Consider the following 72,089-nt stretch of genomic DNA (forward strand, 5'->3'; position numbering starts at 1 on the left):
GAAGGCGTCCTTAAACCCATTTTCATAATAAAACTAAAACCGATTTGAACTTTTAACATTGTTAGGTTGTCTTCTTATATTTTCTTTTTTTTATCTGCGTAACTGGAAATGGTGATGCCTTAAATCTCTTGTGAACTCCCCTGATCGTGCTTGCATTATGGCAAACAGGTCTGCTGATTGCCCTTTTTTCCAATTTGTTTTGCTTTTATATAATTTCTACTTGATACACCCGCCTCCACATATATGGCACACCGGTTAACAAAAATCATTCAAAAAGCTTCAACATATATATAGGTATATGATATGTAGTGACATACCTTGAATTTATTGTAGCTCAAATTCTTTTTTATTTTAACTTATCACTTTGCAAATATCAATTGCATCTTATAAAACGTAGATGCCCAAGTCGGATTATTACTGCAAACTGAATACTGAGCTCAAGTTACTTACAAGGCTGACAAATTTATTGTATTAGTGATTATTTGTTCCTTTAAGATGGATACAATGGGTATTTCACTAAAAGTTTCCACCACTCTCTCATATCGAGTTTCTCCACTTCTTGCTTGGGGAGCTGCTCTTTGGGTCACTTTCATTGGTGGCCAATCATCACATTCAAGTTTTCTCTACTTTTTAGGCTATTACTTCGTATATTGTTTATGTTTGTATGTGCAATCTGGATAAGATCGATAATTTGTCTAAAGAATTTTTCCGCCATTGCAATCGATTTGGTTTACAGAGTCTAGACCTAATGACCAAATTGTGGAGTTAGCTTGAACTCATGGCAAAGCTAAGGATCCCATCTTGGTAAGAGGAAAATTAATCCTTTCAATACTAATACTCAACATTTTTTCCTTCAATAGTTAAGTTCGCATTGTTCTATTTTGAGTTATTATACGATTATATTTGATGCATTCCTATTTCTTTTGATATGCAACATGGATTATCTATTCATTTTTTTTTTCTAATTAATTACTACATAGTTACTGGCTGGCTTGCTGCTATATGTTTACTTAAAGTTTAATATGGGAAATTGGGTTGTCTTAGTTTTAGGAAATTGGGGAGTGAGTGTATATGAACGTGCGTAAAGGGTGGTAATAGATGAAGACCAATGGACGATGTTATATAACATGTCTCATCTAATATAAAACTTGATTTCTTGATGATAGTATATAAAGATAATCTACTCATCTTATAGATTAATGATAGTATATATGAACGTGCATTTTCCATTAAAACCCCTACCCTATTTTTGGGGGTCTGATGGATGACTCTCAGATATGGTTTCTTCTATATTTAGCACATCTCAAAGAACTTTCTGCATTGCCATCTTTATATTCCTATTAGGCCCACATAAATTTTGAACTGGATTGACATAAGTTAAAGGTTGTGTACTCCAGGACATTGATTATTTTGCTAATTACATGGAGTTGGAATTAGGAAAATATTTCTCTTCGGTGCTACCTTTTTCTTTCCAAGGGATAGTGTTGGGGTGAATTATAAGCTTTTTTTTTAAGCATGCTCGAGAACAACTCCTAAGTTGATTAAGGAGCCATTGTCGTAACCTCATGGGTAAGGACCCTGAAGATGTAATTAATAAGAGCTATCTTCCAATTAGACTTTGGCCATGCCTCTGTAGCCAATCTCGGTGCTACCTAAACATGGGTTAGAACAAAGTCCTCATATCTACAATAGGTTAAGCTTGATACAATTTTGATATGAGGTCAACTCTAAAATGACCTTGGATAGGAATGAAATGGATCTTATTCGAATCGAGTTATTGTGGGGTTGAACCGAGTCTTTTGGTTTTCTTAGACCATTGGTTTTTTATATTGCCATTGGGTGCAATGCAGGGACAACAACATCATTTGCACAGTGTTTGATTTTGTTAAAGGGAGTGGAGCTTCACTAAAAGCTATGTCGTTTAAATTATGAGTTGGTTTACACACCAATAATATATACATCGTGATTCTTTTTTGATGCAGGAGGTTTTGAAGGGAATACATAGAAGCAACGTGAGCGAGTAGGCATGATACCAAGTACGCTATGAACCACTTGAAACTTATAATGAGTTTCTTAAAGTGTCTGCCTACTTGATATGCATTTGGTGGTGCATATCATTAGGCTGTCAGCATATATCATCTTAATATGAAGATGATCACATCCCAGCAATCCATATTTGATTGCATTTAGCCCCTGAGTTAGCACAGACATATTGTCATCCCCACTGGTGTAAGCCAATAAGACAGTGCCACAGTGATCTCTTATAAGCCCTCCAAAGCCTCTTCTACCTCCATGTACAGATCCATCACCGTTGAGTACTAGTTTAAAGCCAGGTGGCTTCTTCCAAATACATTTAGTTACAATTCTTAACTTGAGTTATGCCCTTATTCTCTATGAATTTAATTTAGTGGTTTCTCGATTAATCTTTTCATCTTCTAATGGTAATCTACTTTGACGAGGTATGCCATTTTCAGTGTATAAATAGCAATTGGGATCATTAGATAATTCTTTGAACGTGTTTGAGGTGGATTTAAACACTTTACTTTTTCCTTTTCTTCTAAAGGTTTTGAATCTATAAACAACATTTTAACTTAGGGATGATATCTATGGAACAAACATAAAATGGCTTAATTTACTTCAACTGTTGTAGTGTAGTCTCTACATCTTATGTCAGTCATGATCTTTTGATGTCTTATGTCTAAATGTCATTGAACCTTTATATATGGTGTTGTGATAACATCATGCTTCCTCTTAATTGAATGTATGTTTTTTTTCAGGAATTTAAGAACTTTATTTATGGGGAATGAATTGGAGATATCGAATGAAAGAGGACCAAAAAAAAAACTTCAGATGTACCTATTTTCTTGAAATGTGATCGAGTGGGAGGTTAGTGCTCAAGGATCCGGTATAACTACTCGGAATCTAGAACATATGAGGATATGTCTTAGCAAGGGATATAGGTTCAGACTCTTAATTAGAGAGTTATCCAAGATATAAAGAAGAAAGAAGATCTTTTATGGAGCTGCTACAATCTAACGCGGTACCATCAATCCATTTCATGTTGCATGGCTTAAGAATGAGAATTGTAGCAGAAATGAGTCACCTCTCCACCTACCTATCACCCCTCCTTTCTTGAATCTGTAGAGATTTCGATAAAGAATCGATACAACAATTATCGGCCTATGATAGAGAGTGATAACACTGTAGTAATTTTCATTTTTGAGATAAATCTTATATGCACAAGCCAATATACAGTAAAGAGTGATGACATTAGATTGCGTAAATCTTAGAATATATTATTCTTGGATTATATGAAGTTTTCATTACAAATGATAGATATTGAAATTGTCATATGCAACTCTGTTGTTGGAAGCAATACTTGAGATGTAATAAATGGGTCTTGAATTTGGCATTGTTAAAGAAAATTGTTGATACCAAAATTGTTCAGTTGAAGGGTGGAATGAGTCTATTTGAGAATGAGATAGATGGGCGGGTGTCTTTTGGTCTTAGCATTCGAAAGTTGCAAAGTGGGACACTAATCATATAAAAAAAAAAAAAAAAAAAAAAAAAAAAAAAAAAAAAAAAAAAAAAAAAAAAAAAAACCCCCTTAGTGTAATGTAGACAATGTTCGCCAAAATTAAGAAATACAAATATATAAGATTATATGAAATCCTTTCAAAGGAGAATTAGATAGTGTTGGACTAATTATAATTATGTGAGATGGACTACTTGAGAGTGTTGACTCAAGAAAAGCTTTCTTGATTGTAAGAGTAAGAAATTTCATAGGTTGCAACTATTAAAGAGTATCAACTACGGTAATTTATTGAAATTGTAAATTAAGATGAAACATTTCTGATCATTCATCAACCATGGTACATGGTTGTATCATCGTGGCTTCATCTTGATTATTTATTTTTGAGTATGTTTAATTAAATAAAAAAAAGTCAATTACTGTTGGTTTTGATTATCATGGAGAAACTCATTGCCATTCAAAAATACAATGAATTATAAAGAATGGTAATCTTATTCACACGAATGAAATTGTTTAAAATTTGGGTCTTTAAGTTTTTTAGACACAATTATACCATGGCATCTAATTCCACTTTCGATAAGGTAGTGATATTATATTATTTTATTATTTTATTAGTTTTTTATTTTCTAGGATTTGGGGTCTGGGTTAAATTTTAGGGATTGTGTTTTGTAGGAAATGTTGAAAAACGGTGTGGATATGGTAAATAAACTTGAGTTGTTTTATGCTAATGAGACTAAGAAGAAATTGCTACCACTCATCTCAAGTATATCATGGTAATTAATAATTTGTTTAGTATTTTTCGGTTTGCAAAAGTGTAGTTTTGTTTGTAATATTCATTTATTGTAGAGTTGAATGAAATACTCGAGTTCGATTGTTTTGCATAATTTTAGTGTAACTATATAGAAATTATAGTAGCTTTTTTTTCAACTGATGAAACCCAATTTAGAAATGATGAGGTCAAAGGCATGAGTTATAGAACATTTAATGTTACTTTAATTTTCTATTTGGTCCTCTATGGCTACTCCGTTAGCTCACTTGAAGTATTACCTGGGACTTTTACCAATTTAGAGGAATTTCAGTACCTGTTTCACACAGTCCCTACTAGAAGTTGGATTATGGTGAGTTGGAAGAAATTTATGTACGAGCAAATGGTTGTTTATAGCAGTATCGTAGCCAAATAAAATATAATTTTTGAGGTTATAGGTTGCACTCTTCAAGTTGTTTATGGTGTTTTCTTTAGGCACAATTATCATGTCCCACTATGATGAAAGAGATGTTTCAGCACCTCGAGTTGGACCCTGGGGTGGGTTTGTTTGGGAATGATAATGGGGATAGTCTTAATGAGATAGAAACCCCCAAAACTTCTCCATGGGAAAAACCCACGAAAAATCCTTTGTTCACCTCCATTATATACAACCATCTTTTGATGATATTGAATATCTCTGTCTTTATTTTTCATATGCTGGCTTTGAATGCTCGAGACATACACAATAGTTCTCTTTTTTTATTTATTTTAAGTAAGGGAAAAATGAACGTTTCGATTACCCAGCCTATATTAAAATTGATTGCGGCTTTTCATTTGTGAAAATATCATTTTAATGTCGGGTCCGAATATAAGTGGAAGCAAAAAAGAGGTATAATTAATGGCTTTCTTTATCGGGTTTTCTTTCCATATCTTTGTTTAATCGATTTTGATGCATAAACTCTACTAGCTACATGTAAGATTTCAACAAATTTTTGTTTTGTACTTAATTTTATTTGATGATATGAGTATTCTTAGGTTAAATAGTAAAAAATGAGTATTCTAAGGTTGGTTCTCTTTTGTAGTTTTTTTGGAATAAAGGAAAAACAAACTTAGATTGAACTCTTCAATTAAAACCAATTGTGACTTCTCATATATAAAAATCTCATTTTAATATGTCGTTTACAAGTATAAGTGGAAGCAAAGAAGTATAATTAATTGTTTTCTTTAGTGGATCCAAATGTTGCAGTTATTGGGGTTAGAAGCATCAAGTGCTATAAGGAAATGCCAGGAGAGCTCTTTCGTACCAGTCTTCTCCACACTAATGACCAACAATGCAAATTTTTACTTTTTAATGGATTTTGCTCAGCACTTTATGTTTGTAACTTTGTTTAATAGTCATAACAAATTATTGGCACTGGAAACTTTGATCAATTAATTTACTGTATGAGTTTCAATATAGTTTGGAAATAAGATTTTTGATACATAATAATAAAATGAAAAAAAATTATATAGAAACGGTTTCCGTTCGTTGAATGGGTCCAAAAATCTAGTATTATCATGATCGGTGACACTTGCATTATGGGTTACATTATATTTTTGAAGCAATGAAATTTTACTGTATATGATATGTTGATCAATTTTACAAGTTTTATTGTAGTTACTTTATGTATCAAAATTTATGTGTTAATTAATAGTTGACAATGTTGTCTCACTAAGCATGGACCAATCACAGATTATATGATGTTACTCACCACATTATGATGAAAGGGGATGCTCTATGGGATTTTCTTTTTCACATGCCAAGGGTAAAGTACAAAACTACAAACTGCAAAAGCTGCTTTAGTCATTGAAGATTGTCGAGCAAGTCTTTAAAATTTTGACAAAATAATCCGAACAGATTTCATGAAGCAAAAGAGTTTGATCGAAGTTTAGAATGGTCGAGCAAGTCTATGAATCCAAAGTCAGGAGATTGTTGAAGTTCAATATGCATGCTCGCCGTTTTGAGAACTCATTAGGCACAATGAATCCCTTTTGGCTCTCTAGGTATTGTCCCTTTTCATACTATTTCTTTCCAAGATTAGGTGTTTAATTGAATTACTTAATGATATCTTGGAGTTTTGTTTAATTGTAATTACTTAACTCTTTGACGTTATATATTTTTATCTTGGAGTTGTAACTCTTACCTTTGTACCTTGCTAAGGAAGCAATAGGTATAGGTGGGACAAAAATGGATAAGTTGGCTAAGGCGTGATAATCTCTTAGCGCCCAGGGAGATGGCTATGTGCCCCTTCTCATGGAGAATATACTGTGATACTTAGCATAAATCGCTTGAATTTGTTTCTTATACACTAAGACTAGGAAATATTTTTGTAGGAACTTATCTGGAAGGAATCTCAGTCTCAATCTCAATTTAGGAAGTTATTTGTATTTGAATGTGTAGGAGTAGGACAAGAGATGTATCACTGATTCACTAGAGAAAATTCGAGCTTTTTGAGGAGAAATCCTTTGGAAATTGCTCAATTCCTAATGAAACAAGTGGTAAAATCAAGTGTTACCACTATAGAGAGTATAAACCCTGAACACTATTAAAAGTTGGCTAAACCTCTCTGCGCTCACCCAAATTGTGCGTTAAGTACTTCACCGGTTGTATTTTATGTTCTAAATTCCAATAAAGTTATATACACTATAACGTGATTATTGAGATTAATTCATGGCTTTGACAAGTGTATATTAATTCAAGTGAAAGGATATTATATGAATACTTCCAAGTGTGTGTGCTCTATCTTACTATCTTACTATGTGTTCTGCAGCTGTGTGTACTTGGAAATCTTTGCCCAGAGACTGTTGAAGAAGAAATAGCCATAGTCCCATCTATCAAAGTTAGACATATATTCTTCTGACTCGGTTAGACACGGTTTGATATACATGATTAGTATACAGGTAGGACTAATTGCAAGGCTGCATATCATGTAGATTTTGGTAATATAAATAATTACATGCATCTTTGTTATGTACGTTAGGTTGGATGCCATATAGGATTTGATAAGATAATGAGACATCGACTCAAAATTGCAATTCATTTCATTAATCTTCTTTATTTACATTGTACTATTTATATATATGGCTTCCCAATAAAAAATAATAATAAATGGGGTTTTTTCAATATTAAATAAACAATCTTCGCCATGGGCAGGGCAAAATGGCTAGTTTATAAACCAATATAACAATTTATTTGGTGATTTAATCGGGCACTCATCAAATTGCAATGGCCAGCCTCCGGCCCAAGCCTGACAACTAAGTCCAACAATAATAGCCCAATACCACCACCCCCCTACCTCAATGCATATTGGCTACTATTTTTTTCAAACTTTTTTAGCCGGTATCATCTTTCTCGCGAGACTGAACCAAAAAAAAAAAAAAAAAAAAAAACTTCGAGTTTTCTGTCGTGTTCATACTTCGAGTGTTGAGTTGTGAATCAACAATTGGACTTCACCCAATTCGAGTCATGTCCCGTTTGGGTATATACTCAAACTTGGTTGGGTTGATTAAACTTGATTAGGTTGATTAAATTTGATTGGGTGGAAGATTGGGTTGATTAAACTTAATTGGGGTGGAAGATTGGATTGATTAAAGTTGATGATTTCAAACTTGATGTTTTTTTGGAGTTTAGGTGGAAGATTGGGTTGATTAAACTTGAGTTCGAGTTTGCCCAAGCTTGATGAAGTCATTTTCAAATTTGAGTTCAAGTTTGGGTTGATTAAGTGAAAGTTGATTTTTAAAATGAACATCGTGACAAACAAACCAAAATTTTTAAGTCTAAACGAACCAGCCATGTCGCTCAAGAGAGTCCCCAAACAACCCCGTCATGTTGTCTTGGAGATTGCCCAAACGACCGCCATATCGTCTAGCAAAAAACCATGAGTTTTGTCTCAAACGACAAGCGCAGACCACTTGAATGTACACTCAAACTACATGGTGAGGTCGTTTGAGTGTACACTCAAACGTAGGGCTGGCAATGGGTCGGGTAAGAACCGATACCTGATCCGGTCCGAACCAATAAAAGCGGGTCTGGGACAGATAGTTATCATATTGGACTGGTTCTGGGTCTTGAAAATCATAACCGGACTCTTATTGGATTGGTTCTGGATTAAGTATGTACCGAACCGTTATGGGCCTAATCCAAATTAAAATTATTAGTCTTATTCTTCCTAATTTTCCTCCACCATATATTTCTATTACCTCATACAACATTGGAATATTTAAAGTTTTAAAATAAGATATGCAAAAATATATATGTAATATTACAATATTTTTTTACATAATAAAAAGATGGTTTCTATCTAAAGAAAAATTCTCTTTTACAAATTTGGATTTCAAATCATTCATTATGCCTTTTTGATTTGTGTACCTTGTTTTTGTGTTTAGCAAAAAAACAATTATTTAATATTTATATAACAAAAATTAGGATCCTATTATTAAAAACTCGGTTCACCGGGTTGAAATTGAGCTTATTGGTTCGGAACGGATCGGATCCGAAATCAAAATAAATTTTTCGGTTCGGTTCTAGTTCTCTAACTCAAATATCCGTTCGAGGTCGAGTCCGGTTCTGGGTCTGTATTGTTGAAAAGCGGATCGGTTTTGGATTTGCCTATATCCGGACCGATCCAACCCATTGCCAGCCCTACTCAAACGACTCGAGAAATTCGTTATGGCGAGACCGGTTGGATGGGCTGTTGGGCCTAAGCTTTAATGGCAAACTTGTAATATGGCAGATTTGTAATTTTTTTTTTTTGGGAGTTGCCCAATCCAATTTGATGAACATTATCGGTTACATACTCAAATTCACTCCCTAAGATTAAGACCACAGATTTCGCGCTAAGGGTTCTTATCCCTGGCTTGTTGACAAGAGACTCAATGACAACTCAATTAAGGACGGTGCAGCAACATGCTCCAGACAAAAGTAAGGACGCGTCGAACACAAAAGGTTAAACCGCTAAACTACGGGGGAATAAGTTCAGACCCTACTAAAATCACATGAAGCTAGTACATTATTGGGTAAATACAGGAGACGAGAAAGGCGAGACCATAAAACTGTCGTATCTACACTAAGTCCGCAAGACCCCAAGCCCATTCAATGCATGAAGCTGAACTTCACAATTCAGACTCATATAAATCATAATGCTTCTTGTTTTGTGCCAAAAAACACATTAATATCAGTCGACTCCGCATATTGATGTCACTCACATACCTCTCATGTCACCCAACTTATGACTATAAATATCCAAGAGTACTATGTAATATGTATTCATCCTCAGTAAACATAATCCGACTTCTGCCATAGATTTCATTTTCTATCTGCACACCATTATTTCTAGTTAGCTTTGAATTCTATCAAGCCATGGCACCTCGCAATTGGTTCATCATAGTTCTTGTAGTCACTTTGTCCTGTTCAAGCATCAATGTCAGCCATGCGGCACGCAAATTGTCTCAGCTTCCAACCCTCCCAACCCTTGCAACCCTCCCAACCCTCCCAACCCTTGCAACCCTCCCAACCCTCCCAACCCTTGCAACCCTTCCAACCCTCGTAATCCCGACCATTCCCACAATCCCTCTCGCAACCCCTTAAACTTAGTCTATGCACAGTATGAAGTGGTATAAATTATATCTTACAACGGAATAATTGTCTTCAGTGTGTTTAATTCGGAATAATTATATCGCATAGACAGTGTGTTTAATTCGGTTTCTACTTGGGTATAGACTCGTATGTGACCAAGGCTATTTTGCTTGTATTATTTTCTATTACCGACGCACTGCTTTAATGCTTTTCGTAATTCAGCTCATGTACGTTTCTCTGTAAGATTGAATAAATTATGTTGTTTCCAATTCGATGCTCAAAATTAAGCCATTGTTCTCAACTAGCTAAACTGCTAAACAGTAAAAGAAATTGCGAAAAAATTTCAGGTTAGTAATCAACAATCTATCTGATTTTCATCCACTGACTCGATATATAAAAGTAATGGAGCTTTTTCATGTTTGGACATTTGAATGCATAAAGCTCAAACAAAAATGTAGTGGGTAATGCCAGAATCTCAGTCCAATATCTCTATCGGCAACGTACAGCACTGATAGCAGTATTGAAGGAAGCGCATGAGAGACTCTAATTTGATGCCTTTTGTTTTCCAAACTAAACTGAAACGATAAATTGGATAAGGGTAGACTCAACTAAACGACGGAGATAAGAGAACAAACTGAACTGAAATTAGTGTCCATAAACACAACATGCAATTCAGAACATTCTCTTAATTTCCGACGTCGTCTTGAGTGCATATGAAGTATGCTAGTGAACAAAGATAGGTGAGATTTATAAAGAGAGATGTGCAGTGCTTGTAAACCCCAGTTTGAGCTATCAGGAGTCCAGTATTGCTTGGTCTACAAAGCATTACTAAAACAATTATCAATGCTAGTAAATTTAATTTTTCATGTTTTAGATGATTAAGAAGGTGTTTTAATGGTGAGGCTCGTGATCTAGCCAAATGGGCATATAGCTCGTTTGACCATGATCACTCTATCAAAATGTTGCTCAGACTTTCAGTGTATCTTTTTAATTCTATAATATAGTGGATATTTGCTTTTTCAATTAGGCTAAAATTTTTTAATCAAAAGGGTACTGGAAAGTTGGACAACCACTTTTTTTACTCTTTACAGAAAGAGTAAATTGGTCATTCGACAAACAAAATTAGTTACAAAATCCAATTCTTCAAAAATCAATTCGAAACGCTTGGTCGTTTCATTTCCATCTTTCGGAGAAACAATTGAATACAGAGCGGTCCTCACTTTCTCTTATATCTCTCTCTCTTCTAAGCACAAACGATTTGGAAAATCGAAATGCACTCACTTCTCACTTTCTATATTTTTTACAATGAAACTCGTTGGAATTTTCGTTTTTGAAGACTCACAACATCCCAATTTTAATGGTAGAGTTTTCGAGTACTGTTCTTGTATTTTTCTTTCCTTAATCGTTGTAGGTATCAAAGGAACTCTGTTTTAGCGCTCCCACCTTCTGCAAGGGTTTTTTGTATCGTTTTCAACACTTTCGCTACGTTCATTTCTATTTTCTCCTTTTGCAAATTGATGATAACATCTAGGCTCATCGGAAGAGTTTAACTTCAGTAATAATCATCCATCAATGTTTTTTTATTTTTATGGTGGTCTTTTTTATTTTTGATTGGAGTTTTAAAAATTCCATCGTTGTTGTCTTGCCTGGATAAGTATGAATTAGATGACACATTTTGTGTTGGCATGTGGAATTGTATAGGCTACCATATGGAAGTCGAAGAAGAATTACGAATGTTTTTGTTGTAATGTGCAGAAAACTTCTGGGCATGCAGCAACGATTCTTCAATTTAGAAGGAAGGACTTCGTTGTGTTACTAATGTTATAAGGGTATTATGCATGTTCTTTTTGTGTCCTTGGTTCCTCAAACCATGTCTTATTTCGTGATAGCCTATTTGACTTTCTGTTTGGCAGATTTTACTTTTGGTTTTTCTTTCTACAACTTCAAATGAATATAATGAAAATGTTTATCTAATTTGGACTTCCGAGGATTGGGTCCAAGTTTAAAGGATGTTCTCATTTTATTTTATGCTCTAGAAAAAATATATGACTTAAGTCCCATAACCCTCATTAGATGATCATGGTTGAAAATCATCCATGTTCATCCAACATAAATTTGTCCCTATTTCTAACGTTATGATTGTGCACACTGCAACAAGAAACCATCCAAGCCATCCCATTTGTAATAGAACATGCCAGGTACTTTTGCGTGTATCGCACTTGAAATATTGAAGTCTATGAGAAAAACTATAATGAGTTGGTGATATATACATACTCTTTTAGGATGTGCTTGTTAGAGATGGTGCCTATTGAAAACCTTTAAAGCGATTGTGGAAATACAGGCGTGACTTTTAGTGGATTGTTTCTCTTGAAATGTTATTGCTCAATTCTTATTTTTAGTTTATGGTTTACAATGCAAATTGGTGTGTTATGGCAGTTCTCTCTTTTAGACCTTCAATTTGTTTATATTTTTCAAAAAAATTATAAACAAATCATTGGTTTTACTGCATTGGCCAAAAAAATCATATTAGCAATCTGTTTGGTGTGTGCGTTAATTAGTTGTTTCAACGTTTTACCTCATTGATATCCTTTGTCTTTATTGTATGCAGATAATTTTAGTACTATCAAATTAAAGGCCAATCAATTAACGCTAAATATGTCGTTCTGCTAATTGCTAAAGAAGGTAATGAAATAACCTCAAACTGTAGCTTTAACTTTTTTTTTAGATGCGCTGCAAGTTTTTTTTTTCTCATCTCTTTTTTTTTTTTAATCTATAAGTGATGTTTTCAAGTTACTATTTTCAAATATCTTAATACCTTGGAGATGTGGTTTTTGTGTATTACAGATCAAACACACCTGCGGCTTACCAACTTACAGTGACAAGCTAGAAACACAAACAAGTGAGTTCTAGATGTGCTTCACAAGCTAGAAACAAAAACAAGTGAGTTTAAGATGTGCTTCACAATTGCATAGACTTAGGTCACAAGTTCTTACTTCTTTTGTGGATGCTAATACTTTTGGTTTTTTTTCAATACTATTGGAAGGTCGTACTATTGTTGTTTCTGGTCTTCATTTTATAGTGGTTATCATCCGTTCTGTTTTGCTATGTTGGTTTACATACGTGTAATTTGACTATGGTTGTACAACCATTTCAAATGGTTTTGTAATAGAAGTTGTTTCGACCCCCACCTACGTGGCGAACGTCCATTGGTAGGAATCTCCACTTTATTCGTTTAATCGACAGGGCTAAAAGCCCAATTTGCAATACCATGGATCAATGTGCATGTCCATTAACTCATGTGTCTAAGGCTGAACCTTAGCCACATGGCTTGCCACTAATGTACTTTGATTTATGTCCAGATTCATTTCTTATCAAAGAGATAATTATCAGTTGAAAGTTATAGTCTATCACAATTACTTAAGCTACAAGATTACTTGAGCTACAAGGACTCTCTACTCTACCTATATAAATACCAAACTATTTTTCATTCAGAACTACGTTCTTGAGACTTGATCTCATTGATAATTTGGGTACGTAGGCAACCGCAAGGTACAGTCTCATCATTCCCCCGATCACCATCATTTTTCTAAATTACTTTTCTACGTTCTTCGTCTCTTTTATCAACACTTGATGTTTTGATCATATTTGGTCAAAACATAATTGGCGCCGTCTGCGCTTCTTATGCAAAACCGACGATCACGTTCTACAAAAGTTATGACGAATACTCGACGAACCTAAGTTCTCGATCCACTTACTGACGATCATCGCGAATGTGTGGTTCCAGGTCAACCGTGCGGTATCGAACTACTCCCTCCTATTCCTTTTCAACATCCGATTGCATACGACCCGGCTATCATTCCACCGATGCGCCAAATTATTCAGCACGAAGTTATTGCCTTTGACGATTCTTCGTCATCTGTTGCGGATAATGTCCGTCATATGTCTCGAGGCATTCTTGTATTGAAAATATTACATTGGCCTTGTTTCATGCTGTCAGACGTCTTAAGCTTATTTCAAAGAAGGAATAGTCGAAGTTTATACTTGTCGAATATCCGCTGCGCAAGTTTTTTCGTAACGTCTACGGATCGAGTCGCAGAATGGAAAAGTTACCTTAGTGTTTACAACATTGTCTCTGACACTCATACAATTAAACAAAGACAAACTTTGGTTTCGCTAATGACTGATTTTCTTATTGATGATATTCCTATGTCGAAAGCATTACTCGATGAGAAAAACGTCGATCTCTAATTGTCATTACCTCCCGGGGGCGATGACTTGAAATATTTATCGGATATATCGGCTACTTGCTAGATTTACACCGATAGTTCTGCATAATAAAGTCCGCCTCGGTCTTGTTTTGTGTCATCTTGAAGTGAATGAAGACATAATTGAGAGGTCTCTACATTGGGGATTTGACGCGTCAAATAATATGGCGAGTCCAAAAACCGTCATTTGTGGTATAATGCGACAACTCTTCAGCTGGGGGCGACTAAGTTACTTTTAATTATTCTAAGCTAGTCGTTAGCTAATTTGAATGATAATATACGGCTCACAATGATAGAATAGACGTTTATTTAGACTTCGTTCAACGAATTGCATGAAATTTTACATCTATCATTACTGTACAGTATCCACGTTATGATGTAAGGCATCTTGATTCTATCGCATACTTATCCGTGGAAAATCAAGTCGTCACTATTATGACAACACTGGATTAACCACTTATGCTGTAAGATGATTCCAACGAGCTTGGCACTGATAATGTCTCAAGTATCTACCAACGACGCGATCATGCGGTGACGATGCTCGGGAATTTCGATGACTAAAAACTCTATCACAAAGAAAGACAAGTCTCAATCCTATCCTTCGTTGTTTGGGCAGAACAAACAATTTACTAGGCCTCGAAGGAATTCATTCAAGACTATGTGAACACCACTCCCGGGGGCGAAGTCTCGCTCACATAGCAATGACCCAATGGTATTGGTGGCCATACATGCCAAAGGATGTTAAACATTTGTCCGAGAAGTGTGTGTCTTGTCAAACACATGATATATGATATGGGTCAATTTCCCGCGACGAAGCGTCATCCAATCCATAAACCTTGGTCATTTCCGAAATGGGGCCTTGACATTGTTGGTTTATTTTCGACAGCCCCTGACGTGTTCGTTTCTGGCTCGTTACAACAAATTATTTTACTAAATGAGCGGACAAAATTAACAAGTTGAACGAAAAACTTGAGTTCTAATGTTATAATTTTGTTTCCATCGCAACGTTACTATCACTACAACAAAATCTGGCGAAATTATCACGTTTAATTTCGTCAGTCTAAGTTGAACGCTTTTACGCTCACTTAGTCGTTTCTATCGCTCCGACAAAATCTGACGAAATTACCACGTTTAATTTTGTTAGTCTAAGTTGAACGTTTTTTCGTTCGCTCAGTCATTACTATCGCTACAACAAAATCTGGCAAAATTACCCGCGTTTAATTTCGTCAGTCTAAGTTGAACGCTTTTTCGCTCGCTTAGTCGTTCGTTACTATCACTACAACAAAATCTGACGAAATTACCACGTTTAATTTCGGCAGTTTAAGTTGAACGTTGTTACGCTCGCTTAGTCGTATTATCATTACGATAAAATCTGACGAACTTACCACATTTAATTTCGTCAGTCTAAATTGAACGATTTTACGCTCGCTTAGTCGGTTACTCGCGCTATGTCAACATTTGATGAAGTTACCCCGTTTCGTTTCGTCAGTTCTGCGTCGAAACATTTTTTTGCTCAATCTAATTTTGCAAGCTTAAAGTTAATATTGGGGGCGTTTCATTCTATTTCATGTCATCTATATAAATCAACAACATTGTCAGTTTTACACAGGTATATTATCAGACATCACAACTATATTCAATTGCCAAAACATACTTTATTTTTATTTTTCATCAAAAGAAGTTTTAGCTCTATGGTATTACATTCACACAATTACCTAATCAATTGTCTCTGTCAATTGTCTTACGGTTGTTCGATTAAATCTTCATTTTCTTCTTCCGAAATCTGCATTCGCGGCGCTTTAGCTTTCGGTTAACTATTTTCCGCAGTCATTCTTTTTTCTAAGGAATTATGCTGATCTTTCTACGAAAAATTTTCCGAGCGAAATTTTTTGTCAGCGTCATTATTTTTTCTAAGGCATTCTGCCGATTTTTCTACAAGAAATTTACCAAGTGAAATTTTTGACAGCTTCATTATTTTTTCTAAGGCATTAAGCCGAACTTTCTGAGCAAAACTTTCCAAGGCTTGTACAACCGTTTCTTTTTGTGCGGCAAAAATTCGCATTACGTCAACTTTCTAAGCGACAACTTTCTCCAGCTTATTTATTTTTTACAAGGCATTGAGATTTTTTCGTTTGAAACTTTTTTCGCAAATTTTTCGTCAATATCCATTTTCTTCATCTTCTTCGGCAGCCCAAATCCAATTTTGATCGAAACCCAACAATTTGAACTTAATAACCTAGCAGATCCAATTTGAAACTAATCAATCCTGACCTAGATTATGTCGGTAAATCTTTAGTTGCATATCCAATTCGAAATTACCGATATCTCACAGTAGAGAGAAATTCCAGTAGACCTAGTTGTAAAACTAGGCTCTGCTATTTCGTCCAACTAGACACAAGCTTCCAAGTCAAGATTCCCTCGCTCAGCCTCTCTGTCCTTCTCACTACGGTCTCGACTCCCATGCCTTCCCTCTCTCTATTCTCTCTCCGTTCTCTTTCCTTATCTCTGTTTCCACCACTTTTATCCATGTCACCATCACAAGCTCTGAATTCATACGCCTGGTTCTCTCGCATTCTTCTCTAAATTTTGATTCACTAGGACGCTTTCTTCCAACTTGGTATGCAGCAGCCATGGTTTTGGTTCCTCCAACCTTACGTTCCTGTTCATCATCTGCAAAATAGGATAACACAGCTAGTAAAATATTGGTGTAGAAATTTGAACTATTTGCCACACCCCAAATTTATACTCATCCACAATCTGGCATATGAACATTAGTGATCCACCTATTTTGAATAGAAGCTTCATCCTCATCGTTTTAGAAGGGCAATGGCAAATTGGCAATGATGGTGCCAAGAAGAATAACACCTCCAGTTATGACCGCAAGAGTAAGAGATGCATTGGATCCAAACCTAAGTGCTTTGGAAATCATTGGACCACAGAAAATGAGGACATCCCTGTAAATTGTTGGAATAACGGAATGGCCAATGCCATAATCAAGTGAGACCTATATTTATTATTCAAGATTGCTTTCCATGTCTGGATGCTCTCCATAATTAATCTTTTTACTTCCAACAAATCATTGAGCTCTTCAACAATGTTATCTGTGCCACGAACAAATTGGAGCTCTACTTTTGCTTCCTTAATTTCCGACGCGATCTTTAAACTAGGCTCAAGAGGAAGAAAACCCTTTAATTAACAAAGGCAGGGACAACAAGAGAATAACTGTTCCAACTCCAGCTCCCCCTATCACTTATCTTGTTTTCACGCTTGTTACTTCGGATATGATTGTTATTTCGATTATCTTCGCAACTTTTTTTTTCCCGAGGCCTTTCTGTGCTTGTGGTTACTGTTTTTTGATCAGTTATCATCACGTTCCATCTGTTCATATATTCTTTCGCTTTTTCCCATTCTTGCATTGGTTTTTTGTTATCCAAACCAATTTAAGGTGGGAGACTCACTTATAAGCCTTATCTAATCCAAACTCTTATCTAATCCGAATTCTTATCTATTTAATTCGTTTTTAATTTTTTTTTCTGTTATTACTAAACTGCCCCTACGTTTAATTTTCAAAGTATCGATATTCCGTTGGCATGGATTCAAATATTATTACATGCCCATTACAATTTTAACAAATTTTTTTACGTGCATATTTTATTTTTTTTTGTCGTGCATTTTCAGCCATCTTTATATATAACTACAACGTTTATCGTTAGTTTGACATTATTTCGTTCCGATAATTAACGATTTTTTTTCATATCAATTTTCCAATTATTTCTTTTTCGCTACGACACTTGTTATACATTTGCTCATTTTTTATTTCTTCTTTGCCATTGAACTTTTTCTTGACAAAAAGAGATGTTAATTATCGAACGTCCTTTGGTAGGAAGTTATTTATTAGTTTATCTAAAAGCCCAATTTGTAATACCATGGATCAATGTACATGCCAAGATTGTCTTGAGCTGAACCTTAGCCACATGATTAATCTACTTTGATTTATGTATTATTTCTTAAAAGAGAAATTATCGGTTTTATAGTCTATCACAATTACTCAAGCTACAAGATTACTTGAGCTACAAGGACTCTCTACTCTACCTATATAAATACCAAACTTGATCCCGTTTGAGACTTAATCTCATTGATAAATTTAGATGCGTAGGCAACCGCAATGTACAGTCTCATAATTCCCCCGATCACCATCATTTTTCTAAATTACTTTTCTACGTTCTTCATCTCTTTTATCAACACTTGATGTTTTGATCATATTTGGTCAAAACAGAAGTGTATACAAACTCTTTCTTCATAGGGAATTAGGCTGCATACTATCACGCTAGTCTTAGGTTATGTTAATTTTAATGCACCAATACAAAAAGATTTAGAAAACATCTTAATGAGATTTTTTTTATAATTGTTTTCCTTTGTATTATTATTTACTTATGTCCATAGTTCTTTGAATTATGTATAGGCTAAGAGAATTGGTTTAGAGATAGATTTATCTAGGCTGTCCTTCATTCATTATATCTTTAGGAGGACCGGAAAAAAAATAATAAAAATAATAAATTAGATATGGGTATTGCTCATGTGCTCTGCCATGTTAAAGGCTTACGTAAGAAAATGCATGCATGTTTTAACCATATTCTTATCACATTATGGTGTTAAGTGTTTGCGTCGATGAGTCTACAGGAAACACATTTTCCTTAAGTGGTACTTGGTAGGTGGTATGAATTAGATTTTGATTAGTACTTCAGCAGTATCACACATTTTCCTTTTCCTTATCAAGATTCCACAAAAGTTCACATGGTCTTTTCGATTGTATTGTTTTCGTGCACTATACTCCCAAGTAGAGTAGGATGTCTCTGCTAGAGCATTTTAGTAGCTCCCTAAGTCCAAGATCTCTGAAGTGGATGATGCCTCATTAATAAATCAATGGAGCACTCATCGTAGGAATCACCGTACGTTGAATTTTGATTGTTTTTTTGGTGTTATGGGTAATCAATTAGCATTTTGGCAAATTTTCTATAACAAGTGAATTATTTTGGCATCTCTGATATGTTTGTAGTATAAAAGCTCCTACATGTCAGGCACTACATCTTTGTGCCTAGGAGGATTATATTGAGCTGAAGAGCTTTTGGTGGAAATGAAGTCGACAAAACAGTTAAATTAGGCATAGCATCTCAGTTGCAATTGCTTATGTGTTTTGCAAGCATGGACTAATGGATATATATCCTCTAAGTTATTCAAGAAAGCTAGCTGAATGGATGAAGCCTTGATGACATGGGAGGTGGGGATGGATCAGAAAATTACAGCCTTTGTTAACATGTTAACAGATCTACACAACAATAATCGTCGCTCATATCCATAGTAGCTTAATTGTTTGCAACTTAGGAGTGATGTAGAGGCTATGAAGAAAATGTTTATGAGTTGTAGCAAGCGAGGGTATGCCAGATATGTATGTAAGACCTTGATAGAGCTCCTATCAAGGCCAAACCTATTGCTACAGAGCTATTGAGGGAAATGCTTCTTAGAGGAGTCAAGCCATTTGGTGGGACATACATTCTCATGAAACTAGCATAGTAGTTTTGGACTTTACCTTTGTTTTAGAGTTCACAGTAAAATCGTGTTACCTGCTCGCGGTTGCTCATGATAGAGAAAACGCTTGGCAAGACATCAAAATTGAAAATTATTTATCTATAATTTGTTGTACTTGCCGTGTATCATAATTTTTTTTTTAATTATCTTAATTTTTTTCCTTCTTTTCCAAACATCTTACTTGATGGTGTTCTTAGGAAGTTCTTTACCATATTTAGCATATAGCAAAGCTTTGTACCGTGAATATTTTTGCAAGTAAAAGTGTAGAATAACTAAGAACAAAGTTGAAAACGAATAGTGGGATCTTTTAGGAAATTAATAGTACAATTCATTTTTTATCAAAGGGTAAAAACCAAAAACAAAATTCATATTTATGCATTCCAACCTTGATAAAAAGGTTTTGCCTATCACGTGCATCACACATGCCCGTTTGCTAGTATATATGTGTGTGTGTGTGTTTTGTAGCGAAAAAAAAAACAGTTTTATTTCACTCAAAATTACTGAACTATCCTTCGAGAGTCGACTACACAAGCATCATGTATATTTCGTGGAAAAGAAACGTTTGTGGCGCTAGGAATGGACTACCCAGCCTAGATAGCCCAAGGTGTAACTAAACCAAATGCTTCAAATATATGGACTCCATCAGTCTAGCCCAAGAAGATTTGAAAAATAGTTTTGAATTTTTGTTTTATTGGCAAGCCTGTTTTAAATGAGATCAGTAACTCTGTAACTCTTTGATGCTGGCAGAGTTCGAGCCTCATACCTCTGGTATTTGTGTCAAGCCAATTACCCAAGTGTCGTTTTTGAGTTAATCCCGATTTTGAAAATCATTTGACTTTGCCACCCATTATTTCAATTTTCTATTGGTATTTCGCATGATTCTAACATTGTTGTTATGAAATGGTTGTTGGGATTTGTATAAGAGAAATGCTAGTGAGCTATAGGGGGTAGTTCCATGATACTTTGGTAAAAGACATAATATTTGACTTGAAAACCTTTTTTTTTCTTTCGTTTCTCTTTTCCCTCAACATAGAAACATAAGATTCCTTAACCAAAAAACAAAACAAAGTTATCCTCTTCTTCTCCATATTTTCTCTTTTATTGATCTTATCCTTTTCACACAAACTAAAAAATACTACCCAACTTCAAGTTCAAGGATGAAGTTTTCATTACTTGTACTTAAATCAAAGTGCAAACTGGTCCATTAGCAAATAAAGATAAGCAACACTAACACAAATGTAATTAATAATAGACAGTAATTGAAGATAAAACGAATAAATTTTAAACAAGTCTCCAAAGGACTGCATTTAAAGGTAATTTCCATTAGAGATTTGAAATTTCAAACCCTTTTAGAAGAAACCCACTTATTTTTATCTGATTAAGGAGAAAAAACTCATGCAATTGGAAGAAAAAGTCCATTTTAATTGGAGTTATAGAAGGTTTATTTTGCAACGTTATTGTCTTGGTACCATAGTTCGTGATTTCAACGGAATTTTTGAAATTCCGTCGAATATTTCAGTTTTTGAGAAATTCAGAATTCCAGATCAAGAGTCGAAAAAACCTGAATTTCGAAATGTACTTGGAATATAACGGAACAAGAGCTGGAATTTCTGTTTTTGGATTTGTCGGAATTCCGGAGATTCCGAAATCTTGAACTATGCTTGATACTCATCTTGGATAAGGAGTATAGAATACATAAAAAGGAACAATGGAAATTAAGGGGAACGAAAATGATGGTGAGGTGTTCCACACAAATTAAGGAGGAAGAAAACTATATTTTTTTTTTTTTTGTCCATTTTCCAATTTCACCCTTGTGTTAAGTAACTGATTGTGGGTTATTCTTTTATGGCTTTTAGAGAGGTATAATGGCGTTAGCATTTCTCTTTGTATAAACCTCCCAAAATTAAGCATTTGAATTTGAGGTTGCCAAATTTATTTCAGTCTTAACAAAAATGATGAATACGAAGGATGAAGAAGAAAGATAAAGAATTCATAGAAAAGTACCTATATTGAGGTTTCATTAGACTATGTTTTTTCGGGCATCATTGATGAGAAAATGGTCGAAGAAGTTTAGGAGAACATGGAGCAAAACAACCATAAAAATTGAAGCGACAAACAAAAATAGAAAATCTATCAACAAAGCTTATGCTAATATAATAAAGACCAAAATATGGGGTTATACAAATTTAGTATTTATTTATTCTCTTTTGTTAAATTTAGTAAACTCAAATTCAATCCTTAAGTTTGGGGTTATCCAAACCCCTCCAACTATTTCATATGGGTAAACATGGAAATATGGTAGAAATCAACGTTTGGGCCACGAGTAACAAAAAACTGGTTGAGTGTGTTGCAAACTCAGATGATTTTCAAAAGGTATTAGTTGCCAGAGAATGGGCTTGAAGCCCAGTGTTTCAATTTAATTACGGAAAAAAGACACAGTTTTTTCTAATTATATCAGAAGCCCATCCGGTCCATTTGTTGGCAATATTACACAATTGTCCCTTAAACAGAAATCAAACTAGACAAATATGCAACATTCATGTTGTAGTCAACAACATATGCAAATTTCAAAACCCTAATTCCCCAAATTAAACCTAAATTTTGAAACCCAAATCCTACTTCTTCAAATTAAACCCAAATTTTGAAACCCAAGTTCCCCAAATTAAACCCTAGTTTCCTCAAATTAAACCCAAATTTCGAAATGAAGAACCCTAATGAAGAAAAAAGAAAAGATTCAAACGATAATGTGCAAGCAAACACAAGATCTACTAAAAAAAGAGAACAAGATGGCAAAATGTTAGATACCAAATTTCATTGATAGTTTCACAATTTTGATATATTAGGATTTTCATTTTATGAAAAATTGGTTAAAGTGTGTTGAATGTATTCACTACAATATGAGTGTTGCATCGAATATACTTAGATTTTACCTCTTTTGTGTGTGTAGTAAAGCGAGAAGCTGGTTTTGAAGATATTATCTATTCGTAGCCAAATCAAATGTTTCTCTGTGTGGCGTAGGTGGTGACGATGGCTGTTACGGAGACTGGAGTCTTGATCTTCTTGTCGCAAGGAAGGTTGGCAATAAAATTTATGTGTGTTGATTTCATATTGGTAGCTGGTACTCCTGGTAGTATTAGTTTATTCTCCCTTGCCAAGTTGTAATATTTTTTTCCAGCACTCCATTGAAGATTTGAAACCTTGATTTTTTTTTTCATGTTAGATTCTGGATATCGAGAAGCTTCCTAGATTTCCACAGTCTCTCATTCTTGAGGGTGGAAGTATCCATGTAGATGGAGAAAGTAGCTTATTGTTATGTGTAAAAGTACATGACGTTACATACTTCTTTTTATTGGTATGCATCTGTAGCCAAAGACTCCTAATTTTGCTTGTTAAAACTATTCACTGAACATCCCAAGTTTTTGCAAGAAAAAAATTCTGATTGTCTAAGAGTTTATATAATGACATCAATGCAAAGTTAAAATGGCCCAGTGCTGCCTGAAGACTCTGCCTAACAAATTTACCTTTTTATGGGTTATTAGCACGACACCCTAACATATATATTACTCCCTCTTGATATAATAGGTAATTTTCTTATTTTAGTTATGTTCGCTCCTTTTATTGTTTAATGGTTTTTACTTATTGATTACAACTTTCTTCTGCTAGTGAAGAAAGTGATAAGCTGGAAGGATGCTAGTTCTTGCAAGGCCGCACAGGGAAAAGTGGATCCGGAGGCTAGAAATGGCATATTAGGCAAGGCTCAACAGGAAAGGCGGTTTTGTGTTGTTTTGTTGATTTATACTCTTGAGTTTATCACATTTGAAGTTGTACTTAACATGTTTCTTATCTGACAGGTGTTGAATCGCTTAATCTAACTAATGTGCACAGTGTTTCATGATGTTGTAAATAGGAAGGAGACCTTGCATGTTGTGTTGGATTCAGTTTTATGATTCTCTTTTCCTTCTTTTGAAAAATTCCTTTCATGTTGAACTTATTGACTAAATGTATATGAGCTAAATTTCCGTGACCTCCCTTTCTCTCCTTCAATCTGAAAAAAGGTAGAACTTCCTTGATTTTTTTTTCTTGGTTACTCTTGTTGCCAGGGAAATTGGCAAAGCCCCGGCAGTTGCATAATTCACATTGGGGAATGATGTGTCCTGCAGAGACACCTGAGGGACATGTAACTCTTCTATATATGTGTTTGTTTTGATTGTTTGCAATGGAGATTGCAAACTGTTAATGCTCGTGGGTATTTTCTGTATGGTACTCCAAGCATGTGGTCTGGTGAAAAATCTTGCCTTGATGGTTTACATAACAGTAGGATCAGCAGCAAATCCAATTTTGGAATTTTTAGAAGAGTGGAGTACTGAAAATTTTGAGGTAATTCCTAAAATTCTTCGAGTGCTGAATTAATTTCTCAATTCATATTCACTTTCGACTGGATGTAAGGAGCATCTATATTTCTTAATGTATGTATTTCAATTTTTTCTCTTTTTGTAGGAAATTTCTCCTGCAGTTATTCCTCAAGCTACCAAAATTTTTGTCAATGGTTGCTGGGTTGGCATTCATCGTAATCCTGAGTTTTTGGTCAAGACCCTGAGACAGCTGAGGAGACAGGTTTGTATGCCTAATATATTTGTTTCTGTTTTGTTAGCATGAAGGAACACATGTAACTTTCATCAGTCTAGGGTCGTTTTTATTCGTTCTCTCTTTTGCAGTAAAAAACGAAGTATGCTCATCCCCAGCTAAACTGACCCGATTCATTTTTCGATATACAGACCATAGAAGTATTTCCTAATGGAAAATGGAACGGACATGGGTTTAGAAACCCGAATCGGGTTCTGGTCAGATTTGAATCGACCCTGTACTGGCAATATCCAAACAAACTATATATTTCATTTCCAGAGGTTGTGGCTATATTTTAACGTATGACCTTTATTAAAAGAGCACTTCTTCAGTGCGCGAGATGTATGGTGCGCAGAGGATATAGACCTTTGGATCAGTACTTCTGCCGTCCAATACACACGCACCCCGTGGTATGAGTGGCCCAGATTTGCCAGCACACCATACGACCTGCGCAGGGTAGATTTAGCCTTATTAAAATGTTATTGTAAGACATTCATTTAGTATATTTTTCTTCATCATATTTATATTTAATTAAAGGCTTCTGAAATCAAAATTTTCTCCCTTTTTCAATGGATACCAATCAAAATATCGAGTTGCCGGTACCGATGTTTAAAATGGACCAGATCCAACCAGTTTCACCAGGACCCGCATCCGAATGGGTCAGTGATGGTAAGATCTGACGTGGATCCAGATCAGATTGAAGATATATTGTTCACATGGATATGTATAGATCTGAACCAGACCTGATCCATTTCCACCTCTTCCAGCGCCTAACTAGTATCCATAGGATCTTGTTAACTTGATCATAATGAGGTCCTTTGGTGAATTTTTGTTATCTTACAGCTACTGATTTTTTCTGTTTCATTCTCTTAACCATACCTTATTGTTGTTACTAGGTATCACCCGTGCCTACGGCACGTTTTGCTATGAGGTGCTTATTATGTTGTTTGTGGTTGTTTGTGGCTGTTTGTGGCATTCATCTTGGTATACATACCCAAGTATTTTCAAATGTGTGACTTATGTGGGAATTTCTAGTCATTTTATTTTGAAGTGGTTGTTTATAGTAGGAAACAAAATGACGTCAAAGAATCAACATACCTAAGATACGTCAACCATTCGTGCACAATTATTCCTGCACACCTTGGTCGATGCATTTTTACAGTTCTCTGTTGGTCCATGGTGACTATAATTTGAAAGAATAGAATTTTAAACAATAGACATGTAAGCATAATTAATAGCCTAATATTCAAAACAAAAACATTTTATAACGATAACGAAATATGCATAAATGATAGCCTACATACAACTTGGTATTCATGCAGAAAAAAAATAAAAGTAAGAGATTTAGAGTTTAGACAATATTAGTCTTCCAAGCTTAGAATGAATTTAAGCAGTAAAACCAATCACTTACTTCAAACAAATACCAATGCCATCATAGCTTTCAATTGTTGCCTTACAATGTTATCTCTTTGGTTGCACAACTATTTTATTGTGTATCCATTTGCCAAAAGGTTTCTCGAGAAATTTTTTTTTGTAAAACTTTTATGTAACAAAGAGTGGCCTAAATTCCTATTTGACACAACAATGTAAGCAAAGAAGTAGTAAAATAATCATGGAAAGTTTAGGGGAAAATATCGAAGCCATTACAACAATGTAAGCAGAGAAATAAAAGAAATGCACTGAAGTGCAGCAACGAAATAAATTAGCTGGTCAAGGGCTTTGACCTTTGAACCGTGGCAGGTTAGACGAAATGCAAAAGATTCTAAGCGGGCAACATGTGTGTGATGATCTGCTCAACAACAACTGAACTATATGCTGAGATTAGTTTTGGAAACAATTCATTAAGAACAAAAAATTTGGACTTCTCCATCTACTAAACACTTAAAGTAATCTACTTATTTACCTGAGCTATTAAAACGCCATTTGTTTGATCTACTTTCTACTCTACTTACCTATGTTCAATAATAAAATTCTACTCTACTTACCTATGTTCAATAATAAAATTTTGTTTAACCCTTGCTAACTATAGAACTAATCCTTTTTATATGCCTCATTAACACAACACTACTCAAGAAAACCACACAAAAAGCATGATTCCAAGCAACCAACTCAATCAAGCATTTTCTGAGATAGTTGTCCTACAATTACTTGGAATAACAACATCAAAGATTGAATATTGGTTTTACCACAATTTTCTCTGAACTCACAAAACCACCCTACCAACTAAAATAGGACTGGTAGAGTGTCAGTTGAATTTAATACATGAATATCACTGAATACCAAGTAACACGGAGGATAGGAAAAAACAGTCTACATGTTAAATCCATCTTGCACGGACGCGGACACAGACGCGATGACTCAGTTATATCTTTAAAAGGTAGGACATGGACGTGGCAAAGGACACTGAACTTAATTAATATTTATAATTTTATTTTATATAAATTGAACATTAAAAATTAAATTAAATGTATCAACATTCATAAATTCAAAACTATTAAAGATAAATAGCCATAAAATTAAGTTTAATATTTCCTAATCAAACTTTAAAAACATGTTATAAGTCTTAACAAAACCAAAAATGAAAAAATTGAGTTTTTTTTAATATTATTTTGATTTTTTATTTATTTTTTTGGGTCGAAATCCGCATCTTGACCGCGTCCTGACTGTGTCTTGACCCACGTCCGGTTTAGTTAACCGTGCTGACCGCTTCCGACGTGCATCCATGCCACGTCCGCATCTGACGCGGACACAACCCATTGGTAGGTGCGTCCATGCTTTAGAGTGTGAAATTGAAGAAAATCCTTGATGATCAACGAAAAACGCAACAATGTAATGTGCGGGAAAAAAAGTGTTATGGAAAGGATAACATAGTATTTGAAGAGATGATACATGGGAGAAACTTAGAAGAAAATATAGAGGGTGAGAGATGTCTTTCTCAAGAATTGAGGGAACCCTGCGAAAAGTTTAGGATTGCACACTCAATTAAAATGAAATTGCATTCATGAAAGGTTCTCAAATTTAACATTAAATAAGATCATCATAAAATTCATCTATTACTAACCATTCAATTAAGGTTACCTAATTCAAGAATATTTGCTCTGTCACCTAGTTGTTGCACATATGAGAGAGAGACAGATTGGTGAGTCAGAATGGCTCTCTAGAAAGTAGACACTCCCAAACTTATATCTCAAATTCGAGGCAATACAAATGCACCTATGGATATAGAATCCAACGAAATTAAAGCACTTGAAAACTTTAACTATTATAGCTATATAATAATAATAATAATAATAATAATAATAATAATAATAATAATAATAAATAAATAAATAAATAATAATAGAATTCATGGCATGTGATGGAAAATTAGAGCATTTATACAAATATCTGCAATTAAGGTGCAAAAGATGAACAACCACTTCTTATGCATAAATTTTTCAGCAACTCTCCCTATTATAAGTACAATAACCCTCTCTCTATCACCCATTCTGAACTGCATGTTTCTTACATTTAGCAACCACTAACACCCAATATGAGTCTACTCTTCAAAATGGTCCAAAGCAAAGTTTTGATCCCTTCATAAGCAATACCCAAAGAAAGTTTTTTTTTATAGAACACCTTATCACCTGCCCATTGCAATTCCTCACTATTTTCACTCCCCGAGACTTTAATTTAATCCATCAAGACCTAGAAACAAATAATTGTGATAATAAAATATGAAAATACTTCATCGATTGCAAAGGGTTGTTGTCACAAAAAGCAAAACACAACATTAAATATGTAAAATGCAAGTCCATAGATAATTGTAGGTATTTTTATAAGCTGAAAATTTTCACACGGGCTATTTTTTTTTTTTTTTTTTTTTGTTGAGATCTTGATTTCCAAAAACAAATTGCAAGTTTAACTTGGTTCTTGTTCATATTGTTTGAGTACTCGCTTCTTGCCAGATATCTGTAGTAGGTGGTACTTGTGAGTACTGGTTGAACCGCACTCCCTGTCATTGAGAGACACCACTAACCGATCAAGCTTGATTCTTTAATGGATTTATTGGTATCCTTGAACAACATAACCTACATGAGAAGGTGAGCGCTCCATTTGTACAACCCAAGGAACATTCTTTCTTTTTAACTTTGCCCTACACTTACTTGGTTGCCTCTTCATTCGAATTTGCCCATTGCTTTGGTGCTCTCTCTGGCCAGTCCTTCGCTTTAGATGACTAACATCATCATAACAGTTGATTCACAACCACCACTAAACAGTTGGTGACTTTCATAAATTGAAGGCCCTTTATAAACTTAGCTGAAACATGTAAACCACAAAAGGGTTACGTAGGTATGGTACTCAATCCAAATGACACACAACAAACACGTACACTAAAAAGACATATTTATGTATGCACCATGGGATAAGTGCTATTCCTCAATTTGACAACTGACATGCCCCACATCCGCCCAAAGTATCAAGAGCTTGTAAATTTTCATATGTTTGCATTAACTACCCCCAAAAACTCTAAATGTTGGAGTAAAATTAGAAATCCATATCCTACTACACACATAGAATAAAATTCCACAACCTCGAGATAATGACCAAGTTCTAATGAGGGCTGAACGGTGGCATAGAAGCCTTGAGACCGCTGCAGTGCCTGATTCGCCTCGGGATTATTTAGGCATTCCTTGTTTGCACATTAACTACTTATGCCACATTACCTTACTTCCTTAACCCAAAATTAATAGCCACTCTAAATTAATTCTCGAGCCACGTGTCATTGCATTCATTGTATCTTCTCAAACAGTAGCTTAACCCACCCCTTTGTCAATCCACTCATCCAATCTAGTTTTTGCAAGTGGTTCATCAATTTGTAATATTTTTCTTAAAAGGAAAAAGGAATACCTTATGTGAACAAAATGATTTCGTTGCATAATAGAAAATAACAAAAATATATTGGTTATTCAAACAGACGATACTTTTCATTAAAATAGCAGGCAAACAACAATAACTTCATAGAAATATGGGTTTACCAAATGCCTATTTGTGTCATCGATTCTCCCCATTTACAGAGCCATGCTATATTACAAAGCAAATCTGGCATTTGCATACCACCTAATGAAAACTTGAGCAAGCACCACTTTCTGACCAAACATCTTTTTCAAGGTACTGCTTACCATTACAACGGGCTGCAAAAGAATACAAAGAACCGAACTTACGAAAATACATATTGAGTAGAGCACTAACACTATTCGAAGAACCAAACATGGGTGCATGAAAGCATGTATGAAACCCCCACCTTCACCTTTAAATTTGAGATAAGAAGCGCAGCATGCGAGCATCAACTGCAAGTAGAAGAAAGCTCTTGCATTCCAATGGTCCTTAAAACTTTTGACTGCGTTAGTAGCCAATAGAACAAAGCTCTTGTAATCCAACGGTCCTTGAATTTTTTGACTGCGTTAGTAGCCAATTTACCATCTCCCGCCGAAAACAAATATACTTGGATGATGCTTCTGTGCTAGAATTAGTTAGCATCACCTCAGCTACCACTCGTTCTCATCTGCAAATGGAATGTGCTATATTTTATGTATTCAACTACCAGGCCATGGTCATCTTCTTGTTTCTTAAACATCCAAGAAAGAAATGTCTGAAAAAGAGGAAATCAACTAAGGAAGTCAATGCACATTTTCTTTAAAACCAACTTCAACACCTAGTAATTTACATAAAGATTTTTTCAAAAGCAAACAAAGACGTAAGACATTCATACATTCAAGCATCCAAGGATGATCTTCGTTTATGTAACTTGGACTCCTCGTTACAACAACTTCCACAAAGTGAACGTTCATTCTCTATGGAAAGCACCCCATAGCAAAGTCTCATTCACGATTTATAACTCCTTGACAATATTTTTTGTACTATAGACAACACTGAGACACCGCCTAGTGCTCAATAATGAGTAGTATTTCTCTAGAAAACATTCATCCTAAGGCTCATATAACCATGTAACATGCTACAGTTGTCGCGCAATGTCTCACTCACCTTTTCTTCACCAGCGGGAAGGCAGCACACCTGCAACTCAAACACCAACCACGACATAATCAATATGTTAAGTTTTATTATAAGTTCAATATGATAATGAATCGTCAGTAATGTGTTGAGTTTATTATGGTTTCCTGAATCAACCAAGTAGTTTCCAAAGATAAATATTTTTGGAACTAAGTCTCCCTAAACCACCAGAGGAGATGAAACAAAGACGCAAGTACACGTACCAAGGAATCATATTCATATACCCAGGCCATAAACTTCTTATAAATACGACCATGCAATATAGTGACTATGCTATATATCCCCAATTTCGTCTTAGTAAATTCATGACAAATGCAAGACAAAAGCTTCCACTATTGACCTAAACAACATATATACTTGTATTTCCACTTTAACCATAAACAAAATTAAAACACACACACACAATCTTCACATAAAGCTTTTGCAAAAGTCATAAGCGCGGTTTCGTGTTCCGTCTTACAAGTTCTATTTCTCTACATCATATCTATAATAGCAGTTGAACTTGCTCCCTCCACATTTTTTGGAAATGCAAATCAGCTCTGGGAATCCAATCAAATCTCTTCTTGAATTTATTATTCCACTATCATAACCCTGCCATGCTCCACATCAACAAAATATTGTGATAGCAAAATCTAGCTTCAAGGCATATTGACAAACCCACAATGCATGAGGAAGAAAAAGTCCCTATCAAATAAATCTTGGTCCAAGGGTATGCCACGTGATGATCCATACAACGATTGTTCAGAGGGTTCAAAACAATTTCATAAGCTCACAATTTTAAAAGGTTCTTGACACGTGGAAGCTAATGAATTATTATACATGACTAAGAACATATCAGAATTTCTGACAGCGCTTATGTTGTCTATATGGCCTTTGAAAGATACCAAACATGATTTGATATATAATTAAGTTTGAGAAGACCGACCATATGATTGATAAAATTGATTGTTATGGAATCTGTAGCCTCTACAGCAAGGGCTAAAGCTAGCGTCAACTGAACCCACCATGAGAACAATTATTATGTGGCGTCAAGGATCATTCACTCTTACCATAACAACATAACAATTAACCAAATCTCAACATTAGATGTCAAAAAAGGAAACTAAACAAATCGAAAAGAACACCGACGTCGTGTTAGCATATTGACCAAGTTTCTTTTATGCCCAACGTCTTGTTGTTCTCTCATTCAGGTTCTCACTATCATATTGTCTAAATTGAACCTAATAGTGCAACAGTGAACCATAGTACTTTTGGGAGCTATAGTAGATAAGCTTGTAGGGCATGTGTAGCCTAATTTGGGAGCTAAAGTAGATAAGCTTGTAGTCTAGATATGGTGTTCCTATATGGTGTGTCAGTGTGTGTGCTTCACAGTTCATGATGCTTCTGTAATTACAATTGTGCAAATTACGATTGGTATTTTGATTGTGCAAATGCTTGTTAAAAGGGAAAAGGAAAAGGAAAATAATAAATAAATAATAATAATAAAAAGGACAAAACTAAAATTTCAACTCAAGTGACAAAGCAACCTAAAATATAAATGCATATTAGGACATGAAAACTAAAGTGGCCTAGACACCAATCTATTAAGGGATAGAAAAGAATCTAACCTGGTTTAGAAGGAAGTCTTGTGCGAAGTTCCCGTCCAACTTGTACTTGACAATCAACCAATTCAACTGCTTCCCATTTCAGTCAATCCTAACATTGTAGATAGACACTACAAAAATACATCAAAAGTTAAGGATGGTTTTAGAAATAAAATGGTATGACAAATTGAGTACGCCGGAAAAAATAATAATAATAACAAAATGAAGACGGAAACAGCTTTAAAAAAACAAATTCAAAAGTTGTACCTTCTGGGGATGGCTACAGCAAGAAGCTTTGTGCAAAGTGTTGGGGAGAGATCGAGACTGCCGAGCCGGGGTTTTATACTGCTAGAGTTGAGAGAGCCAATTTCTACCCGTGGAGAGTTGGGGGTTTAATTGAATGTATTAAACTCTTAATTAGTAACGGAAGGAAACAGTCACTGGTGCTCTAACTATCTTTAATAAGTATGGGGGAGGGAGTAACGGCTGTACTAATGGTGTCTTCAATAATCCGATTAATTTTTCGGTGAAGGAAAATGAAACTGGCCGAGGTAGTAGTGGGTGGATTCAATGAGTCGTGGGTTATTTAGGAAATAGACGATTAAAAAGGAAAAGTTTAACCGCAAAACTTATGCCCCACACAATAAGCTGGGTTATTGATTGAGCTGTTCAGGCCCTAAGCCCACGTCAAACTCACATTAATGTAACACAATAATTAGACTAACGTATTTGAATAATACATTAAAATATACTATAAATATACCATTAAGTAATAGCATGAATATTGATATAAACATTAAATCCTTAATTAGAATATTGACGGGTTATACCATTGCTTTATTATTTATTAATTTGATATATTTAGTATGGAATAGGCATAAATGTGCATTAAATCAATAATTAAAGCTCCATAGAGATCCACACAGATCCCAACACACACCTAACTCAGATCCCCATACGATTCCAACCACTCTTTGTCTATCCATTTTGTTTTATTATAATAGATGGCAATTGTACGTTACCTAGAAACTGCATTTCTTCACTTGAAGTTATCACTGCATTAAAGGAGTATGCATACATGATAAGATGCAAAACACAGTCAAATGATAAGTTGCAAATTTATTTGTAGCTTTTGCATCATGATGTTGGGTGAGTCGTGGATATTGGGCTATTTTTTTTCTTCTTATTTATAGGTTGATGTCAATACAAAAGTTGGAGTCATCCGAGATATCCGTTTAAAGGAATTGCGACTGTATACGGATTATGGTCGCTGGCTCGCTGCAGTCGCCCATTATTTATTGTGGAGAAACAAAGACTGCTGAGTGCTGATAAAGAAAAAAGATATCATGGCCTTACAGCAACGGGTCTGTATTGTTCAAAGGTTCTTTGATGTTTTCAATCATTAAATACGTCTTTCACAATTTAAACCATGTTTCATTTTTTCTAGGAGTCTGCTGAGGAGGGTGGATGGCATGAGCTTGTAGAAAAGGGATACATTGAGTATGTAGATACAGAAGAAGAGGAGACAACCATGATCTCCGTGACCATTAATGTTAGTAATGAATTTTCAAGGCATCTCCCTTTGTTATTTTATGATGATAACGATTTTTGTGATGTCTTTTGTGACTTTCTTTTTTCCAATTCTTTTTCCTTTAAGTTCCTATTTAAAAGAAAAAGACCTGGCATGCTAGGAGTCTCTAATCTGCTTGTGCTTCCAAGAAAATGAAGTCACCATGATCTACTTGAGCAGTCTTAATTATTAAGTATGTTTTTCAGGATCTCGTACAAGCTAGGCTAAAGCCAGAGGAAGCATATTCCGAAACTTACACGCATTGTGAAATCCATCCGTCGTTAATATTGGGTGTATGTGCTTCCATCATCCCCTTTCCTGACCATAACCAGGTTAGTTCTTCTATTATGTGAAAACATGGTCAACTGCTACTTCCTGTTGTCTCTATCTTATACCTTCTCCTGGTACAACACAGTCCCCACGTAACACGTACCAGTCAGCTATGGGAAAGCAAGCAATGGGAATTTATGTCACCAATTATCAGCTTAGAATGGTAAGCACATGGGTTTTTTATATTTGTATTTATTAGCATTTTGTAAACTGCTTACCTGTACCATTTTCGTTAAGGTCTACCTACTATTTTCCATGTTCAGGATACACTGGCATACGTTCTCTACTATCCGCAGAAGCCTCTTGTTACTACTCGTGCTATGGAGCACTTGCACTTCAGGCAGCTGCCTGCTGGTAGTGTAAGTATTTGACTAATTTATTTTGTTTTAATTTCTTGCAAGACCTCCGTTCTAAGGACTTCTTATTTATTTATTATTTTCATGTCATAGAATGCTATTGTTGCTATTGCCTGCTATTCTGGATATAATCAAGAAGACTGTCATAATATGAATCAGTCTTCGATTGACCGTGGATTCTCCCGTTCATTATTTTTCCGTTCCTACAGGTAATCAAGCTATCCCAAGTCGCTTTGTTTTGTTTGGAAATTTATAAGTATCCTTCATTCTTCATTATCAATTTTTTTTTCTCTCTATAGAGACGAGGAGAAGAAGATGGGAACTTTGGTCAAAGAAGATTTTGGTCGGCCGAATAGAGAAAATACTATGGTGAGTGGTGTTAAATTATTTTAATAATTGTTCGTTTGTTTCGTTTTGTTTGTTTGTTTTTTTTGTTTTTGTTTTTGTTATTTTATACTAACACAACCATATTAAGCAAGGCTCAACAGGAAAGGCGCATTCTAGTGGATTTACTTTCATTCATAAGAATTATGTTTCCCTCCATGATCGGTAGGTAGATTTCTATTAGAGGCATACCAAATACCTCTCCTAGGAGACGTTACTAGTAATCTTGTGATAGTCAAGTGATCTAATGGCCCATGTCAGAGATGCAAGCTGGTTAGACATTCAATGGTGGCGTTACTATGTGCTTTAGAGCTGACCAGTCCTAATTTTGAATTTCAGCAGGTTGCTAAACAATTGGTGCTTCATCATTGCTAGGGTACTAGAGATTACTAGGACTGGTTGCTAGACAGATGGTGTGGTGTTGATTTTTGGTTTCTGAAGGAAGTAATATGCATACTTAGTGAACGACATGTCTTATTCCTGTTTTTTTTTTTTTATGAACATATTGTTTCTTTATGAATACATTGGCGTTTGTAGCATTTGAGTGGGAACTTGCAAGAATGAAATTGGTGCAGGAAAGAATGTAATGTTGGGATACCTGAAACAATTATTATAAGAAATATATTTTTTTAAATAAAGAACTAATACCCGACGAATAAAAATTGTCTAGTAGCAAACTACCCAACAGCCAATAACATTTGCCAACTGTCGAAATACCCAACGGTCAGTAGCAGCTGGCATATCCGACAGCTAGTGACAGCTGGTCTAACCGACGGTTCATAACAGCAGAACCATCTGACGGTTTTTACTAGCAGGAATATCCAACTGTTAGTAGTAGCTGGCATATCTGACGGCTATTGACAACTGGTCTACCCGACGGTTCGTAACAGCAAAACTATCCGATAGTTTTTAACAGCAACAATGTCCGTCGGCAAAGATCATCAACCCCGACGGCCTGTTTTGACCAATAATAACCATCGGAAGCCTATGCCGACCGAGCATTTTCTGACGGTCTTGCGGCAGTTTTGGCCTGTCGGGTAATACCTTTCGCGATAGCCATAGTTAGTCGGGTAAAGTTGTTCTTTTTGTAGTGTAAAACTCCTAATAATTTAACTCCAAACAATCTATGGTGAACCTCACTTCTAATCTTTTGAAGATTTACCACTATACTAAAACACCAAATGGCGCTGTCGTCATGGATTAAAGGAGCAAAGATGAGTGGTTGAGCATCTAAGAATAGAAACATCCTTCTCATCCTTTTCACTTCTTGTTTTTATTTTTGTTGATTTATTTCGTTATTTTTCATCACTGACTTATTTTTTTGCAATACCAGGTTCAACAATCAATAGATGGAGAGGAGTTGAACCTGTCGACGGAAGACGACGCAACTAGGTTAGAGCCAGCAGGCAACCGCGTGCGCGTCTGCACCCACCATGGTGTGCGACCACCTGTACACGTCAGCACACCAGCGTCTAGTTTTTTCCAGTTTCATATGTTTTCCATGTTGAGTTGATTAGAGCCTGAATTTTGTAATAAAATAGGATAAATTAGTGGAATTTGTTTGTAATAGTTATAGATAAAAAGAAAAACAAAAAAAATAGGAAAAATGGTTTTTGATTAATTTTTGTGGATGAACATGAGTTGAAACTTGGTTTAAGTTGTAAATTTACCAAGAGATTAGAGTTTTCATTGCCTTGGGAAGTTTAAGTGTGCGAGGCAAGTCGTGAATCATCGCTCGCACATTTTGAATCAACTTGGTAATCAACACTCTAAGTCCATTCAACTTTAGTTAATCTAGATAATCAATCTAAACTAGTTAATCTATTAGATTAGTTTAGTAATAAGTTACTTTTAAGTTTTGGTCCCTTGAAGGCAAAATTGTTTAATTAAAAAGGCCGGATTGTGGACCTTTCGTTTAAGTAGACTTTAATTGTAACCTAAAATAGGGAAAAGCTCGAACGGTTGGGCCTGATTCTCATATCACACGCCAACCAATGTTGCCTACTCCTCAAGCAACGTGTAAGCACGGGTTGAGAGGTAACTTCTAAACCTCCTCGAAGCCCATGTAAGAGGATATTTTGTGTATTCAAGCATGCTTACGTGATTGTTTGAAATTTAATTTCTGCACTGCAATTTACATTCACGCATAAGGCTGAACCCGAGCCACATAACAACTATTAGGAAGTCATTCCCCAATGTAGATAAATTGGACGTTGCTTGATTCTTGAAGCCCTAGACCAAGAAAATAAATTAAAATCAATCAACTAGAGCCCAAAGTAGTCACGCTCCTCCAGAAAATGACAAAAATATAACCACGATGATTTAGAGTAATAAGTTACCAAATTCCGGTGGACCAACTACCTTCCTCACTCCCCTTCCCCAGATTCATCGCGAGTGAGATTCTTGGTAGCACACTACTTGGTGAAATGACTGCCTACTCTTCTGAGACGTATAGTAGAGCCATCCTAGTCTCGCGCTCAATTGTTCGGTTGAACAGGGCATAATAAATTATAGACTAAGCAAATATTTTCAAAAATAATAATAATAAAAAAATTCTACTGTTTGTGCATCATCACTAATTGAGCATTCATGTCCTATCAATATGCATCACAACTGTCATGGAATTACAATGCAAACCCATAACCGTGTTCTTTTTGTGGTAGTCCTTATCACTGGTTTTCCCATTGTCCATCATATACCGAATTTGAATCTACTACGAGAAATCCTTACGATTACGAACTTCAATTTTCAAACATTCCTAGTACCCCATACACATAAGAGTTTTCTAGTCATACTGACAATTCATGGAATTCCATTACAAATAGTCAACCACCATTCATATATCCACCTGGTCAGTCAGAGTATGATTTCACCCAAAACCCATTACCATTCACATCACCATCCATATCAAATTCATATTTCACTACACCATCCATCACAGACAAACTCTACCAGGAAATGGCCAAGCAAACTATACTAATTCAGGAAATAGCAACTACCTTATGTTTTCTCCAATCTGATTCAAAATATGCCACATCTGAGACTAATATTCTTCCACCCAATCTAGAACCCATCCAACAAGATAAACTAGGTGTTACTATAACAAAACAATTTGCTAAAGCTCTTCCTGATATTTATTACTAATTAAATCCCCACCAGCCTCCAGCTGACTATCGTGAGAATTCCAGATCTTATAACGGCGAATATATGCTTGAAGTTACAGTTTCTCTCACATGCCTTATTACATCATTACCCATAAATGAGAAAACTCTGGTATAAGAAACTCAAGACTATGTATTGGACTAGACACATTTGGAAAATGGCATTGAGAAATTTTATTTATGAAGATCTAGGCAGAAAGAACAAAGAAAATAAAGTGCGTGGAAAAGAGAGAATAAAATCTATGATGGAAAGTGGATCCCAATTCAGTTTGGTCATTAAAGACCTATCGATGGAACAAATTTGTGACATATTTACTATTATAGATATGAACCACAATCTTGTGGAAACGCCAAAATTAGATGAAAAATTCTCTGAGTCTTCAAGATCATGTGAAGAAGCACCACCCAACCATCACCATCCCAAATTAACACCTCTTGAAATCCAACCTCTATTCATAAAAAAATCCACCGATTTCTGAGGACTGCACTATGAAACCATTTCAAAGAAACCTTAAATTCACACTTAAGCCAATTGCCTTTGAGATCATTCATAATTTTCTAAACCGTCCCAGTAAATAGACTTTGCCCAATATACAAACACAAGAGTCCATCATTTCAGTAGTTGAGAAACCTGATATGTCCTATCCTATTCCCTATCATTTGTTCCTCATGAAAGATAGATACTACCAACTTCTCACTTTTTTGGACAATTCAAACATAATGAGTTATTGCATAAGTTTCATGATGGGTTGCACAAGCATTCTCTTATCATTCTGCATATTACACTCCACATACATCATCTCATTCTGTTTGGAGGTGTATGCTTTTATCTATTTTTATGGATTGATCATCAGCTGTTTAGATTATTAGTTTATAGCGAGCATAAAACTTACTCACGTAAGAGAGCATGTCGTCCTATCTAGTCGTGCGAGCTGAAGCTACAAGTGACGTGAATGAAGTTAGAGCACTAAAAACTTTTTCATGATCATCCCATCTACGAGGACTGAATCCTCTTTTCCGATGTATTATTTTCCCATTCCATTCCATCTTTTGCTTTAAAGGGAACACATCAATAAGCTAGGTAACCTGACCCTCCATTTGGAGTGTGTGGTTGTAAGTGTCGGAGTCTTAGTCCACATATATCTAGCATATTCTTTGTAAAACATTTTTCCTTTTCTTTTCTTACATTTCTTTTAAAACATATCCATTTGGAGTATACAATTTTCCTTTTCTTTATTTTACATTTCTTTAAAAAAAATAGTGGTTCTGTTAATGCTAAATTCTCGATACATCAATAGTTATGTGATTTTTCAAAAACAAAACGGGCAATAAATTTTACACAGACCAACCCCTAGAACAACGCAATCTAGGGGCGGTTTGGGATTAGTTTTGCTTACTAAGGGTCGCTTATATCACCTGAGCTATTTGCCCGGGTCAAGGGTCAAGACATTCCATGTCTTGCGCAGTAAATCCCCCAACTCGTGTAATTGAAGCTCTGTCTGTCTAGATTGGGTTTGCCATAGAGCCGGCACGAAAGTTGCCTGAGATTTCCCGTTATGATTTGTTTTTCATCATAGCTTTTTGAGTACAAGTTTCTTAAAACATCTCTCCATGGTTTTCAAGACTAGAGGATATAAAAATGAAAGTTATACGTCCCAGAGCAACCAAAATGATACCGGATTCACGTATAATTTTATCTTATTGTCAAAACCTCTATATGGTTAGAGATATATTTTGCTTGGGAAAAAAAAACAAAAAAACGAGGCATCTCCAAATGAGAATTAAACAAATAGAGTAACCCAAAGTGATACTATTCTCTGTTTAATTTTATATTTTGCCTCCACATCCCTATTTTGTCTAGAGAATTTGACGTTAAAAAACTCAAACTTGTACAAATTTTCAAATTTTCCCCTTTCTTTTAAAAAAATATTTTCCCCTTCTCAATCTCTCTCTTTCTAAAAACTTTTCAAAAACTTTTAAAAATATTTTCTGTAACGAACAAAACCCTCCACCTAGCAAGACTAGATGGATAAGTTTCAATGATTGTGTGCAAGCACTTCCTAGAGAGCTGCAATGAAGATATGAACACATACCGAAAATCATTCCTGGTTTAGGTAAGAGTTCATACGCACGTAAAGAGACGAGCTATGAGAGAAGGCTGGTGCTCGAAATGTCAAACACCAACTTGTCCCGGTCTTTAACCTCATAATAATTATGTTTATAAAGTCTACACGTGTTATCCTCCAGTGCATCATGCACAACTGAGGAGAGTAACCGAGCCATCTGGTTGGGATTAACTCAAGTTTTCAAAAACTTCAAGTCTTGGGAATCTGACTTAAAATGACCCACCTTTTTAAATTTCAGTCAAACTTATTCAAAACCCATAAAATTTAATTGAAATTTTCCTTCTGTTGCCTGTACATATTTCCTTACAGTTCCATTTCGTTTCTTTCCATCATTTGTTTTTTATCCACCGTTGGATGTGAGTGTAACCTATATCTTTACGTTGCATTTTCGATGCTGATCGTTTTGGTACCTCACGGGTCAAGATCGAATGAGTAACGAAGTGCGGATCGGCTCTTGAAGTTGGCGAGGCATGTGCCATCAACCCTATTTAGCCTACGTGACCGCCCAACCTCCCATCTTCTTCCTCACAAAATTTCCAAACTCTAGTCGCCCAAGCAAGCTCGCAACTGCCCCCATACAGCTCGTGATCGCCCGTTCACCCATACACACCACCACCTAATTTTTTCATAGCCTGCTCCATTTTCAACCCCGATTCAAACTAAAAACCACATTTTTATCTATCCCTACTATAAATGGCTCGAGTTTCGTAAAATCGTGTCGGAGGAAAATTTTCAAAAGCTCTTCAATTCCGATCTATTTGAAGTGCATTTCAAGGCTAAGATTAGAAGAAGAGGATGGGAACCCTTGGTTTTGTTGGAAGGTGCGGCTTATTCTCCCTCTCTCACTCTTTCGTTTTATAATTGTATGCTTAAAGGGGAGGATGACCGCATCACGATTGTTAAGGATGGTCGCTTGAGCTCACCAAGGAGGTGGTGAGTGGAGTTCTGGGGATTCCTTTGAAGGCTTATGTTTAGATGGAACAGTCCCTAGACAACAAGACCATCGATGTGATGATGGTACAAACATTTCTCGAGGGGGTGAAAAACCCCAAGTCTCACTGCTGCATTTCAGAGTTCGCTGCGAAGGAATCAGTTGCCAGTATCTCAGTAGATAGCTTACAACCTGCTAGGCTCATCCAAGCCTTCTGATATCGGAAAGGCGATGCTCCACATTCTATGGATTCTTTAAGAGCAGAAGAACAGCTTCTGCATCGTCACCTTTGTTTGGGAGCAACTCTACAAACCCAAGAAGTCAACCACCCCTCTACCAGTATTGGTCACTAGGATCATGAAGCACTGGGGGTTCGAGGCTATAGACGCCCTAGTGGAGGTCAAGGACACTACCACAGGTCCTATCTATGCCCACTGCGTCTAGAAATTCTGGCCTCCACCTGCCGCCAGAGCCGCCGAGCAAGCACGCCCTACTAAGAAAGTGGATTACTTCACTGAAGATGTCACTAGACAGTTCACTCAGCCCGTGGATGGAATTTACTTCCTCCATAGAGGCCAGAGGATTCTCGTGATTCGTACCTCCACCCATTTCGGGCAAACTCGAGGGGAGTCATCATAGCGAACAACGGACCACCGAGAGAGGAGCGTCCGGTCCTTCCAGCAGGAGCAGCGACGTTTTCAACATAGTGTCACTAGAACACTGCAGAGCATTATAGACGCGCTCCTGCATAGTTATAGACATGCTAGGACCCAATGTCATCAAGGAGAAGGATTTTCTAGATGTCGAGACGAGTCACGCATGGATTATGACTAGGCAGCTCCCTAGTGTCCGTATAGATAGTTTATAACCTTTAATTGTTGTTTATTTTTCTTTATTATGATGTTTAGTATAAGTTCAATTATATGTTTAATATTATATATGTTTGTTTTATTTGTTTTCTTGTGGAATTTGGTATATGAGTAGAAGGTAAAACAAATACATTATGCCAAAATTTTCCATTTTTTTTTCCTTTGAGTTAACGACTATTTAGTACCACGAACTTTCACATTTTTTCCTAAATGGTACCCGAACTTTGTTTCTCCCCTATTCGTACCACGAACTTTCAATTTGTTTCAATTTAGTACCTCAGTTAATTTTCCATCCAATTTCGTCCAATTTCACTAACGGCGTTAGCACTATTCACACAACACTATTCACGTGAACAGTGTTTTCACTATTCACGTGAATAATATTTTTTCAAAAATTCAAATTTTGAAAAAACAAAAAACACTATTCACGTGAATAATGTTTTGACTATTCATGTGAACGGTTTTTTTTTTTAAAGAATCTTTAATCAATCTTAAAAATTAATTCTTTAATGAAAAATAATAAAAAAACACTATTCATGTGAAAAAGTGTGTGTGTGTTTTTTTTTTATTTTTTTTTTTTATTTTTTTTGTAATAATCTAATTTTCAAGATTGATTAAAGATTATTACAAAAAAAAAAATGTTCACGTGAATAGTCAAAACACTATTCACGTGAATAGTGAAAAACACTATTCATGCGAATAGTACTAACGTGAATAGTGTTAACGCCGTTAGTGAAATTGGACGGAATTGGATGGAAAATTAACTGATGTACTAAATTGAAACAAATTGAAACTTCGTGGTACGAATAGGCGAGAAACAAAGTTCGGGTATCATTTAGGAAAAAAAATGAAAGTTCGTGGTACTAAATAGTCATAAACTATTTTCCTTTTTGCATTTCATATATGTTTTCAAAAATACAAAAAGATTTAATAGTAGAACAATTATTCTTAGTACAATAAATCATGTATTTTTCATTCTATATCAAACAACCCACGCCCAAACTTATTTAGGGTTGGCGTATTTTCATCATGAAGAACAAAATACAGGTGTATCGCCGTTTTTGCTTATGTTTCTATGGTAATTTTTTTTTCCTTATCTGTTCATACTTTAAGGACAAAACATAGTTCTATTTGGGGGTGGTATAGTAACATTTTGCAAAAACGAGACATTTTCTATAGTAGATATAGTAGTACATTTATTCCTTTCTAAAAAACTTTTTCGAAAAAGACCAAAAATATTTTTCTGTCTAGTATTAAAAAGTCTTGTTTCCTTTTCTATGATAAATAAAAAGTTTAGAAGTCTCATTATAGCAATATAGTAAGTATTCGTTCTTCGAACTTAGACTAATATACGTACAATAGTTTTTGCATCTTTTCATGAATGATATGCATCAGCATTTGTTTGTATATAGCAGTGAGTTTTCAAACCAAGGTTAGAACAATCAAGTTCCATATCCTGTGAGAATCTAGCCAAAAACCTCATCTGAATGATTATTGAGTGATGACACAAAGGATGTCTAGATAGAAAGACCACACGTCCACTTGCTTGATCACCACGCCATATCCTAAGAGAGAATTTAGGCCTTTTTTGGATCGATATAGCCAAATAAACGTTAAAAACCCAAAAAGATATTTTTCCTCTAGTTACCCCTTTTGAGCCTTCACCATTTTCTAAAAGCCTTTTTATTCTTTACCAAAAATTTCTAACTCGTTATAACACACAATAAAAAGCTTACTCAGCTGACGAGTTGAGAACTAGATGGATATCAGAAAAAGAGAAGAGAAGACCTTGTACAAAAATAGATCAGTTATTTGCTTCAAAAAAAAAAAAAAAAAAGAAAAGAAAAGAAAGACCCATAAAAAAACCAAAACTCTAAAAAATCAAAGGAGTCAAAAATCAAATCTCCCAAAATTCAAAATCAAAAGGAGACGATATCAAAAACAAAAACAAAAAGAAACAAAAGCAAAGTTAAAACTCCCAAAAACTCAAAATCATATGGAGTCACAAAGCCAAAGGGCTAAAAGAATCACAATTCGGAAGCAAAGAACAAAACGAGGTTCTTCTCTGGTTACAAGTATATTGAAGACCCAGTTTCTCAACTTATCAGATTTTGTTTTTCCTTTCCTTTTTCTTTCTAAACCATCACCCTTGCCCTGTAAATCCTAATAAAAGATCTCTAGCTCAATTAGGAATAGGATGGTGTGATAGTAATTGGCAAACGTGATCAATCGACCCCGGTTTCTTTGGACGTCATTTGAGTATGTGAGGAATATAAGTGCCCGCTGCACTTGAGAGAACGAACATTGAGTGAATCTATCAGAGAGTTGTGATTGAAACACACCCCTGTGAGAACCCACCTTAAGGACGCTCTCCAAAAGTTTCGGAAACGACTATGTTTTTGCATTCCATTGCTCATGTTTTGCACATTTATCTTTAGGTGATTAAATTACTACACATATGTTATCCTAAGTTCAAAGGAGTTTGTCCTTATTCCCTGCTAATGAGATGTATGAACTTCTGAGAATAAATAAGGAAACAAGACCCTTTGTACTACATAGAAGAAGTTTGTGAGTATCTTCACTAGAAAACTCTCACGAGACTTAAAGCTCATCCACTAAGGAATTCCTAGTGGTTTAAGGCCTTGTTGCATATGGTCAATGCAATCGCACTCCGCGAAACGAGATTAGTATAACTTATAAAAAATCACTCATTTGTGATCTTAGTTTTTTCTCTCATCCTTGCTTGAGGACAAGCAAGATGCTATTTGGGGGTGGTTATCCTTTCCCAAATGTGCGTTTTATTACCCTTGCATTACTGCATTACAGCCCTTCTGTCACGCCCCGAGACCCAACACACATCCCAAGGACGAGGAGTGAATCTCGAGGCCGACACCATCCCAATTCTAACGAAATTTCGACAAAGTTTCCTTTGTTTAATCGACATTTCATATACAAAAAACCTGTCATAAAACCTATCATAACCCCTGGACATCCCATAATTCATCCTTCCAACCATATATACATCCAACAACCATATATACTACTCTTAACTTTAGCTACTACAGGGATATGACGGTATATCTACAAAACAAGGAGAACCGTTGCCAAATACATCTATTACTACATCAAAATGACCTAGCTCTCTATATATACAACAAAAGAAACTAGTCTCTCTCTATACAACCAAAAGAAAAGAGCTATGCTCTCTATATACATCAAAAGAATAAACTAGACTATCTCTATACAACCCAAAATATGAACTTGACTCTGTCCTCATCAAGCATAAGGGAATCCTCCCAAATCCCCATAACCATCATCGCTAGGGTTAGGGAAAGTCTCCTCCGCAACGGGCTCGGCTGAAATGTTAATATAGGATGAGCAAAACAACTATGCCCAGTAGAAACGCACATAGCCAATAAATAGTTTACTTATAGCAAAACATTTAAAACATGCAGGGTTTCCATAAAAATATTCAAATATCATGACTATATACTTACATCACTAACTAGCAGAAATCATTTCGACATGCTTTGTTAATATTCAAAATATAGTTTTCACAATCATCATACAACTATTGTGGCCGCTGCATCTTATTAGAATGGTGAGGGTACGACTGGTACTTAGCCCCAGTCACAGGCAAATCTCAGTTCAGTACTTTCCAGTGTGAACCATGCACCGTTGTTTTCCTGATTTTACCGGCAGGGGCTGAAATGCCGTTGTTGTGTTCCGTACACACAAAATCCCCAAAGCTTTTAGGGCTTAGGTGGGCCCTGTGACCACGACCCCCATACCGGCTGTCACCTAACTTACGGTGGTCAACGGTTCGACGACTGCAGACTGCTCAAGATCCTGACACACATCCAGGAGTGGACTAAACTCTCACTCCTCGCGTCTAAACCTCATCGAGGTAGCATGTAACCTCACACAAGCTAATCACCATACATCGTGACATGTACAAACATGGTTATCTAGAAAAGTAGAAAAGGAATTCCCGGACTACATCCTGTGATGCATCCCTTTAAAGGTGGCCCACCACCACGAAAGGTGTACACCACAGTTGGAATCCTAGAGCGAATTGCCATCTTCGGAAATGCGACAACAGTTCCTTCTTTATAGAAATTCACCAATTCTTTTCCAAATCCCCTCGTGATAAGCATAGTAATATATATATATATATATATATATATATATATATATATATATATATATATATATATATATATATATATATATTCGTATTACCGGTTATTTCAAAATACTATAATTACATATTTAGTTTTCCTTTTAAACTGTTGATTCTGTAGGTGTGAGTTCCTGGATTTCCCACCATCAAATAAAAGCAACCTATGACTCCCAAACGGGCTAGTCATAGTAAATAACAACCGATGATTCCCAAACGGTGAATCATCGTAAATAACAACAACCATTCCGGGAACAATCCAGAACCTCACACCTAGTTACAAACAACCGGGTAATCCTTACCCGCATTACAAAATCCATCTCTCTGTTTCCTTACTGAGACGAGACGAGAACCCTTCCCAAAACCAGTTTTGCTCTTTTAACAAGAAAATAAATCCCCGCTACCCCGATTTCACAAAAACCCTTTCACACGAAAGCTATCCATATATATAGTTTATATCGAGGAATACAATGCAAAACATGGATATCACATATACATACATGGTTGATACGCAAACTATTTTTCTCAATTTAAAACAATCAAATCATGCATGACAATAAGCATGCTATATATTGGTATGTAAGTTCCTACCTTAGCAAGCTCCGTTCTCCTCAAGCCCACTTAATCAAATCCACTCGAGATCACTCTTATAACATCAGATGTATACGTCGGTCGTTAGAGTTTATCAAACTAATGAGGAAATTCTTATCTACGAAAGTCGAGAAGAATCTCGACGTTAAGGATTTGGTTTTGTAGATAGCATCAAAACCAAATTCTTTCTCAATGTTAATAATACTAACGTTGAATATTACTAAATGGGTTGAATAATACTAACGTTAATAATTCTAACGTTGAATATTACTAACGTTAATAATAATGCTAACGTTGATAATACTAACGTTAATAATACTAACGTTGCTAATAATGCTAACGTTGATATACTAACGTTAATAATACTAACGTTGAATATTACTAACGTTGAATAATAATGCTAACGTTGAATATTGTAGATAGCATAGTAATTCTTTCTCGACGTTAATAATACTAAGTGGGTGTTCTTTCTCACTCACTCGATACTCAACGTGATCTTAAACAAGCCTAGAACCAACATCAATTCTCTAAAATAGATTGAATATACTAAAATCCTTACCAAATCTGTAGAATAGCTCCTTAGCTTTCGGTTCCACCAATTTTCGCTCACTCTAGCTTCTCCTCCACCAATTTCGCAAGCTCTACTTCTCCAAACAAGCTACTGCTGAATACAACACCACCCCATATCAATTATCTCTCATCAATTACAACCAATTAAATTGAAATCGAGTTTACACTATCGATTTGAGAGGAATTAACTCACCTGTCGCTGCGATTTCACTTCGGTACGCTGGAAATTCGAACTCCCACACTTGAGGTTATGGTTTCTAAGGAGTCAATGGCTCTGAAGAATTCTTGGTTTAAATCAATAAATGAGCTAAAATTGGGTAAATTTGGATTTTTTCTCTCTCTTAGGTTTTGAAATTGAGAAAATAAAATAGAGATGGGAAAAAACTTTAGCTCTATTTTGTTGATTTTTTTCTACTTTATTGATTTTGTTTTTTGTTGATTTTGCTCTACTTTTTGTTAACACTACTTTTAGAGGGATATAATGGAAGGCCAAGGATTGGGTGTGAAGAATTCCGATGGAATTGGGTGAATTTGGATCCTCTCTTAGGTTTTGAAATTGGTGAATTGGGGAAACAAATTTTTTCGATTTTGTTTTGTTTGGGCCGATATAACCACTAACTCATCCCAATTAGGCGTCCTAATTCACTCTAACGACTAACTCATTTTTCCGTAATTATTTTCCTCGCCCATCCCTAAATTTAATCTCCTATATTCTATCTCACCGCAGCTATAACAATAAGCCACTCATGCGTGTAAGCCGTTAACTCATGCCGCCGATCTTGCGAGAAAAAAGCCGCTAACCGACATTTTGTCAAATTTTTCTCATAAGATTTGCTTATCTAACGTGGCTTAGGAGTCTGAGGTAAGTTTCATTAATTTATGTACGTTTGAAATGTAACCCGACCGACCAATTATATAAATGTCCCTATGTTTGCTATGTAATTTACGAAAATACCCTTAACGAGAATTTGAGTCTTTACACCTTCTTACGTTTAATGAAAAGACAACTCATAACTTTTATTGTCTTTTTCAGGTTACAGAGAAATTCAGATCTCTTATCATAAAAGTTGCGTCTTAGCACCAAAAGGAGCTTTAATCACGCTTATTATAAATACCAGAAACTGCTATGAAAAAGTGCTGAAAAAGTCAAAGTCAAAGGTCAAGGTCAAAGGTCAAACCCCTCAACTCAGAAGACCAGAGATGGAGGTCCTTAGCACTAGATATAGCATTCTCCTAAACCTATCTTGATCAAGAAGAAATCAAACAACAAAAGCATAAAGTAAAGGGTGAGGTGTTTCAAATGTAATGGAGAAGGGCAAATCAGTAAAAAATATAAAGTAGGGATATATAAACTAAAAGTTAGGGAGAGAGAATGCACCTAGACTTAATCTAGTGTCATGTAGGATTTATTTTTCTAGTCTTTTTTCATTCAAGTCATTTTACTTTATTGTTCTTCATTTTAATCTTGTTATTTGCTTTGTTAATCAATCAACCAATCTTCCTTCTTTGTGTTATTTCTTTCAATCAATCTTTCCATTACTTTAATGTTTGTATTTATATTTTTTATTCAACAAGTTTTTTTTTTTTATGTTCTTGATGTTCTTCATTCAACTAGAAACTAAACAAGTCCTAAAAAGAAGCTACCTCCTAAAACTCCCAATCATTTAACTCCAAACAATTTATGGTGAACCTCACTTCTAATCTTTTGAAGACTTACCACTATACTAAAACTTCATTGGTTTGATGCTTGTCTTGATGTAATGGCATTAACTACTTAGTAATAAGGATAAGGAATGGTCTTGCTTTTGTTTGAAGTCACATCTACATAGATTTTAAATCATAATTTAAGATAGTGAACATGGTTTTAAAGGGGATTAGGGGAATACTTTCTGTATTTTACCCATGCAATTTTCACTTTTTTGTTGTTGTTGTTCAGGGAGGTTCCACACTAGCTTTCACTGCCACTTATAAGTACTATTTTAAGTGAGTGATTTTGTTAGTTGCATGCTAGCAGCCTGCCCATTTTAGCCTCCATTCATACTGTGTTTGGATATCAATGCACTTTTGTTCTCTCACTCCGTGTTTAGAGAATGAATTAGGAACACCAGTTGAGTCTTGTTTAAGAAGTTTGAAAATCAACCAATAGCAACATCTAGTCTTGGCCAGGTATTTGCTCCGTTTTCAAGTAAGGGATGAATTTATATGCTTCACAAACATGTTCTTTTACACAATTTTCATTTTCCCTAGAGGATAGCATATCATATTTGCAATCCGCCACCCCTTTTAATTATGGGAACGCCAGTAACAGAAAAGAAAGGATTTGGTATGTCCAAATTGTGTTGTTGTTGTGTTATACTAAATATAAAATGTTTCATGCACACATGTACTTGTCAAACATTGTAGTAGCTAAAAAGCCTACAATCACAACTGAATTTTACAGTCCATCTTAATTTCAGCTTGGCATTGTGGAAAAGTTGTATAATCCAGCAATAGAAAACATTAGTCCACAAAAAATCTGAAAAATATGTGTCTAACATAATGGAGAAGAACAGTTATTGTATAGTTTACTTCCATGCGATTATAAGTAGCAGATAATGAAAACTTAAGCATCTCGTTTATCTAAACTTCTAATAAAAGTAACCTGCTATTATTATTTTTTAGGATTTTGTATCTTGTTTAACACGCGTAATTTCCTGAGCTGTTGATTTCAAGGAAGCTTTCGGTGTTGGCGACCTTTCAAAGGTAATTTTTTCCCATAGCGTCCCAGTTGTTTGTCTTTTTAACATGCATAAGTTTTTGAAGTGTTATAACCCGTTAGCTAGATTGTTAGCCATAGCTACTATTTGGCATCAACTTTAAAGTTCATGTTATAGGGATTGCTTCTACTATTTTCTGCATATATTTTAGGAGTAAAGTAAAGCTTGCAAGGTCTTATTACTTCTTATTCCCTAGTTCTAGGGCAATTGGTTCCTAGCGACACTAGTTGTTGTGGAAGATGCTTATTGTTTTAAGATGCAGCAGGGGTTCCAAGTTTTTCAATAGTGTTAACAGTTTATGAGCTGATTTAAGTCTCTGGGGCTGTCCAAGTTTTGATCTTTGATGGTTTTATGTTGATTTATAAGTGTTTTATGGGACACCTTTTATTAAAATCTTCAATTATATGATTTTTACTTCATTTTTTTTTTAGCTTTAGTGTGATTTATATGGGGATGGACATGGAATTCATTAGATGGGTAGTCAAAAATCAATTTCACCTTGTGTTTTTGCTAGTTCATGTTGTAGCAGAGTTAATTGACTAACTAGTTCTTTTTTTTTTAATTGACTAACTAGCTTATAAGTCGGCTGGTGTATATGTGCATGTGGGATGAAGAGGAGGCAAATAAGGTATGTAAAAAGTGTTAAGGATGAATTGGAAATTTTATGCTTCTGCCTCCTACTTTGATATTACATATAAAATTGTAAGTTTGATATTTTTAATTGAATCCAACTCTGAATGAAAGTTCAATGAGTCCTTTGTTCAATGCAGAAAGCCCCAACTCATTTGGATGTGTGGGGAGAAAGTTATGGTTTCGACAACTTAGGTCGTCAGAGTTTTCTGACTGCAGAAAACAGTTTCAGTGCACGGGATTGGGGTCATCTTTTCATATGGTTAAGTGTTGATTTAGGCTTTCATTAAAACATTAAAAAGTAAGGTTTACGAGTCTTTTTCCATACCAATTGGCCTCGTAGCATTCCGAGGCCTGTAGAGAAACATATGTTGTCTAGAAGTTTGGATGACAGAAAATAGTGCGTCATAAAACAGCTTTTGCACAATGTGTTCAAGAACAGTTTTTTAATATTTAGAATGAGGTTGAAAATTTAAATAAAACATAAGAAAGTAAGTTCTATATGTTAGCTTTTCAACGCAAAAAACCTTGTTGCTTTTGGATTCCTGTGAAAAGAGTTGTACCAGTCGGAAAATAGCGCATCAGATTTCTAGTTTGCTGAAAAATTAGGATTTCTACCAAGTTTGAGCTATATTTTACTTCTCAATGGAATGCCATTAGCACTTTGAGTTCTACATGAAAAAGTAAGTTTACATATCCTAATTTCTAAATAATCAAGTGGTGTCAGTGTTTTGTCTGTAACATTCTCTTTTTACTGATAGCATTATCATTTTAGTGTTTTTACTTGGGCCAATATTAAAGCTCAGCTCTTTCTTACTAATGTCAACTAGAAGCATGCAAAAATATCGGTGTCAGTGTTGTAGTTGTCACGACACTAGGTTCTACACCTGAGGTTAGTATATCATTGTAATTGAACCATGTTTGCTCTTTAGCACTTTTGACTAATTGTAGCATTGATCATAGTTTTTTTTTAGCACTTTTGACTAATTGTTTGCATATTGAGTAATTGGATGGATCTGGAAGTGGTCGTGAAGTCATGTGCATTATATGTTTGGATTCTAGTCTTGGTGGTAAACTAGTAGGTGCTATACCATTCTGGTTTCTTTTAAATTGGTTTTAGCTAATGCTTTCATTAGATATTCTAGAAACCCACTTATCGATTTCTTTTTGTATGTAATATAGGTGAGAGGATAGAGGATGATTCACATCATAGTGTTGTTCTTGGATGGTATTGTGTTATGGTGTGCAATGGAGCTTGGTGCGAATTGCAGACTTGCAAAAAACAAATTGGTACTCATAGATGAGGCAATGGTTGTTGATATTTATGAAGTCTCTAGAGGTTAGTGCGCGGATGCAAGGTTTAACTCTTTGCTTGGCTAAAGTGTTGATCCCCTTGATCGATGTAGACAACTTTCTTAATGTATTATTGTTACGATACTTGTTTGTTTTTGGGGTTTACTTTTATATATGTTTTGGACGTGGCAAAAGTGCCTCTATGTATTATTGAAATTCTTATTTCCTAATTTATAAAGGGTGTAATTATTTATCAATATGTTGGAAATGGTGATTGTTAGAATGGATGAATAGAATAATTTGTTTGATATAATATGTTGTGGAGTGAAATGGTGCAGGTGTAGGTACTGCAGGGGGCCAGCAAAAAAATGCCAAGAAATTCCATTATTTTTTTTAAATAACAAATAATTAGTAACGGATACAGAACCATTACAAATCCTTTGTCCAAACAATTATAGTAACAGAATAGCAAGCGTTAGAATTGAAAGGGGAAATGAATCAAGAACAAAATTAATAACCATTACAAATAAATTTACTAATGGTTATAAAGTGTTAGAAAATTTACTAACGGTTATCAAGTGTTACTGAAATTAATTTTGGACAAATTAATTTAATTTCAGTAACACTTGATAACCGTTAGTAAATTTTCTAACACTTTATAACCGTTACAAATTTCCTTTACTAATATTTGTCACGCTTTTGTGTCAACGCAAGATAACCGTTATTAATATTTTTTGTAACAGATGTATATCCATTACAAATAGGCTGTTAGGGCATCTCCAATAGGAGGTATAAATTGTTTGAAGTGTAAAATTTACACTCTAAATGTCAAAAACATGTTTCCAATGGATCCCAGGTGATAAGCTAATAGTTAATAGAGGGGGTGGAGAATTCCCCATTCGGCTATTAGTTAATAAACATCTCAGGGGTCACTTGAAATAACGTCACAACTAAAAAGAAATTCGGACGTTACTTAAACTCACGTCTTTTTTTTGAGAATTGTAATGTTTGCAATGAACAAAGACCGTCATTTATTGGTTGGGCCAGTTTTAAGTAAACCACGGACGTTACTCAAAGTGACGTGCGTTTTTTTTTTAGTTCAACCACTTGCAACAGACTTTGACCGTCGTTTTTTCTCAGTTTTTTAATTTTGCAAACTCTTAAGCTTTGTTGCATTGGATACCATTTTGGGTGTGGAAAACTATTAGTGTGTAAGAGGTCATAAAATCCTAGTGGCTCCTATGTGGCACTTATGTGGAGGTGTATATATACACTCTCCATTGGAGATGCCCTTATGGTGTAGTGATTGTATAACCCATAATATCCACTCTCTATTGTTCCCAACGGAGAAGTGTAAAAAAAAATTATTTTAAACTCGGACGACACTTGAAGTGACATAGTCCCTCTTTAATTTAAAGAGGGACGTCATTTCAAGTGTCGTCCGAGTTTAAAATTTTCAAATTGTGACTTTAGAAATAGATAAGGACGTCACTCCAAATGACGTCCGAACGTTTTTTTTCTTCAGACGTGTGTTCAAGTGTTGCCCGGGCTATTTATCAACTGATAGTGAGATGGGGAATTCCCCACCCCCTCTATCAACTAATAGTCTATTACCTACGGTTTAGCACCCCCATTGGATAGAGTTTTTTGACACTAGGGGTGTAAACTTTCCACTCTAGTAGTTTACACCCCCCATTGGAGATGCTCTTAATTATGAACCAATATAACAATTTATTTTGGAATCTGTAAGGACCGCCAGTGACCCGATAATGTTCAAACATGAGCTAGTCGAGTCTCATAACCATGATGTATGCATAATACTAGCGACTAGTGTCTAGTGGGAGTAGTGGAATAGATGTGTTCCTTGCGTTGTGATTACGAATTTCTATTTGGACCGAAACACAAAATAAAATTTGCATTTAACCACATCCAAACCCAAACCGGGTAGGGTTTGGACATGACAGACTCGTTAGATATAAATTAGATCGAAACATGTTAAAAAAAAGGGTAAAAACAAACGAACCCAGACAGAAAACTAAAACCCAAAACCAACAAAATCAAGACCTAATAGTCCCAAATTTAAGGGCGCGGTATTGACACCCCACTTTATGGGATGGGCACTCCTTTGGAAAAAGGGTAGAACAATAATGGTTATTCCTTATATGTCTTTTTATATTCACATGCCCGATAGTTCCACGATATCGCGTTGCCGCGAGATTGCACATTCCATGGCATCGAGTTGCCGCGAGATCACACAATCCACGGCATCGGGTTGTTGTGAGATCCCATATCCTACGGTAGGGAGTTGCTGCAGATGATTTTTTCGTCTTTTTTTTTTTCATTTCAAATTTTGAACACACACGGCATACGGATACCTCATTTTATTCTTTAGAGCTTCTTTATACACTCCAAGACCAACACCAAAACCATGAAAAAAAAATGTACAATTGGGGTATAGGTTTGCTATCTCGCGACAAATTTTTTCATACGCTTATGCTGTAAGAAAAACTTGTGATCAAATTAATGAAGAAGATTTTTGATAATTAACACAAGTAAATACTCTATTTTGGTGAACACAACCTTCTCGCGGCAATTATTTTTTTTTTATGGTGGCTATCAAAAAATTTTAAAAACAAAAAAGGTCCCATGGCAACAACCTTTCATGGATTTGTCATCTCGCGACAACTCCTTGTTGTGGGTATTACCTTTTTGCGACATTTTCTTGTCGTGGATGTTTTTTTTTTTCAAATTTAAATTGTTAAGTCCGCTTGTCGTCAAAGTTTACAAGATTGAGCGATGAACGAGGTTTTAGATGCCACGAGTTGAGCGCTAGAGTTTTCTTTTTTTGTATTTTTTTTTTTGTTTTATTATTTTTATGTGTGTAAAGCGGTTGCTTGTTTGGATGCCACTACCAAGTATCCAACTAAATCTCCATTTTACTTATTCCCATTGTAAAAACATTTCCTCAAACTTCACCTTATTCCCATATTCAACTACTATACTTCACCCAATCTTCTCATCTTTGTTTTAAATTCAAGAAATTGGGTTTGATTTTACAAATTTCCTATATGTATGGTTGATTCAAGGGAATGATAAAGGGTTCCAAACATTGTCACCAAGTTCGGCGTTTTTTTGAAAAAAACGCGTTTAAAACCCGAGATATTGGCAAGGCGTCTGGTTCCAGTTTAAAACCCGGGTTTTAAAAAAACCCGTTTTAAACGCGTTTTAAACTTAAAAAACGTTTAAAACCCGAGATTTTGAAAATCTCCCGTTTAAAACTTTTTTTTTTTTAATCTAAAAGAAAACACGAAGAAGAAAAAGGGGTTTTGGAGTTTACCTTTTTGAAGAGTGGGCGTTAGATTGACTTATTGAGACAATTTTATTTTGTTTTGGACTATTAATAATTAATTATAAATTTTAAAGTTATTAATTTATTTGTAGAACTTGATTATGCCATTATGGTTGGTAATTAGTAGTATCTTATTTAGAGTCGTGTTTTGGTACTGAATCTAAAACTTCTAGTATTTGGATGAGTAATGATAATTTGATACTTTCATGTATTTGAATTTTCTTTCATTTATATTATTTTTATTTTTATTTTATGTGTCAATTCTTTTTTCCACTCTTATAAAAAAAATCAAATTCTTTATCTATTATATTCTTTATCATCGGTTTTTACCGTTTCTTTTACGTATTGTACGTATTATACGTTTTAAACCCGTTTTTTATGCCCCACATTTTTTTACGTTTTTTTTCCGAGACGTTCCGTTTAAAACACGAGCTAAGTTTTTTTTTTCAAATACACCGTTTTAAACCCGTACCGTACTTGGTGACAATGGTTCCAAATGCACTGAATCTCCCCCAGCAGCAACCACCCATTCATCTTCAACAGCCGCCGCTGCAGCCGCAAGTTCTTACATAATGACAAATTTCTTCTTATATATAGAGACTATGTGGCCATAGCCTTGTTGAATTTACAGGCTTATAAGGCTGGCAACCTAGTCTATGAACCCAGGGGCGGAGCCAGGATTTTTATCCAGGCGGAGTTTGGGTCAACAAAAAAACTTATAACAAATCACATATATTAATTATATAATTCTAAATTAGTCAAATAAGTTTTCACAGACATTGATAATAGTAAGCAAAATAAGCTTGTAACTCAAAAACATTCAACATATTATAAGCATACCAAGAATTATAAATAGCTATGTCTAAATGCAAAATGAAGGCCGACAAAAAAGCATCAAGTTTTAACTTCAAACTTAAAAGAATTTTCCTTTACGAGACTTGACGTCAAAGTCTACAATCAATGAATTAGTGCTAAATTTTCTTGCAATCTCCTTTTCGATATGCACTGTCATACTATCTGCAAGAAATTCATTCCTCATCTTGTTTCGAAGCCTAGTTTTAACCAATTTCATTACAGAAAATGCTCTTTCTGTTGTTGTTGTAGAAACCGGAAGAGTCAACACAAGACGAAGTAGCCGATCTACTAGGGGGTAAATTTTTGACGTTCCCGTCTTCACAAGTCCTTCACAAAGCTCTACAATTGTTGCCATGTCTTGTAATTCAGCACATTGATTTACATCTAAGATATAATGTTGCAATTGATATCTTAGATGAATTTTTTCCTGACTTGAAAAATCTTGCTGATAGAACTTCTCCACCAGAGTACAAATATCATTGACCTTAAACGATTTATAACCATCTCTCGGGTCCAAGGTTGAACTAAGAAGAAAAAAGCTCCAATGTGTGCTCATTGAATCTGATGTTTAACTTTTGTAATTGAGAGTCTACTGTTGTATAGAAAATGTCGACTTGATAATGGTGTTCAATAGTGATATGGTCTTGCTTCTTTCTGCCCCTACCAACAACATAACTGTTGCTCATATCTGGAACATCAATATCATGCCGGTTGCAAAAACATATAACATTTTCAAGTAATGTACTCCATCCGCTATCTCTCAACTTTTGGATAAGAAATTTCGTAGTTTTCATAAGTTGCAAGGCATTTAGAATATGTTGAGACTGACTTTGTAGTGCTTGGCAAAGATCATCAGTAATTCCCATAATATCCCGAGTAAGATGCAAGATAAAGATGAACTCAAATGATGTCATGGCATTGTATGCTGCATCCGCATCCCCTCTTGAAGAATATATGCACCCATCTTCCATAATCTTTGTAAGAACTGTGCAAGTTGCATCAAACATGTTTATCAAACTACAAACATAAGTAAAATGAGAGCTCCATCGGGTATCGGCTGGCCTTTTTAAAGTGCCAATCTGATTAAGTCCCGAGCCAGACTAAATTTCACCAATAGCAAGTAATTCTTCAATTTTATTTGCTTGAGCAATTTGTAATTCATCGTGACGTTTGCAAGAAGCGCCAACTATATTGACAACAGAAAGTAGCTTAGTGAAAAAATGGTAGACTAGCTTCACTTCTTTGGCTGCAACAACTAGTGGTAGTTGCAAGCGGTGGGCTAATAGAAGACGGTGACTGGTCATCATTTATGACGGGCAAGTACACTAACAGAGTTGGGGGATGGTCTAAATACAAGTCCTCAACAGTTTGGCTAGGAATATGATGGGCCCTCAAGGAAATGGCTCCATTTCATGGATGGATTGTGGGCAATGGCAAAGATATAAACATATGGAGGGACAACCGGTTATTGAGGAAACCTATCTGCGATTTCTTCTAGGAGGACAGAAAGGAGATTATGAAGCTTCAAGCAACTCTGACTAATTGCATCCATGGAGAGGGCTGTCATTTTTCTACCAACATGACTAAAGTGCTAAATCACAATGGCATGGAAGCGACAGAAATTCAGCATCCACACAGCACCAGAGAAGATGAAAGAATATGGATATCAACGAATAATGGACAATTCACTGTCTCGGCAGTGCATGAGGATATAAGAACCAAGGCCCACAAGCCCGTATAGTGTAAATTCATATAGGGTGCACATATCCTACCTAGGATGAAAGGAATAGCTTGGAAGTTGGCTCATGGTACCGCTAGAACAGATGAGCAGCTGAAAAAATGAAAATTCCAACTGGCCTCGTGATGTTGCATCTGTAGGGAATAGGAAGAAACATAGGATCACCTTTTAATCTAATGCGAGCTAGCAAAGAGGGTGTGGCAGTATGCAGGTTAGTGCTTTGATTTCAATCAGAGCATGGAATCACTGAACGATATCCAATAACAGGGTAAGCACTATAGCTCGTTAATTCTGGATATGTGGAAGGCATGTTCCCTGACCAGTCTGGTGAGTTTATGGAAGAATCGGAACAAGGTAATGTATGACAACAAGGTTTCCAACTTCAAAGAAATATGTTTCTTGATTCGAAGGGCAACAGTAAGGGCTTATCATAAGTCCTCGGGACACATGGAGAACTCGATGAGAGATCTAAAGGTACTTCGAGCATTCAAACTCAATCACAAACTTTGAAAATCTCCAAAAATCTTCGAATGTTACTGGAATCTTCCCCCGCTTGGAATGCTAAAGATGAATGCAGATGGAAGCTCCAAGGGTAATCCATGTAACTCAGGGTGGGGTGCTATTTATAGAGATCATAACGGGGCTTTCCTTGGGGCTGCAGCGGGTGGTTTGGGAGTCACTACCAACTACATGGAGGAAACATATGCGATTGTGGAAGGAGTCACAAAAGCTTTAGAAATAGGATGGAGGCATATATAGGTGGAATTAGACTCTTCTGCAATAGTCCAAGCTTTTCAAAAAGGTAACATGCACTGGAGAGTCAGGGCACGATGGCAGCTACTAAACTCGCAAGCAACATGGATTAATATCACCTCAATCTGGAGGGAAACTAATTCGGGAGCAGATTGATGTACCAGACATGGAGCAGGATTAACTAAAGGACAAAGTGTATGGTGGCAGACTCGTCCTCCATTCATGAGACATCTTGAGAACCACAACACTACGTACTTTAGATTTACTCACTAAGAACTGTTGTATTGAGAAGGGTACACATTTGTTTTATCCTTCTTAGTCCAGTCATGTCATAATGTTCTTATTTTTTCTCCTTGTAACCTTTATTCTTTCAAGTTAATCAATTACCATTTAGCAAAAAAAAAAGCAAGCGGTGGGCTAAGCAATGAACAAAATAGGCATATGGGTAGTCCTTAAGAATCAAGGCTTGTAAACCATTCCATTCCCCACGCATGTTGCTTGCTCCACCATAACCTTGCCCTCGAATATTTGAGATGTTAAGATTGAAGTGAGAAAGAACTCTACATATTTCAATCTTCAAAGTCGCAGCACAAGTATCAAAAACATGAACAACATGGAAGAAACGATCATGCAAAATGCCATCTCTACCACAAACCTTAAAACAAGAGCCATTTGCTCTTTCTTAGTCTCATCCCGTGCTTCATCAACAATAATACAAAACTTTGACTCCAATTTCTTCACAAATGGCATGTCGTACTTTTCTTGCAAGAATATTCAAGATCTCCTTTTGGATTTGCGGTGAAATGTATTTACAATTCTTCTTAGCTTTTTCCAAAACAACATTAGCAACATCACCATTGTAAGAGCATTCCCAATGCAAGCGAGAGTTTTTCACCTCCACGTAGGCTCAATTTCCTTTGTTTTCTACCGTTTTGGTGAAAAGCAAGGTGAGGTTGTCCAATGCAAAGGTGAGTTTGAATCTTGGACGGAATGTTTGATTCCGTCTGGATGTAAAAATAAAAAAAACGTGCCGGACGGAATGAAACATCCCGCCTGAAGTTAAAAAAAAAACTGAAAAAACACGCGAGATGGAATGAAACATTCCGTCTGGAAAAAAAAATAGAAAAAATTAAAAAAAAAAATACGAGACAGAATAAAATATTCCGTCCGAAGCTCACAACTCAATGAAAATCTCAGTAGCAAGTGCTACCCTCGTTGTGACTTAGTTACAATCACCAACTTTGTCACCCTTTCATTGGGCAAAGGTTTTTTGATATCCAAAGGTGAAAACTCTCAATTTCCCCTCATAGTGACTTGCATTGGGAATGCTCTAAGAGGCTATGAGTTTATCCATTTCAATGAAGTTACCATGATTTATAGAGCCAAGCTTCTCGTCGTGGGCTCTAAAAGAACATCCTTGATATGTTAACCATCGAGTACTATCAATTGATGTCTTGAGTTTCAACCTATCATCTCCAATTTGTTGAGAAGTTTGTCTCTGAAAAACTCTCTCAATGTTTTGTGATTGTCGCATTAAATCTTGACATGCTCGAACATAAACATTATGGGCAGAATTATGATCTCTCCCAATATGAGTTAAGAAAGCACAGTTTATACCATCATGGACCTTCTTCCAATTCTGAAATCCTCCCACATTGAATACATGAGACCCGAAGCGATCATTCGTGTTTTTGTTGAAAATAAAACATGGATGACAAAAGGTCGTGTTCTTAGAAGGCGAATACTTTAATCATGGAAACTGCGTAAACCAATTATAAATAAAATGGTGATGATACTTTTCCGTTCCGGTCAGTGGATAGGAATCAAGCTTCGGTTGATACGTCCCAAGTATTAGATAATCACGTCGAATTCCATAACGTTGATCTACAGGATACTCATATATTTGGCAACACAATCCTGGATCACGCACTGGAGAAGAACTATCACCATCTATAACCGGTACCTTGAGCCTTGGAATTTGAGGAGTAGTTTCATGACTTGGCACCCCCTCAAGTCTCAAAATTTTAGGAGTGTGTTCTTGAGTAGGCACATCAGGGGAAATAAGAGAGGACGAAGTGGCCTCTGAAATTTGAGGGGTACATTTCTTGAAGAATGAGTCTATTTTGGATGATTTGACGACCATGGTTAACCAACAATTCAAACTCCTAATTAAGTCCTAATTAAAGAAACTAATATAAATAATATATTAGTTAAGAATTTAAAATAAATTCATTCAACGAGCAATCAACAAAGCAAATTGTTATAACATAAAGTGTAAGAAGAAAACTTACCTTGAAAATTGAAATAATGAAATCAGATGCTATTGGAGTAATGGTGTTGGACTGTTACTCTGTTAGAGCATGAGAAGACGAGATCGAGGACTGTTACTTTGTTAGAGCATGAGAACTGAGAAGACGAGATTGAGTGGAGTGATGGAGTATTTATTTGCTAGTTTATTTACTAAGGAATTGTGGGAATTGTGGGAATTTAACTGAGAAACTAATTGTGGAATTGTGGGAATGAACCAAATGATCGCTAGCTAACTCTTGAATATTTTTTATGTCAGGGGCCATCAGCCCATGTATTTCATTCTCACCATATAGTAGTAAGGCCAAACAAAAATAAAAGAGTCGGACAAAAGTCACAAAACAATTAGCTTCTGGAAAATGAAAAAGAAAGAAAGATATATATTTTCATTTTTTTTTCTTAAATTTTTTTTTTTGTAATTGCCCTGCCAGCCACCCCTTTGGCTCCACCACTGAACCTAATCTCTTAGTCCGTTTAGAGAGGCATGGTTATGGCTTTGGCCGATTATCGGAGCATTCAAAGCGCATCGTCATACCTAATGGCTTGAATGACCACACTGTTGGCCCAATATTAAGGTGGTGGTTCGCTATTTCTTCACCTTGAACCCTTTGCTATTTCTGTTTTGCCCCATTTTACAGGATATTTTACCCATGCCTGGTGAGACTAACGAGTACCTGAATAAATTATAGGTACCCAAATCTTACCCCGGTCACAACCATCACAGTCCAGAGTTACTCAAAACCCGTTTAAAACCTAAAAAGCAAGATTTATTCTAGGTGGGGTACCCGCTTAAACATCCTTCATTGTCATATACCTTTAGAATGAAATATTGGTACCTACGAAATTTAATCCTTGGAATATAGGAATATGTTGTGAAGTGTGGAAGCATTATTTTTTGTGTCATTTTAATTTTGGAACTTGATATATAAAGCAAATTAAGCTCTATATTTAATTTGACTCCCAAAATGGAGTGTGGTGAGTTGTCAACTTGATATAGAGTATGGGTTGGTGTGGAAATTTGAGTTGCCCACTCAACATGTAGGACAATAGGGTAGCATTGAAGATGCTCTATTGTCACTTAACTATGTTGGAATTTGTCGAGTTTCTAAGGGTCGAGTTCGGGTACCCCACGGGTAGCAAATCCCCACCGAACCCTAACCTATTATATGTTAGTTCGTTAAGTTTCAGTTTTGGTTTTATCGGGTGTGAGTCGGTTTCGGGTCCAGCTGCACACCCTAAGGGGCTCCACAAGTAAATAGTATAAGATAGTTTAATCGGTAAGGAGTCCAACTCTATTTCATCTAGGGTTTAAAGAGGACAATAAAAGGATTAACCCACCTGATAAGCACCTAAAATTGTAGTTTAAACCCCTTAAGAGCACTTCATTTAGGTCAATTATGTTTATAATAATGTGAATGAATCACCATTTACTCCATTTTATATGTTTCAGGGTTTGAAATTGAGTATGTGTGAAAATAAGTCAAATTTGCATGGAAATGGAGCTAAGTAGATTGCTAGGAGAATTCTATGGACTTAAGTCAAGATTTAAGAGGAGAAAGCCTTCAAAAAGCCCAAGTCAAAGAAGTCAAGTAAAAGTCAACTCAGATAGCAAAAACGCTTAAAAGTCAATAGAAATTCAAATGTGTATAACGTTTTATTCGAACCTCGGATTAAGGCCCATTATATATCAAAATGACTGACTCGAGAAGATCTTTCCAGTGATATGAAGCCTGTTTGTACAAGACCAATATAAATTGACAATAATGTTGTTACAGTAAAACATGTGCTCTTTTAGCACATTTTGGGCATATATGTAATGTAATGGACTCTAGTGATATTTTTGGCCCATTAACTAACCCACACATATAAACTCTACTTGAAACATATAAAAGTGGGGTAGCCTCCAAACCCTATCATGCATATATTATTTTCATTAGTTCATTTACTAGCCTCTCTTTTTAGCCTCCATTAATACAAATTTCTTTAGCTTTTATCTTATATAGTTTTCATGTCTTTAATTCTTAGTGTAAGAGTAGTTCCAATGACAATGGGCTAACTCCTCCTCTTGGGGAGGGTTTAATGAAGCTAATTAGAGGAGAAACCCCTATTTTAATGGAAGTAGCTATTGTGTAAGGTTTTCACAAGTTTCTTCTCCATGTTAAGCTCCAAAATAGCTAATGTGGACAATGAACTAAGGATTAAGAGGATCATTTAGAGATAAAGATCTCTCATTTTTCCTTCATACTAGTTGAGTCTAATATAGAGATAGAAAATCTCTTTTAGGGATTAAAAGTTATATATTTACTTTGGTTTGTCTATAAATCAAATTAAAGTAAATGTGAAGACTTACAAGTATTACATCTTTTTAAATGGAGGATCCAACTCTAATGGTGAAGTTGAACCCTTTCCATCTCTCTCCCTCTCAAAGTTTCAAATTTCCAACTTGTTCAAAATAAAAAACACCCAACTCCCATAAAATCAACGAATCACCACCCTACCACAACAGGTGGGTTGGTTGTTGTGAAGGACTCGGGAGATGGAGCTTGAGCCTCGAAAACTGAGCAAAAAGAAAAACTATATGATCAAAGCTGGAGATTTTGTGGTCTCGACTGAGAAAACAACACTTTTGAAATGCAACTATTGGGTCCGCAAAGATAGTCTGAGTGAGTGATAACGAGGTTGTAACGTGAAGGGAGGGTGAACGAAACTACCATCGGGGAGTGATATAGGTTTGTCACAAAGGGAGCATTGAAATGTATTATCTCCTTGTGTAAGTTATGATATGGCCCCTTCATTAGGTAATTGAACTTCGTTGTCTTGGAAGAATTTCATAAGTAGGAATATTTATCTTGTTTTTAGAGTATCAAGTTATGTTTATATTTGCTAAGTGCTATGTCTAATTATTTGCACATGGCAATTGTTTCTTTGATCCACTGTGGAAGAATATCAAAGTTTTCAATTTGTTTTATTGCATGTTAGGCCATCAGGGTCATGTATGAAGAGAATAATATTATAACCTAAGAAGACAAACAAACCAGTGGTGGAGCATCGAGTGTCGGGACAACCAACCCAGTCATCATCAAAATAAGCCCGAATGGCAAGTGGATTAGGAGCCCGACGAATCAGTAAGCCACACTTTAAAGAGCCTTTAAGATATCGAAGAATACACTTGACCGCAATCAAGTGTAGTGTACGTGGAGCACTCATAAATTGAGCAACATGATGAACTACATATACAATGTAAGGTCAAGTTAAATCTAAATACTGAAGAGAACCGACAAGCTAGCGATACTCGGTCGCATCAGGTAAGGGGTCTCCGCTCGAGACAAAGAGCTGAGACTTTGCACACACAGGGGTGCCACGGGGTTTACATTCCGTCATAGAATAATGCCAGAAGTAGATCAATGATGTACTTGGTCTGTGACAGATGAAAACTAGTGGAGGTGATCTCAATACCCAAGAAGTATGAAAGAGAGCCAAGGTTTTTCATCTCAAATTCTGCTCCAAGAATAGAGATGAAGGAGGATAACAAAGATGGAACATTTCTAGTCAGAATAATGTCATCAACATACAGGAGCAAAACCATTATTTCTTATGAGTGGCGAAAAAACAAACATTGGCGGATCTGCACGACTCTGAAGAAACCTGTAATGAAGAGGAAAGGTGTTGAGACACTGAAACCAACTCGAGGAGCTTGCTTAAGACCATAAATAGCTTTATGAAGTCGGCATATATGATTAGGATGAGTAGGATCAACAAATCCAGATGGCTGACGCATAAAAATTGTAGTATCAAGAAAACCATGGAGAAAGGCATTCTTGACATCCAATTGTCGCAAGGACCAACCATAAGATACAGCCAGGCTCAATACTATCTGAATAGTAGTCGGTTTGACAACTGGACTAAATGTCTCACCATAATTAATTCCAGGCTATTGATGAAAGCCTTTAGCCACTAACCAAGCCTTAGGTCGCTCAATAGAACCATCCGATTTTAGCTTAAGTTTGAACACCCATTTGTTTGGTACAACAAGCTCACCTTTAGGAGGAGGGACAAGAGTCCATGTCATGTTCTTTAGAAAAGCATTAAACTCGTCAGTCATCGTCTGACGCCATTCGGGAAACCAAACTGCCTGTAAATAACAAGTGGGTTCCTCAATAGAGGAGGTAAGCTAGGCAGCTAGAGCACGAGGGAGAGGGTACCGAAATGTTCCATTAGTGCGCACTAAAGGTCGATGAGTGCCATCTCTATGACGAGTGACCATAGTATGTCCAACAGGAAGAGGTCTTAACCCTAGATCAGAAGAGTACCCATCCGTATCTATAGTGGCGGTGGGTGACTGAGAAGAGCCTGAATCAATAATCTGAAAAGGCTCTGGTGGGGGCACAACTATTGTCGAAGGAACCTAAGCAACCATTGTAGGGGGCACACTCACTATAAAGGGAACATGAACTAGAGTATTGGCCAGAAATTGCTGAGAGAGTTGCTCAGAGTATGGAGAAAGGACAGGGACCAAAACCCAATTTGTAGGAGAAATAGTGGAGCTGAGGATGAAGACTGAAAAGGAAAAGTTTGCTCATCAAAATAGACATGCCGAGAGATGTAAACTGTTCCGGCCCTCACAAATGTGGCCCAATAAAAGCCCAAATCAATACAAACTCAAGCTCATAACCAGTTTACTTACCTACCTACAATAAAACCTATGCTCATAGCCCAAAAAGCCCACGCTCAGACCCAATTTGACCTTACCTACCACAACACAAATTTTATATATTTGATATTTAAATAAACACGTGTCTTCACTTGAACGAGGAAGTTATTTTACCAATTCAAACAACTTCCACAACTTTGTCCACTTTCAAGATTCATTCGCAAAACTTCCATCAACTTCATATATATCGTGTGACAGTTCTCCAGCCAGTTTTCCAACTTCATCTTGTGATTGGAATATTGGAGAACGAGGACGTAACTATCACCAATCCTACCTATAAAATCCAACATTTGTCATTCTCCAGGACTACGTATCGAGACTTGATCCCAAGGCAGTACAACATTTGGGTACATAGGCAACTTCAAACCGAAGTCCAATCTCAACTCTCCCCAACAACCATCTCCTTCGCAATCTCCTCCGAAGAGATCAATTCTGACCCAACTGGTGTGTTTTGGCAAATCTTGCCGAAACATATACTCTGCTAGAAAAACGATCAAAACACTTGTACCCCTTATGCTACATGTTGCAACCTAGAAAAACACACTTAGTAGTTCTTGACAAAAGTTTGTTAGTCATATAAGCTCCTAAATGGGGGGTAACAGACACAACCAAAGACACATAACTCAGAGTAAGTGGGGGGCTTACTCAGAGTAAGTGGGGGGATTCCCATAGAGACGAGAAAAAGGGGACGACCACTAAATAGTAGGAGAAGGAAGACGGTTGATGAGATAGACAACAGTGGAAACCGCATCAACCCAATGAATCAAAGGAACATGACTACTAAGGAGGAGAGTGTGGCCCATGTCAGCAATGTAGCGAAGTTTCCATTCTGCTAAGCCATTTTGTTCTGGAGTGTGTGGAGAAGAAAAGCGATGATGAATGCCATGCGTTGAGCAAAGTTTCATGAAGTTACCATTATCAAATTCCCCACCTCCGTCACTTTGAAAGTTTTGAAGGGTAGAGGAAAATTGAGTTTTGATATAGGCAAGAATTTTTTTTAAAATGATTGAACACTTCATATTTGTATTTCATAAAATACAACCAAGTAAAACGTGTAAAGTCATCTGTAAATAACACATAGTATTTGTAGCCAAAATTAGATACAGTAGGAGACTGCCAAACATCAGAATGAACAAGAGTAAAAAGTGAAACAATACTTATTTTATTAGAAATAGAAAAGGGGATTGCAAGTAGGATATTTTATTAATAATAGAATATAAAGAATACAACTCTGACAAGATGAGATTACAACATACTCTAAGAATCAAATCTGTAGTAAGTTCAGTAAGGACATTCTAAGACTTAATGAAAGGAGGTCTATTGGGACCCCAAAAGAAAACTCCTTTACTCAAAGTCGATCCATGTTTTGCTTCCGCATCCGCACCAAAGTTTGCTTCTCTGAGTGTATGTAAAATTTTCCAGTAGAGAATCTTTGAAGCTCTATACCATCTTGCTCTCAGCCACCATGGAAATTCACCTCCTTTGAATGCAAGAACTACGGCCATTGAGTCACTCTCAATCTAGAGTTTGTGCCAGCCTTTGTCCACGGCAGTTTCAGCAGCCAAAACCACTGCCAAGCATTCTGCCTCATAGTTTGCAGTAACCCCTAGGCCTTATACTAAGACACCTAGAATTTCCACCTTGTTGTTTCTAAAGATAGTTCCCGCACCCCCATTACCTGGGTTTCCTAAGGCCAAACCATCTATGTTTGCCTTAACTACCCCAAGATCAGGTGGAATCCATGACACTTCTCTGATTTTGTTCGATGGCCTCACTCTTCTTTTTATGTTCAATTGGTTTAGTAGCTGAAAATCGATGGTAGAGTTACTCATTGTTCTAGTTAGCAGAAGACCAGCTATGCTTACCCCTTTAAGAACTTCGCATCTTATTCTCAGAGGATTTATCTTCGCATCTTCAAAGAAAACACTGTTTCGAGCTTTCCATAGTTGAACCATGAGGTGGATAGACGTAACATTCCAAAGCTCCTTTCTAATTTGGCTGTGTCCACGTCCTGCTTCCATGACCGATTTTAAGTTGAAGCTTGTGGGCTTGACTCTAAAATAGTTCGAAGCCCATTGCCACATCATCTTAGACACCTCACACTCCCACATAATATGATTTTCACTTTTTGATTCCTTGTTACAGAGCCTGCATCGAGAAGCAAGGTGAATGCCCTTCTTTTGCACTTTGTCATCTGTTGGTACCACGTGGTGAATCAATTTCCAAGCAAGTCCAACTTGTCTAGGATGGATATGTCTTGTCCATACCCACTTATGCCAGGTTATCTTAGCTTCTTTTTTCCTAATCACCTCGAACCCATCCTTCACTGAGAAAACACCATCATGGGAGGGTTTCCATATTCTAGTATCATGCTCTTCACCTGTTGGGGGATTTAGGTGATTTACATTGATGCCTACTTTCAATAGAACTTCTTGAATAGGAGCTGCAATGTGCCATTGGTGATTAATGATAAGGTCTGACACCTTTGTAGAGAATTCCCTCCAGTTTATACCTTGTACAACATTTACCTTGTACAACATCAGCCACTGCTGTTCCGCCCAAGGTTCCTGCCACATATTGATGCTTCTTCCTTGTCCCACAATCCACCCGAGGAAAGGCTTCATTTCTGTTAAAGGCCATTTCAAACTTGGCCAGACTGATGAATGTTGGTAGTAGGTTAAGTAGTTGCCATCTCTCATTGTTAACAAACATTCTCCCAAGTGGGCTCCCTTTCTCATCCCAAGGCCCCCTTCATCAAGTGGTTTACAAACCTTCTCCCATTTTAGAGTGACTCCCTTTCTCACCATCGGATCCCCAGATCAGATGAAATTTCTGATGGCAAGTTCACATTCCCTTGTGCATTTTGCTTCCCATTTATACACTGACATGTTGTAAACTGGAAGACTGCTTAAGATTGATTGTGCCAAAACCACTCTACCTTGAAAAGACAACATCCTACCAGCCCATCCACTGGCCCTCCTCCTAATTTTGTCCACCAAGACTTGTATTCTTGCTTTAGTAACTCTACCTTGGAATATGGGAGCTCCAAGGTACTTCTCTAGCAGTTGGTTGAGCTGGAATTCAAACAGGGATGCAACTCGATGCTTCTTGGAGTCAGACATGGCTCCCGTGTAGAGTTTGCTCTTTGTAGGATTAAAATATTGCCCAACTGAAAACTGGTAAAGGTATAGCATCTCTTTAAGAAGTTTAAGCCCACGAATGTCTCCATTTGAAAAGATGAATATATCATCAGCAAAAAGGATGTGCGTAGGGCTGGGACAATTCCCGGCTGCTGTCATATGCTTAATTTTCCCTATATGGAAGAGCTAGTTTATACCTATACTTAAAACATCTTCTGCTACATCAAAAAGGATAGGAGATAGTGGGTCACCTTGCCACAAGCCTCTGCCAGCTCCAAAGAAACCACAAGGACTCTCGTTAATCATAACAGAGATATGAACACTTTTTAGAAGAGTAGAGATCCATGAGCACCAAGTATCATTGAACCTAAACCTTGAGAGGACTTCAAGAAGGAACTCCCAACTGAGTGAGTCAAATGCTTGGGTGATATCTAGTTTCATTGCCACATTACCACCTTTTTTCTTTAGTTCCAGCTCATTCATCATTTCTGAAGCCAAAGCAATACCTATTGTGCCTGTTCTTCCTTTAATGAAGGCTAATTGCTCTCCACTGATAATGTTGCTTATGATATGCTTGATTCTCACAGAAAGAATTTTAGTGATAATATTGAAGAGAAAGTTGTTTAAACATATAGGTCTGAAATGGTTAACTATAATGGAGTTGGCTATTTTTGGCACTTGGACGACAAAACTAGAATTCATACCTTTAGGGAGAGTGTTGTCCCTAAAGAATGAAATGATAGCTTTGCTGACATCTTCCCCAATTATACTCCAGAAAAAGTGATAAAAAAACCCTGGAATCCATCTAGGCCTGGGGCACTATTAGCATCCATGGCAAACACCGCATCTTTAACCTCATCTATCGTGGGGATGGCAGTGAGAGTAACATTTTCCTCAGCTATAACAAGCTTTGGAATGAGATTTAATAGGACTAGGCTTATGTTAACTTCTAAGTATTTATATTTTCCTTATAAGCCTTCACAATGAATTTCTTAATCTCTGCTTGATTCGTTAGCGTGTTTCCCTGGGCATCTTGGATCTCCACAATTTGAGATTTAGCCAATCTCATCTTTGTTATGGCGTGAAAATATATTAAGTTTCTCTCCATTTCTAGAGCTTCAGTAACTCTAGCTTTCTGTCTAAGTATCATAATTTCCACATATTTAATATCTTGAATCTCTGTAGCCTTTTCCACCTCCTGATTATGTAGCTCAGAGTTAAAAGGATCTTGTTCTTGCTCTTGAAGGATGTTCTCAAGCTCGTCCTCCAAAGTTTTGAGATGTTGTTGTGTATTCCCTCTAACTCCATTCCTTAAGAGCTAATTTGAGTCTTTTCAACCTTTTTACCACTATTCTAATTGAAGCACCATGCAAAGGCTCCTTCCAACTCCTTTCTACCACTTCTCTCAGGTTTTCATGTTGAAACCATGCTTGCTTAAATCTGAAGGGAATGTTCGAAGGTTTTGGGATTTTTATATTCTAACTAACAATCGGGCAATGATCAGAATGTCTTATTTTCAGAATCCTGCTTCGCCAGCCTACACTGACATCAATCCACCCTTGATTTACAAGCATTCTGTCAATCTTTTGGAACATTCTTCTATTCCACATTCTTTTATTGCACCAAGAGTATTTGAATCCCATAGAGGTGGAATCGAACAAAGCATTTGAGTGTATAAAAGAATTGAAGTCTGACATAGCTGCTAAACTAGGAGTACCCCCTCCTTTACGTTCACTTACTACATAAACTATATTAAAATCACCCACCATAGCCCAAGGCTCAGCAACCAATCCTAGTTGTGTAAGCTCCAACCAGAGTGATCTTCTGAGGCCATATGCACTATTTGCGTGAACAAAAGGACAAAACAAGGTTTCCAGATTTCACTATGATATGTTGTTGTGAGAGAGCACACAGAGTCAGCACATTGCCCTCTGATAAGAGCCCAAAACTGTAGTTTTAACCCCTTAATAATATTATATTTAGACCAATTATGTGTATAATAAATAAAAGTTAGTATTGTTTATGTGCTTTTGTGTATTTCAGGTCTTGGAGTCAAATATGTGAAGAAATATACCACTTTTACAAGAGAAAGAAGCAAATGTTGGTTGCTAAGAAGTTCTATGGTTAAAGCCCAAGTTTCAAGGAGAAAAAACCTTTTTAAAGCCTAATAAAAGCTGAAAAGTCAAAGTCAACACGGGTAGAAAAAGAGCAGAAAAAGTCAATAGAACTTCCGCAGGCCGTATCTTTGGACTCGGACTTGAATTGGGCCTATTATATCTCAAAACGACCGACTCGGAAAGGGATTTCTAATGGTCCAAGTCTTGACCCAATCAGAGTAGTAAAAGTGGACAAAAAGGGTGTTAAAGTAATTTTGCGCAAAGAAACCCTTTTTGGACATATATAATTAGGTTTTGGGCTTGATTTCATGGCCTAAAATATGGCTCCAAAGCCCATACACGAAATTGTGAACCTAACCCTCTCCTATATAAAGAGGTTTAAGGCTAAACAAAACTTGGCTACTTCCCTTTTTAGTTTAGTATTAAATTAGGGTTCTCTCTATCTCCCTTTTTAGTTTAGTTTAGTTTTAGTTAATTAGTTTAGTTTGTAGCCTCCATTAGAACCTTTTAATAAAAGCTTTAGTTTATTCAATTCTAGTATCTTTAATAAAGTAGTCATTCAGGATGTCTTATTCTATTTATTATTATGTTTATGATAGCCTCATGATTATTAGCTAAACCTCTATTAGAGGGGTTTGGTGATGCTTTGATGAAGACTTGATATGTTAGTTAGAATTATTGTTTGTTTAAGAGTTTCACTCTAGTAGGTTAGTTGATTCGTCATAAGAATGGGTTGAACTTCCTCACATGCTAATTATTAGTTGGCAGAGATTGCCATGAATAATTAGGGATCAAATACTTAATCTTAATTGGTTAGGATTGCAATAATCTACACTAACATATTAGGAATTTATCTAAGTGAAATAAAATCCCCCTAATTCCTTATCTATTTTTCTCCATATTTTATTCAAGACATATTTAATTGCTTAGTTAAATTATTATAAGTTAAATTCATATAATTAGCTTCATAGTATAAATTCACCTCTATAAATATTACTCTCATAATTGTTTCCTTATGTTTGATTAATTGGATTATATTATGTCTTGGTAGTTTAGGAGTGGAACGATTCCGTACTCTATATATTGCATGAATTTACATGTGAGAGTAGGAAATAAATAATTGATACTATAAGAATAAGTTAGAGTAATATAATTGAGTTTTTACGGGTTATCAAATGGCGCCGCTGCCATCTTAAACTCATTTAGGACAAGAATTCAATTGGTTGAATCCAAGGGGTAATCCCCCATTCTCTACCCACCCACCCTTTTAATTTTTCATTCCTATTTCTTGCATTTTTGGTATTGTTCACTGTTTTAAGTACAGGGGCGCACGCCTTCCATTTTGCCTTGTTCAGAGCGCGCCCGCCCGCCCT

General features: G+C 36.0%; 2 long non-coding RNA genes and 2 pseudogenes across 5 annotated transcripts; 2 read left to right on the forward strand and 2 right to left on the reverse strand.

Moving 5' to 3' along the window:
• Nucleotides 1–22,688: 22,688 nt before the first annotated feature.
• Nucleotides 22,689–36,392, forward strand: LOC147492428 (DNA-directed RNA polymerase II subunit RPB2-like; annotated as a pseudogene). Its single transcript, XR_015199248.1, has 12 exons — nucleotides 22,689–22,816; nucleotides 22,963–23,094; nucleotides 23,411–24,119; nucleotides 24,240–24,356; nucleotides 33,193–33,363; nucleotides 33,447–33,551; nucleotides 33,776–33,901; nucleotides 33,985–34,062; nucleotides 34,163–34,258; nucleotides 34,349–34,464; nucleotides 34,555–34,624; nucleotides 35,973–36,392. The product of XR_015199248.1 is annotated as a DNA-directed RNA polymerase II subunit RPB2-like (transcript).
• LOC147492429 (uncharacterized) lies at nucleotides 29,307–32,788 on the reverse strand. Of its 3 annotated transcripts, XR_015198527.1 has the most exons (5): nucleotides 32,267–32,784; nucleotides 32,024–32,130; nucleotides 30,390–30,419; nucleotides 29,650–29,997; nucleotides 29,307–29,539 (listed from the first exon to the last, which is right to left on the reverse strand). It is a non-coding gene; the product is annotated as an uncharacterized LOC147492429 (long non-coding RNA). The 3 variants fall into 3 exon arrangements; XR_015198528.1 differs by having other exon boundaries at nucleotides 29,307–29,997; nucleotides 30,118–30,419; nucleotides 32,267–32,788; XR_015198526.1 differs by having other exon boundaries at nucleotides 29,307–29,997; nucleotides 32,267–32,778.
• Nucleotides 36,393–49,085: 12,693 nt separating the features above from the next.
• On the forward strand, nucleotides 49,086–52,003 carry LOC147492430 (uncharacterized). Its single transcript, XR_015199144.1, has 4 exons — nucleotides 49,086–49,233; nucleotides 49,729–49,809; nucleotides 50,398–50,451; nucleotides 51,636–52,003. It is a non-coding gene; the product is annotated as an uncharacterized LOC147492430 (long non-coding RNA).
• Nucleotides 52,004–56,474: 4,471 nt separating this feature from the next.
• On the reverse strand, nucleotides 56,475–60,584 carry LOC147492431 (uncharacterized; annotated as a pseudogene).
• Nucleotides 60,585–72,089: the final 11,505 nt, after the last annotated feature.

Source organism: Coptis chinensis, chromosome 6 (genome assembly GCF_015680905.1).
Source record: "Coptis chinensis isolate HL-2020 chromosome 6, ASM1568090v1, whole genome shotgun sequence".
NCBI classification, from domain to species: domain Eukaryota; kingdom Viridiplantae; phylum Streptophyta; class Magnoliopsida; order Ranunculales; family Ranunculaceae; genus Coptis; species Coptis chinensis.